Genomic DNA, 72,089 nt, shown 5'->3' on the forward strand with positions numbered 1-72,089 from the left:
ATGGAACAGAATAGAGAGCCCTGAAATAAATCTATGCATATATAGTCAACTAATTTATGACAAAGGAGCCAAGAATATACAGTAGGGAAAGGAAAGTCTCTTCAATAACTGGTGTTGGGAAAAGTGGACAGCAAAATGCAAAAGAATGAAATTAGACTACTGTCTTACACCATACACAAAAATTAACCAAGTGGATTAAAGGCTTGAGTGTAAGACCTGAAACCATAAAACTCCTAGACGGTAAGATCCTTGACAATGGTCTTGGTGATGAGTTTTTGGATCTCACTTCAAAAGCAAAGGCAACAAAAGCAAAAATAAGTGGGACTAAAGCTCTGCACAGCTAAGGACATCAACAAAATGAAAAGGCAACCTACCAAATGGGAGAAAATATTTGCAAGTCATATATTTGATAAGGGGTTCATATCCAAAATATATAAAAAGCTCATACAACTCAATAGCAAAAAATAAACCAATTAAAACTTGGGCAGAAGATCTGAATAGATATTTTTCCAAAGAAGACATACAAATGGCCAACAGGTACATGAAAATATGCTCTACATCACTAATCATCAGGAAAATGCAAATCAAAATCACAATGAGATATCACCTCATACCTTTTAGAATGGCTATTATCAAAAAGACAAGAAATAACAAGTGCTGATGAGGATGTGGAGAAAAGGGAAGCCTCGTGCACTGTTGTTTGGAATGTAAACTTGTGCAGCCACTATGGAAAACAGTATGGAGCTTCCTCAAAAAATTAAGAATAGAACTACCATATGATCCAGCAATTCCACTTCTGGGCATTTATCTGAAGAAAATGAAAACAGTAATTCAAAAAGATATATGCACCCCTATGTAGATTGCAGCATTATTTACAATAGCCAAGACATAGAAACAACTTAAGTGTCCATTGATGGATGAATGGATAAAGAAAATGTGGCATATATATATACAATAGAATACTATTCGGCCATAAAAGTGAATGAAATCTTGTCATTTGCAACAACACAGATGGACATTGAAGGCATTATGTTAAGTGAAATAAGTCAAAAAGAGAAAGGCAAATGCCATGTGATCTCAGTTATAAGTGGAATTAAACATAACAAAACCTGAGGCTGGCCCCATGGTGTAGTGGTTAAGTTTGTGTGCTCCGCTTCAGTGACCCGGGGTTCGCTGGTTCAGATCCCAGGCAAAGACCTACACACAGCTTATCAAGCCATGTTGTGGCGGGCCTCCCACATATAGAAAGATGGGCACAGATGTTAACTCAGCAACAATCTTCCTCAGCAAAAAGAGGAGGATTCGAGGCAGATGTTAGCTCAGGGCTAATCTTCCTCAAGAAAAAAAAAAAACACCAAGGTCGTAGATACAGAGAAGAGATTGGTGGTTGCCAGAGGCAGGGACTGGGGGGTGGGGAAAAATGGGTGAAGGTGGTCAAAGGTGCAAACTTCCAAGTATGAAGTAAATGAGTCCTGGAGTGTCATGTGCAGCACGGTGACCACAGTTAATGATACTGTGCTGCACATCTGATGGTTGCTAAGAGATTACATCTTAAAAGTCCTCATCAAAAGAAAAAAAAAATTGTGACTATGAATGGTGATAGATTTTAACTACACTTATTGTGGTGATCATTTTGCAATATATATAAATATCAAATCACTATGTTGTACACCTGAAACTAAGATAATGTTATATGTCAATTATACCTCAATAAAATAAAAAATAAGTGAGAGCCCAGATATCCTGGCTCCTAGCACTGGATTTTTTCTACTTTTATTATTATAAAATCCCCTATGGTGACAAAAAGAATGCAGAAGTTAACATTATGTTACTACTGCCTGATCTTTCACCTCATTCCTGCTTTGCCAGCTGCCTCAATAATGCCCTTTATGGTAAAAGGACCAGTTCAGAATCACTCGTTGCAGTTAGTTGTCTTCAGTATCCTTCAGTCTGGAACAGTTCCTCAGTCTTTCCTTGATTTTCATGTCCTTGACACCTCCGAAGGTTACAGGCTAGTTATCTTGTAATTCGGTTTTGTCTGAGGATAGCTCAGGTGACATCCCCTTGGCAAGAACAATCGCAGAAGCAATGGCATCTTCTTCATACATTCTAACAGGCGGCACACCATTTTGATCTGTCCCATTACTGATGATGTCCACTCACTGACCACTTCATCAAGGTGGCATCTGCGGGCCTCCCAAGCTTTTCTCTCCTTAGTAATATGAAGTATTTTGCAGGGATGTATTTTGAGACTATAGAAATATCGCATTCCTCATCAAATTTTCAAGTCATTGATATCAGTATAAACCCATGGATTCCTATATCATTCAATGAGTTACAATCCATTACATCATTATTTATTTTGATGTCCAAATGTCCCATATTTGGCTAGTGGGAGTCTCTTAAAGCTGGTTTGCATATCTTTTTCACATTCCCCCATCATTCTTCGAAGCACATTCTCACTTTCTGGTTCAACAAGATGTTTCATGTTTATACTTTTCCTGCCTCAGACCTAAAGTAAGGCTTTTCTTCAAGAAGCTCTGATTCCCTTCTGTGGAGAATTGTGTTTAGAAGCCAAGATCTGGGTCCTAGGTATGCTCACTGCTCCTGGTGCCACTGCTCCCAGGGACAGAACGGGGGTTACATGCATGTGTGCAGTAATAACACACGTGTACATGTGCAGGAAAGAGTCAGCTCCCAGGGCACAGGGCAGGTCACGCTCTCAGTCTGTGGCACTGTGACACCGGCGCACGTGGGGATCAGGTGGAGATGCGAGCACAGGGCAGGTCGCGCTCTCAGTCTGTGGCACTGTGACACCGGCGCACGTGGGGATCAGGTGGAGATGCGAGCACAGGGCAGGTCGCGCTCTCAGTCTGTGGCACTGTGACACCGGCGCACGTGGGGATCAGGTGGAGATGCGAGCACAGGGCAGGTCGCGCTCTCAGTCTGTGGCACTGTGACACCGGCGCACGTGGGGATCAGGTGGAGATGCGAGCACAGGGCAGGTCGCGCTCTCAGTCTGTGGCACTGTGACACCGGCGCACGTGGGGATCAGGTGGAGATGCGAGCACAGGGCAGATCATGCTCTCAGTCTCTGGCACTGTGACACCAGCGCACGTGGGAATCTGGTGAAGAGACCCGACAAGGGGACTGACACAATAAAGGACCAACGACGTCACACTCACTGTTGTCTCCATTGATGGACTGATTCATTTGAGCTCTTTTCATCCAACATTAATGCCTGTTTCTGACAAATTTCAGAAACCTACCATATGTAATATAGTAATGAAGACCACATTTATTCAGAATTATGTAGTCGGAATCACTTATTCTAGCTCCCCTTTTATGCTTAGATTTTAGATTTGCTGAGACTGCACATCTTGTAAATGAAAGCGTACCACACACTTACCCTAAAGCCACAGAAATGAGGCAAACTTGAGGTGTGTAATGCATTCTGAAAGATTCCAATGAACTCAAGTTGATACAAATAAACTCACAAGGAATGTGTTCAACAGTTGAAGCACTTTGTCTTGTCTTATTGGGTCTTAAGCTTCCCTTTGTATTTTTATTAGCATCTTTCTACTACTGGACACCTCATCTAAATCGATATAAGCTTTGATACGCAGACAGATGTATATAGCACATACCCAGAGACATTTGGTCCAAAGATACTTTACTGCTTTAGGCAGGTCTGCAGTATCTTCCCTATAGTGGAATACTTATAAAATATGTTGCTGACAATCTTAGCATATGCACACAAATAGTGTTTTAACAGGGAACAAACCCTACTGGAAGAATATAACATTACCAAATGCAGGTAGCAGCTTAATTTTTTTAATATATGAATATTAAATTTTAAATCAAAGAAAATTAATCATTCACTGTCTTCCTGGTGGTCTCTCCTGCACATCGCTTATCCTCAAAGGCAAAGGTACCTGACTATTGAGGATGCATAGAAAGGTGTAAGGAAAGAAAATCTCTCAAGACTTTTATGCTAACCTAAGTAGTTTGAGTTATGCAACCAAGAGATCTGGACTGAGGTAGACCTCATATTAGAAAGCAAAAAGACTGGTATGGTCACCCTTGAAAATATACTGTGCTCTAAACTCTTTGAATCTGCCTATCCAGTCGTTTTTTGCAGCCGCTTTGGCAGCCCTGTGGGACAGCAAGGTACAGACACCAACTAATCCACCCCTAGGCAGGTCACTGCGAGGAAGCAGGTGATCAGCCACTCGGGAATGGCAAAGACCCCATTCCTAGTGCATGGAAGAAACGTGTGATGCTATTGAGACCATTTCTTGTGAAACAGAAGGAACCACCTCCCCCAGCCATTTTGTAAACAGAAAAGCAGGATTGTGGGCCAGGAGCTTGGTGTAGATTCTCAGATGCCACAGAGCAAGTTAAACAGTTCAGATTCAGAACTTATTAAGTATTGAGAAACTCGATTGGGGATATTGTTTAAATTATACCAAGTCCCTCAGACATTATGGATAAGTATTTTGATCCAGGAAACAAGATACATTTCATTTGAACAACAGTGTGCAGTTCTAAACATATATTTAAGGGTTTGTTGCTAAGTGGAACTCAGATAAGAACGTATAGACATAGTAATGTCCCTAGACAATCTAACTTCATTACTGAATAGATCTCATACTGAATTCACCAAGTCTTTCATTTTCGTTTTTAAAATATTGTGTTGATACCATGTTTAACATTTCAGTAGCAACACATCTATTTTTAGTAACTCAACTTTTCCCTTCAGTCATCAAGTCAGTGAACACAGAATGTTATGTAGAAGCCAAAACATTGACAATGCCAATAGCTAGAATATGGCTAGAAAACTTTACTGGGTTGAATTTATCCTTAAGGGTGCTAGGCTGACATATGTGTCACATCACAAGAGTGTTCATGTGAGGACTGAACGTGGTTGAAAGGCCTTGTTAGTACTGGAGTCCTGCGACTAGAGTGGCAGGGCTGAACTGGGGCTTCCCCAGTGCGTTTCAAAAGTTCCTGCATCAGTTACCGTGCCCTCCTTCTTTTGTGTAAGTTTGAAAGCACATATAAAATGTAGACAAAATTAGTTTTTAAAAATAACCCAAAATTACCCTCCCTGAAAAATCCATAATTTAAAATGATCTCCTAGGAATTTCCCATTGTTTTCAGAAGACATCTTCCACAAGACAACAGCAAACCATGGATGAATCTCCCGTCCTTTTAGAACCAGTGTAATGAGTTCTCCTTGTAACAAGAAGACCTTACATCGAACTCGGCATGAAAACTCTTCCCAGCATTTGTGGGACGCAGTCTGAGTTTGATCTCACATTCACATCCACGTCTGACGTTGTTCTGTGGGCTTTTCAGTTTATCTTCAGCTGTCTTCTCAGTCTCGTTATTTCATGCTCGATGTCGGATCTTCTCTGTCTTCAGTCTTCCAGTTCTGATCGCTGCTTGGTAGGGAGTTGGGGAAGCAAAATGAATCAACTTATCTGTAAACTTTGGCAAAAGTGTTGTTTTTGTGGATTGTACAACTCAACTAATAGTATTATCTTTTCAAAATATATCTATATATCTATACAGAAAAATTGTCTTAAGAAAAACTACTGAACCATTAAAGCTTTATTATTCATTGCTGTTATTCAGTTTTCTCTAGCTTACTTTTAGGTAAATAATAAATGATTTAACATTATATTAAACTTTCCATAGCATGAATTGTAAACCGTAAGAAACTAACCTCTGAGAAACTATATTCATTTATGACAACTAATTCTGAATTTGTATCTGAAAGTATGACCACACAGTCTGTTTATTCACAGTAAACAGTTTGTCTATATGGTTGCTGAAGTTTGGTTTATAATTTAAATATTAATAAAATTTTAAATTTTTATTGGAAAAGCTTCCCTTCTGACAAGGACTTTACATATTTTTTTTGTTTAAAAATAAACAATCGTATTGCTCATGATTTTATGAACGGAATAAAGAAAAGTGGTTTGGGGGCAGCTTCTTTAAAAGGCTGTGAAAAACTAACCTTAGCTACTACTGGGTAGCATTATATGTACTTTTCCTCTCAAGTTGTGTAGCTGGATCATTTGCGTGAATGACTTTTATTACTATTTGTTTTCAACATGACAATACGGTGGACTTAAAGATCCCTGTGAGATACAACCGAGTTTTATTTTTATTTTACTCTATCCTATAGGCTGTCCCTCCCAGACAGCAGACCCCAAACAAGCACACAGTTTAGGCTGTTTTCATGGCTCATTATCACAGGCCTTCGAGGCTGACGGTACAGGTAAAGTCTCACTCTGGCTGCATATTCTGAAAAGTCTGAGAATGTAATCTAGACTTTAACTTTCGTGGACATTTACACTTTTTACTCCGATGGCTCATGGATCACAAATTAAGAAACTCCTGAGCCTAGAATCTGAAAGTGACGACGGGGTACTGCTCTAAGCAGCATGTTCTTATGGTGCATTCACTGCACGGAATGTGAAAGTTTCCCGATATAATGTCTTTATTGCTAAAATTATTTTCAAACTTATAACTTTAAAGATTAAGTAGTAATTTGGACAAAGTATCAAAAATGAGAAAAATTCTAAAGCTGAGATTTAACAACTGCCTATCTTCCAGAAGTGTACGTCAGCAAGTGTGCCCCGAAGAGCAGCTTTCCACCGAGGAAGGCAGGAGGGCTAGAAACAGGCTCTCGCCACCAGGGAAAGGGAATTGATTTCAGAACATTAAAATTATAGTAACCGGTGAGAGAATGGAATTTGGCTTCAGTTTTTAAAGCTAAAAAGTCTCCTCTCTGCATATCATGGCTGGAGTTTTTACTCCTTAGTTGATGGAAGTTCAGCAGGGACTCTCTTCTTCATCTGTAAAATGCAGTTAAGACTTACACCATACGGTTATTATGGGTCAAAGTGGGGTATTACATGAATAGAGGCGATACATCAACTAAGAGCATGAAGCCGGGCCTCCCAGTTGTCATCCCAGCTCTCTCCACCCTGTAGCTCCCTACCTTGGACAGTTTATTTAACCTCTCCGTGCCTCAGTTTCCTTATATGTAAAATGGGATACTACCATTTACTTTGTAGGATTGTTGTGAACGTTAAAATGCTATCATCACTCTTCTAACAGTGCAGAGATCACAGTAAGGAATACATAGGACATTATTATTACTACTCAGCCTATTTCCTAGCAATAGTAAACAGTTGATCAATGTTTATTATTTACTAGGACGGCTTGCCTAAAAACTAATGTAAAAACTAGGTTAGCGTTTTGGGGCTGTTTTCTTCTTTTCTTTCCTTAGTCAGCGTTATCTGTTGCTTTGTTCAGCGAACTGTTAAGAAATACAGAACTGCACAATCATCATCAGGTTAACAGAGTTAACAGGAGGGGGACACCCCGCCCCGCCGTGCACCCCTGGGGCTCGTGGCAGAAACGTGACTGCTGCTGCAGAGAACGCTCACCCACTGCAGGCCGAGCCTGGGTTGCTAGCTCTGAAAGCAAGGGAGATGGAACGAAAGGATAGTGTGTGCCCGACACCGAAAAGGTGGCAGAAGGCGTTGCAGGAGCCACAGCCCTTTCCTACTAACTACATGCACCAGTGGTTCCCGGAAGAGCTCCAGAAAAACATCTGTGCCCACAAATACCAGTCCAGGGTGGCGATACGGCAGCTGTGCCGTCTGTGCTGTTGTGGTTATCTGGTGGTATGTGGACCAGCGAGGGTCCTTCACTGACTGGCTGTTTTGTTTGATCTTGATGGAGGTGAAGGAGGAAGGGAGGGTGAACCTGGTAGGCTGATTTGAAGAGCACCCACCTGTCAGCACTGACACCATCTATGCCATGCCAGCCTCACGCTCTTGGGCCACATCTTCGACTGTGGTGCCAATGCTGCTTCTGTATCCAGCACACCATCCTTGAACATGGGCATCTCCGCTTCTGTCTGCCTGGCTTCACGCCTGCCCGGGTCTCCATGCCTTCATCATGGTGACATCTGCCATCCAGACGTCTGCCCTGTGGCCACATTACAGAAGTAACTGAAGGCATCCTCCCGCGCTGTGTGGGATTCACACTCGGGAGGCTGCTGTCCTTAGTGCTGTGGGGCCACACTTTGCTGGCTGCCGTCTCCTGTCTCTGCCCTTTCCACCTCACTCGCCTGCAGATTTTAAAGAAAACATTCCTGGGCCTTAGGACGAGGCTGAAATCAAAGACAGCTTGTCCAGGTCCCTCAACTAAGTTAGAGACCTCCATTCTGTTAAGGCAAGCTGACAGACTGGCTCCCAAGTCGTGTAAGATCTGAAGTCAGAGTTCCACTGTGGAAACAGCACGATGCGGGTGGGAGAAGTGCAATCAAAAGAAAAAGTTAACAAAGGCTTGGGTAGTGAAGGGGCTTCTCATTTTTGTTATTTTGTGGATGAAAAGTTTTGGGGCCCCTCTTGAATTATTGCCTGTCATTTATTATTCGCTGCAACAAATGAAATGTGGTTTCTATTTGCCAAACAGAAGGGTAACAGAATTCAAGAAGCTAAAATAGTACAATACATTTTGTTTTTAACTGAAATTTCAATTAGACTTCAAATACGTAACATTTTTAAAGTTGAAGCTACATTGCTAAAAAAATTTTTAAAGTATACGTTTTGTAACCATCATATAAAAAAAGAACTGCCTCCATCTCTCTCAATTTCTAATCATCTTTTAGACATCAGTTTAAAAAGCCCCCACCACTAAACTATTCATCTATGGTTTAGCTTTTTATTTTCAAATAATAAATTTACTCATTTTCTATATTTGCAAGAACTCCCACATGTGCTTTTGAAGCTCGGCTTATATCAAATTTTGATCTGTGAACCTAAAAAATTAATAACCAGTAAACTAACATAACATACAAAAACTCAGCATCACAAGCTGAAAGACAACTAAAATATAATTCAAAATCAGAATTCCTTTAACACAGTGGGTCTAGTCAGGGCTGTGCCCCCCAGGGAATACTTGGGCAATGACATTTTTGGTTGTCACACCTGGGGGAGTAGGGGCAGAGATACTACTGACCTGGAGTGGGTGGAGGCCAGGAATGCTGTTCTGCTCCTACAATGGACAGGACAGTCACCCCCAACAAAGAATGATCAGGCTCAAAACGCCAACAGAAACCTGACTGATGTGAACTAAAGGGGGATGAAACCACGCAAACAGCAGACTGTCCCTGTCGGCACCTCTAAAGCTGGCCTCCCCGCACGGGCACAAGCACTGGCGAGCAGCCTCCACCAAGGCAAGCTCCCGGCTCCCCAGCATCCTCTTCTGACACGTCAAGCATCTCCAGCCACATCTGTTTTGTGACACTGGTAATTAATTAGTCCTTTTGGATTATGCCGACTTATTTTCACAATGACAAGTAATGTTCTTCAGAAAATAAATGTGGTATCTATATCCTTGTTTAGATTATTCCTGAGTCACAGAGACATTTTAACTGTCAAAAAAATTAAACAGTTGTATTTGCAGTAATATAACAAATTTTAATTCAAAATAGACACTCTGAAAACAATAGGTAAAAAAAAAAATAAACTTCAACAAGCTCTTTTTGAATTTACAACAGAGTACACCAACAATCACAGACCAGTTTCACAACTGCCTCAAAAATGCACATTATAGCAATTACATGCGAGTATTGTATTTTTTTTAAATCCATATAGCAACGTTATCTATTTCCCAGAGACGGTCACATCCTCTGAATACGTTGGACAGGCGCCTCTGCTGTGTGTCACCAGCAGCCTGACTTCCGGTCTACAGGGGCTGGCCTCCATTCCTGTTCTGGTGCTTTAAGTTATTTTATATTGTGTGAAAACAACCGAGGTTTAACTGTCCAAAGGAGAGTAATACAAAGGCGTTCTTTAGCAATATCCTGGCCCATTAACCTGGACAACTAAACTATGGAAAAGCCCATTTCTCCAAAACAAATTCATTTCCCTCTAGGAAACCATCCGAGATTTCATATGCCAGCCATGGGGACTTGTCACTCCACCTTGTCCCCTGAAAACCTAGCTTACATTTCAGTGAGTGTCCACACTCAGGTGTAAAAACTTCATTCCTGAGGAACACGGCCCTTCCCTTTCACTGGCTTATGGACAGTCAGGTGAGGAGGAGAGTTGGTGTGTGTGTTTTCAGTGTTTATTCTAAAGGCACTAAGACTTATGGTTTTACCGTTGAATGGAAAAATGACTATCACCATATCAAAAAGAGGGGAAAGTCTACACTGAAAAGTACTTCTGCACCTACAGAATTACTTTATTTGTAAAATAACTTTTTGACTTATGAGCTAAATAGCAGATTTCAGGTTCAGTAATTTTTTTAAAATGAAAATGTTTGGTTTCCTATGAGTTATAATCAAAAACAGCTGTTAGGATATACCTGAAAAAAATGTAAATCAAAATTATAATCTAATAAACAAATATCTCACAAAGAAGAAATCAGCATAAGTTAACGCAGTGCATCCTTAAGGAACCATACACATCACGGGGGCTGGTACTCACTTCTCTACACACATTTACTGTATCAATTGCTGCTGCATGAGAAGCTAACTGAGGGAGACCAATGCTTTAAGTCGCAGTTAATCAAGTAATCTCAAACAAGCTGAAACTTCCTTAAATGAAAAAACAAACATGTAGATTTCAGTTTTAATCATCCAATACTGACACTACTAGGAAAACAAGGCGTGCACGAAATATCAAAAGATTTAATTTACATGACAGAGGAAAAAACTAAAAATAATTGTTACAAAATCAAACTTCAGGAAACAATAAATTTCAAAGAACTATTCACTTCTATATATAGAAGTCTTTCTGAGCACCTGAAATAAATCTAAAGAGCAGCATAAAGACCACTGAAATTGATTAGTTCAACATACAGTGAAGAAAATAACATTTTTTAAAATCTCAATTGGAAAAACTACTAATTATCTAGTACTTTAGATTTCCCAATTATTTTTTACAAGTTTTGTGGTTCATACTCAAAGTTCAATCTGTGTTTAACATTTTTAAGTTCAGACATATCAAAGCCTAAAAGTACAGAAGGCTTGTGATTTTTTATTGCTTTCATGCAAATGTATCTTCTTTTTCCAAAAAATGAAGCCACATCAATTTTCCACACCCATAAGAGTGAGGATAACAGTTCTATTTCCTTTTTACTAGGATACGGTCTCTTGTGGAAATAATCTCTAAGGAACTGCTTTTTTTCTTCATAAGAACGGTCTTCATATTTTTTAGGATTTAATGCTAAAATTTGAAGAGCGTCATCATTAACAAGGGGTCCCTCAGTCCTGCTTTCATTCCTTTGTCTTTTGAAAGGCACGACACTCGTCACCTTTTCTGCAGAGGGGGCTGCATCAGCATGGATGACGACAGGTCGCTCGTCCCCATCCCTCTGGTCTTCTGCCCCAAAGTGGCCCTCAGGCAGCTTTCTCTTTACAGAAAAACTGGAGTCGTGTAGCACCTCGCCGTTGACCAGCAGCAGTTCGCCGTTCTCAATGAAGTCAGGCTGGACTTGAAGGTCTGAGCTGCTGTCCTTGGGAGCGCTCCGGCAGCGCAGCAGATGAATGGCGATGGCGGCCAGGGTCATGTTGCCAGTGTAAACCCCACAGCAGTGGATGCACTTGAAGGCCGGAGACTTCAGGATCGTGTGGACTGTGGGCATGATGTGGTGTCTCTCCTTCAAATGCAGCTCATACGCCTCAGTCGTCACAAAGGTGCCAAAGCAGAAGGGGCAGGTCAAGGCTTGTTTGGTGGGGCTCCCAGGCGCACCCTCGGTTTGAGGCCTCACTTTAATATACACTGGGACAAGCGACTTGGAGTGTATCCCAGCTAGTATTGCCAAGTAGACTTCCCGCTCCCCCAGCTCTTCCTTTGGTAGTATGGTAATGAAGTCAAGATGGGGAAACAGCAGGTTGCCATTAGCATCAATATCCAATTGAAAGCCTTTGTTACTATAATCCACGGGTAATTTCTTCTTCCCTAGGTGCATAGTCCGACTATGCTCTGAAAGACCTTTAATATCATGGAAAGTGCACGGACAGAACAAGCACCCCAGGCCGTGCATGAGTAAGTGATGGATAAGCTCATCCTCCGATACTAAGCATTTACAAGAGAGACACCGAACTGTTTTCTCTCTCATCCACTTTAAAAACGGTGCACATGCTGCCAGTTTTTCAGGCTCCAGCTTTTCAGCAGATTTGGATTCACTGTGCTTATGAGCCACCTCCATGTGTACCTGGTAGACGTTGGAAGGGAAGAGCTCGTTGCAAACCGGGCAGGTTTTCCATTGCTTTGCCTGTTTGAGCACCTGACTCCCCTCTGCCACAGATGAGGAGGCCTGAACAAACATATTCTGAGTGGTATTCACTACCACTGGAGAGGAGGGCATGCTGGCCACGGAACTGCCCATATGTGCAGCTGCGCCTGACTGCAGGAGCTGGATGGGCATCTGGGGAGGGGCAACGGTCGCAACACCTCCAGGTGGCACGGGCAAAGTGACAGACACCGGGGCAAGGGTGTATGTGGGAATCCCATTCACTTGTTTCCCTGTAGGTATCAGCTGTCTGAGAATGGAGCCTGACGTGAGGAAAGTGGTGTTTTGCGAAGTACCGGGTCTAACTGACTGATTTGCAGGCAGAATTTTGGTATTCACAGACTGATTAAGTTGCAAGACCCCAGGCCTCACTGGCTGGCCCATAGGAAGAACTCCTGACATCACAGGCTGACTGAGCTGAAGAACACCAGAATTAATACCCTGGTTCACAGGGAGAACACCTGACGAGACTGTGTGGTTGGGAGAAAGGAGCCCAGGTGGGACCACCTGGCCTGCAGGGAGAACCCTCAGGGGGACCGTCTGGCCAGGAGGGAGAACCCGTGAAGGGACTGTCAGCCCCGTGGGGAGAATCCCCGATGGGGCTGTCTGGCCAATGGGGAGAACTCCTGACTGCACCATCTGGCCCGCAGGGAGAACCCCAGAAGTTGCTGTCTGTCCCGAAGGGATAACCCCAGCAGGGGTCATCTGGCCTGCAGGAAGGACCCCTGACGGGACTGTCCGACTCACAGAAATCACCCCTGGTGAGACGGCCTGAAGAACCCCAGGGGTGACAGAGGGACTGACAGGAAGGACACCAGACCCAACAGGTCTGTTTACTGAAAGAACTCCAGGCCCAACTGGTCTGCTAATAGGCCCAACAGGCTGGTTGAGGGGTAAAACCCCTGGGCGGATGGTCTGGTTTATCGGGAGGACACCAGTTCCAACAGACTTATTTATAGGTCCAACTGGCTGACTCAAGGGCAACACAGGAGGATTTGCTGACTGATTAAGTGGGACTCCATGAGAAAGAAAGACAGGCTGGGGAGCTGCGGGCGGCAGAGTGAGGCTGCTCTGGCCCACGGGCAGAGGGCTGGAGACTAGAGTCACTCGGGACTGGGCAACGGCAGGCGGAGAATGGGTGACACTTCCAGACGCAGCCGAGGCCACAGTCACGGGCTGCACTGTGCCCTGAACTGGCTGGACTACGGTTTGGCTCTGACTGTTCTGTGGCAAGGCAAGGTGAAAGCAAGGGGGTGTAGCTGGGAGGCCCGGAGCATTGGTGTGCGGTGGCATGGCCACATGTGCAGCTGGTTTGGGAGCAATATGCATTTGCTTCAAAAGTCCAGGCTTCTTAATATGTTCTGAAATCACGGACCTAAGCTTATTCTCCAAGTCCCTGTGTATATCCGATGTGAGAATGTGATACATCAGCGCGTCCTGGCTGCTGGCATTGGCATTGCATTTTTTACAGTAATACTTGTCAGATGGTGGCATCTTCTCAGTAGAAAGGGTATCTTCGGTTTTCGGTTGCTCGCCCATTTCCTCAGTTCGCAGGCCAAAGTAGGAGTTAATTAAGTAGTGAAAATGGGCTACCAGCACATGCTTCTTCATGCTGTAGTACAAAGTGTTTGAAAAGTTACATTTTAAACATGTAAAACTTATCACATCACTCCTAGATGATTTAGTTTCACCTAAAATATTCACTGTGTAGTTCTGGACTTTCCGAACAGGTGCATGAAACATTCTGAAGTGTCTCCCCACAACTTTGGGTTGAGAGGAGAAGACACAGTTTGGGCAAGGGATCACCAGCTCCTGGTCAATTTCGTCTTCATGGTAGCGATGCAGGTGGTTTTTGAATGAAGTAAGCACTTTTGTGGAGTATCTACAGAGGCTGCAACAGTATGGCTTTGTCCGATATCTCTGTTAAGAGAAAAGAAAGTCGAGCACAGTTTAATACAACCATCAGGTACTGCGCCTCCTGTGGTTCACAAACGTGCGACTCTTCTCTTCTAAGGCCCCAGGGAGCTTACCACTATCACCTCAGGGAACAGTGTTTTTTCTAAGCCAGTGCAAGCTTTTCCTTAAAGGCCAGGGTGAGCCTGTCAGGCTCTGTGGGCCACCCAATGCAGCCTGTGCAACTCCTCAGTGCTGCTGCAGTGACCCCAGCACCTGATGACATGTGCATCTGTGCACGTGGCTCTGTGCCAGCAACCCAACAGACATCAACTCAAACTTCATACAGTTTTCACATGTCACACAACAGAATTCTTCTCAATCATTTAAAAATGGAATGACTCTTCTTAGCTCGTACGCCGCACAAACACAGGATATGGCCCACAACGCAGTTTGCTAACCCATTCCAAGCCATCCACTGAAACCACGAATCTCATTACAGCCAGACCTCATTTCCTTGTGCTGCTGCACCTCCCAGATACCGCGTTTTACACACTGGAAGTCTATGACAACGCTGCAGCAAGCAGCTCTGCCAGTGCCACGTCTCCAACAGCATTTGTTCACTTCGTGTCTGTGTCACATCTGGTGACTCTCACACTGTTTGAAATGTTTCAACATGACTCACTGAAGGCTCAGATGACGGTCAGCATTTTTTGGCCACAAAGTATGGCTTACTTAAGGTATGTAGCTTTTTTAGACATAATGCTACTGCACACTTAACAGACTACAGTATAGTGTAAGCATAACTTTTATATGCACTGGGAAACCAAAAGATTCATGTGACTTGCTTTATTGCAATATGCACTTTATTGAGGTGGTCTGGAAGTGAACCCGCAGTATCTCTGAGATGTGCTCATACTCAGTCCTATGCTTTGAATTAAAATAAACTCACTTAATTCTCTGCAAGAGAAACTTATTGTCTCCCCTTCTCATCCTATTTCTCTTAGTTCTAATATTGTTTTTAATCCAAATTCTACAACCTCTGGAACTTATCCACAAATAACCTAACTTGCAAATTGTTAAACCCATCATTACTGTCTTTCATTTCCTCCATCCCTAGAGAACGTAGGAGCCAAATGGACAGCACATGCAAGTATCTAGTAAACTATGTGACAAACAGTAAAGAAAGAGGGATGTGCCTAAACTCACTAGGAATAATTCTGAGGTAAGTTTCAGGCCACAGAACACTGCACTAATGATGCTCGAGTTCTCTTCAAGGCAAATATGGGGGAATTCAACAACCCTGGGCTAAGAACAGACTTCTTTGTGTACAACAGCTGGGCAACTCAGGAGCACACTCTGCCCCAGCAGCCAGTAAGACCTGATGGGTTGTGATGCTCTGAGTGGCGAAGTCTTTGGTCTCGTGAGTCTCCAGGTCCCAGGGCTGGTGAGCCACAGAACACCCGGCCCTAGGCTCACAGGGAGGAAAGTAAGACCTAGACAACGAGAGGCTTCCTTCAAGCTCCCTCTGTTGGCGGTGGCAGAGGTCTCCTCACTCTGCGACACTGCTTCTTGCTATCACAGTGGCCACAGGTCAACTCCCATCCCTCCTAAATATGTGCTCTCATGATCACCCTCTCAGACACACATACACACAGATTCCAGTTCTGTACATTCTGTCATCCTCTCTCTCCTATTCATGCAGTTTTCCCTCATGGGTCATAGGTCAGAGAAATCACCCAAACACATTCAGCAACATACTACTGCCTTCACAGCAATTAACAAAACCCCAGGTTCTAGCATTTCTAGTAGGATCTATAATAAAGTGAGGGCAGCAGCCAACCAGACTAAAAAAATAACGTATTTCAATGATTCTAAGATACATTTTTTTTCATATTTTAGTATCTCCAAAATCTGGCTACACCTTACAACTGATGGATCAATGGCACAACACAGTTTAAATGAAATGTTCTTTTTAAAGGAGAACTGCAGCTCTAGGAGTCACCTCCCAAAACTACCTTTTTGGCTTTTTTTCTTTTTGGTGAGGAAGATTAGCCCTGAGCTAACATCTGTTACCAATCTTCCTCTTTTTCTTCTCCCCAAAGCCCCAGGACATAGTTGTACATCCTAGTTGTAAGTCCTTCTAGTTCTTCTATGTGGGACACCACCACAGCATGGCTTGATGAGCGGTGTCTAGGTCCAGGCCCAGGATCCAAACCAGCAAACCCTGGACTGCCAAAGCAGAGCATGTGAACTTAACCACTCGGCCACGGGGCCAGCCCTTTAAGTGAAATATTCTTTTAGTTTTATTAGTGGTTCATTTAAAAAAACAGTGTGTCTTATACTCAAAATATTATATTGAGCAACCAGATACTCAATGAAAATTACACTCAATGAAAGACCCGACAGAATTTACTAACAATTGCATGTTACTATCTGTTAGTGTTGAATAGATATTTGGATTAGGGAAAGATTTCTTAAATATGACACCATAAATATGATCCATAAAAGAAAAAAAAGATAAACTGGACTTCATCCAAGTAAGAAAGCTTCTGCTCTTTGAAAGACACTGTTTAAAAAATAAAAAGAGAAGCCACAGGCTAGGAGACAAGATTTGCAAACCACATACCTAATAAAGGACTTGTATCCAGAATACATGTTGTAAACATGTTCCACGTTTCAGGAAGAAAACAGATGACTCAATTTTTAGAAAACGGGAAAAAGATTTGAACACTTTACCAAAGAAGGTATCCAGATGCCACAGAAACACGTGAAAAGATGCTCAACATCACCAGTCGCTAGGGAAAGGCAAATTAAAACCAGAGAATATGCCACCACAAACCTAGTCAAGTGGAAATAAACAGGTAGGTCCATAAGCACAATAACCCTGACAATATCAAGTCTGCCAATGCTGCAGAGCAGCCAGACCTCTCATAGCATTGGTGAGAAAGCAAATGCTACAGCCCCTTTGGAAAAGTTTGGCAGTTTGTTATAAAGATAAATATATACTTATTTACCACATGCAACTGAGCAACCTCATTCCCAGGCATTTACCCAAGAGAAATGAAAGCACATGCTCACACAAAAACCTCTATGTGAAAGCTCCAGGATAGTGATCAACCAGAAACCATCTGAGTGTGAGACCTTGGTTCACTAGTAACAAAGGAAGAAAAACAGCCAAAGAGAGAAGCAGAGAAGTGGAGTCAGGAGCACTGGGTACAGGTTGAAATCCTGTCCCAGGATAGTATGTCATCTGCCCATCAGCCTGAGGCTGCCTCCTCAGAGCCCACGATAACTGAGTCCATCGCCTGCCAACTCCTTAGCACGGTTCTGTCCCCTACACCTAAAAGCCTAACACGTGTCGTTTCCCTGAGCCCTCGAGGGAGACCCATAATCATCATGGCTACTTGCTATTTCTGCTATGTTGCCCAAACTGTCTCTTTTCATAAATCCTACTCCCCAGAGACAAATTCAAGCAGGAAGGCTGCCTTAGGGATGAAGAAGAGTGAGAACTAAACCAGCAGACGGCAGTCTCCAGGCCAGGCAACAGTGTTTCAAAGGAGAATTTCACACTGCTATTTAACAGCTTATGCCTAGGCCCTATTCACCCCAGCAAAAAACTCTGTGAGAAAACCACCTTAACTTTTACCTCTTTGTATCAGGCACTCAAAAAGTTTTACCCGCTTAGTAGCAGGAATTCAAAAACTGTTTCTTGATGAAAAGCATATAGCATATATTATACTGCATGTTACAAGATCTTTTAAAGAATTCAGATGAGAAAAATCAGTGACACCTAAAAAATGATTCATGACTGAGGCCAGCCTGGTGGTATAGTGGTTAAGTTCACACACTCCCAGAGTTCAAGGGTTCAGATCCCAGGCCAGGACCTACACACCACTCATCAAGCCACACTGTGGCAGTGTCCCACATAAAATATGTTAGTTCAGCGACAATCTTCCCCAAGCAAAAAGAGGAAGACTGGCAACAGATGTTAGCTCAGGGCCCATCTTCCTCACCAAAAAGAAAAAAAAAGATTCACTACAAGCCAGCCCTGATGGCCTAGTAGTTAAAGTTCAGTGCTCACCACTTCAGCAGCCCAGTTGCAGAACCACACCACCTGTCAGTCAGTTGCCATGCTGTAGCAGTGGCTCACATAGAAGAATTAGAAATGACTTACCACTGGGATATACAACCATGCACTGAGAATTTGGGGAGGAAAAAAAAGAGAGAGAGAGGAAGACTTGCAGCAGATGTCAGCTCAGGGTGAATCTTTCCCTGCAAAAAAAAAAAGGCGGGAGGGGGAACCAGCCCAGTGGCCAAGTGGTTAAGTTCACGCACTAAGCTTCAGCAGTCCAAGGTTTCACAGGTTCGGATCCTGGGCGTGGACATGGCACCGCTCGTCAGGCCACACTGAGGCAGCGTCCCACATGCCACAACTAGAAGGACCCACAACTAAAACATACAGCTATGTACTGGAGGGCTTTGTGGAGAAGAAAGAGAAAAAAAGATTGGCAACAGACGTTGGCTCAGGTGCCAATCTTTAAAAAAAAAAAAAACACCAAGATGCTTGAATTAAAAAAAAAAAACATGAAGTCAAGTTCTTCACAGCAAGGCCTATTTGAACAGCGACAAGCTGTTCTGCACAGAAAAACCAAAACAGAGTGCTTTCAAGGAAGCTTGTGTCTGATGGTAGAGAGGGGAGGGTCAAGGAAGGTAAGAGACCCAAAAGTGGGACTCAGGATGGCAGGTTAACAATAGAAATGTATTTACAGAAAATTCTGACAGAACAATGACTAGTTACACGAATTTTTTTAAAGCCAAAATTCCCAAGACCAGCACAACTTGGACAAACAGAAGGGAGGTAGCGAAGTCAAATCGGAGATCCACTGAGTTTGATACCAATGAGGGTACTAACCTAATGGCAGGGAGAGTTTTCCAGGAGAAAACACTTTAGCGAGGAGAACTTAGCAGTATGCCACGTTTTGGCTTGAATCTGCTTAGGTTTGAGGTTTCAAATTATTATAAGTTGTGTTCCTCAATTCAAAGATGCATATTTGTTTGTACTTCAGTCTATGAAAACAGGATGAACTTTCATTACACCTACAGTCATGCTTCGCTTAACCACGGGGACACCATCTGAGACACACGTCAGGTGATTTCATCGTGAAAACATCAGGGGGTGTACTTACACAAACCTCGATGGTGTGACCTACTGCACACCTGAGCTATTGCTCCTAGGCTACAAACCCATGTAGCATGTCACTCTACCCGATACTGTAGGCAACTGTAACACAATAGTATTTGTGTATCTAAAAATATCGAAACTTAGAAAATTTAGTAAAAATAAGGTACAAGAGATAACAAATGGCACTCCTGTATAGGGTACTGGGATATGGTGATTTCGAAGAAATATATCTATTTGGTCATTCAGATGACCAAAATATGTTTGTCAGATATAGTTGGTCTTCAACCATAGTTCCTGGCTCACAACTCCCCAAACCTTTAAATTTCCTGAGCAAAATGAGCTCTCATCCTGGGTTCCTGACCCCACTCAAGCGTGGGGGCTGGTTGCCAGGAGAACCAGCTCTGTGATCAGAGGATTCAGTCCCACACTGATTTTCAGGGAAAGGAGGGCGGCCTGAGCTGGAATCAATCGCCAATGGCCAATGACTTAGTCAATCATGACTACGTAATGAAGCCTCCATAGAAAACCAGAAGGACAGCTCATCAGCCCTTTTCAGAGAGCTTCCATGTTGGGCAACCAGAACGCTTCCACGAGCCACGGAGCTGGGCCCCAAGCACCATGAGGACACAAGCTCTTTTGTTCAGGACTTGCTCCTACGCATGTATCTCTACATCTGGCTATTGATTCATATCCTTTCATATCCTCTGTAATAAATCAGTAATCCAGTGACTAAATAGGTTTTCTTGAGTTCTGTGGGTTGTTCCAACAAGTTAATCAAACCCAAGGAGGGGGTCGTGGGAACCTCTGATTTACAGCCAGTCAGTCAGAAGTACACATAACAAGGGGAACTTGCAATTGGCATCTGAAGTGGGGGACAGTCTTGTGGGACTGAGCCCTTTACCCATGGAATCTGATTCTATATCCAGATAAATAGTGTCAGAATTAAGTTGAATTCTCAGACACCCAGCTGGTCTTCCAAAAATGCTTGCTGGTGTGGGGAAGCTTCCACCACTCATGTTGGAATTGGGTCCATGAAACCCTTGCAGTTAAGTGTCAGAAGTGTGATTTGCTAGACTGGCCCTAACTCACAGAAACGTGGTTTTTGAAGAGAAAGAATAAAAGGGCAGAGGACGAGGAACCTTTGATCCCTGGATGGCTGCCCATGGTATGAAACTGCAGCTACACTGTGATCAGTTACTAAAGGTAAAAGTTACCAATGAACTTAGAAACAGTAGTAGACCTGACTCCCTAGGAGTTGACTCACTTAAAACATAAGGAAATGCAAAATCAGAAGCATGCTAAGTATACAACTCCCTGGTAGCTATCTGTAATAGCAGAAACAAAGGTAAAAGAAAAGTGCTGGGTCAGCCTTGATCCTGAAGCAAGCTCAGATTTGGGTCTATCTGAGCTTCGGCCTTTAGCCTCAAAGCCCCCCTAGAAAGGGAAAAATTATGCAGGGACAAGAGAAAGCATCTCTAAGACCTCTGGTCACCGAGAAAGTAGTTAATGTAGAGGGAGGGCAAAACCAAGAAATAAGTGAAATCAGGGGATGTAACAGGAAGAAACTGGTCATTTTGTGGATCACTATCATGAGCTTCCTGAAGAACCTTTACTAAAATAGATGTGAGAGTGATCAGTCTGGGGGCTGTCTTTGGTTTGAATGCTGCAGAGTAGGAGTGCATGTTTGGCTTGATGCAGAACCCGCAGCTCACTAGTGACAGCTGTACAGGATCCAGACACATAGGAGGTTATTCCCAAGGGAACCGCCAGCCTGGTGGACTGATAAAAGCCACTATAAAATATGTTTATCTTGAGAAAGGGTACTGTTCAATTTCCCCTATAGATGCCAAATAGAACACTCCAGATGAAGCAGCTAAGCTTCATAAGCAAGCCATGTGGGACGGGCTTTATGGTAACCAAGATTTTCACCCACTGAATATGCCCACTACCCAGGTTATGGTAAATGCTGTGATTAACGGGGCCCAGTTGCACGGGCACCCCATGTAACTTTACTGCTACAAAACGGAACAACAGTTCAAGAAGCCTTATCAGATTTTCTCTCTCAGCTTCCCTATACGGATCTTACTGATACCAAGAACATTAAACTAATGAAGAAAATCAGGAAAGAGAAAGGAGAGAGTCAAGGGACTCGACCCAGCAGAACGGAAGTCTTCAGACGGTTGGAGAAAAGGGGTGGATAAAGTGAACAGCGATGGAGTTGAAACAAAGGTGTTGAGGTAGCACTACCAGAGACTGGGTGGACCAGTGAACCCCCTCTTCGTCCCCCAAAATTAAAGGGCCCCAAACAAGTCCACTCTCTTTACCCCAGTTTGGAGGAACTTAAGCCAGAAGGCGAAGATTACAGTGAGAAACCTGAACAGGAATCTCTTGGGGTGACAGGCCAATTAATGAAGATCAAGACAAACAAAAGGGCCAGGGGTCCCTTGGCTGCACCCCTCACTGGGGACCCAAAGCCTTTTGCACAAGAGTGGCTAAAATGGTCAGGGAGTGGAAAAGACAAGTTTCCAGGAGTCCTTGATACAGGAGCCCCATAAACTGGTGCACCCAAACTCATTGGTGAAGCCCTGACTCAGGTACAATAGAATGCGAACATAAAAACGCAGTGGTTGATAGGATTATGAATGGAATGTATAAGCAGGTATTACATAAATAAGTGCATCTCCTTTACTTGACTGTTTTATGGGAAAGAGTGTTATGTCTGGCCAGGGAACACTTCCCTTACCTAGTATGGTAAAACCAACATTTGTAGATGAAATCCAAGTAGAGGATACAGTTAGGAATGTAAGACTTGGTGGAATTAAGGTAAAAGTTTATAGCAGAATTGGTATGTTCGAACAGGCTTTATGTGAAGTGGTTGCATCTCTTTTATCTGATTGTAATATGGGACTAGACATTGCATTTCACAGGGAACATTTCCTCTACCCAGCATTGTAAAACATAAGGCAAGTAAGTCCACCCTTCAACCAGTATGAACTAGACATGCTAAATGGGAACCAGTAAGATTGCCAGAACCCACAAAGTGGAATAGAAGGTGGAGCGCAGGCAGGGACAAATTCTCTCTGTGATGGCCCCATGTGGAGCATGGACTGGGGCCCACAGCAAGAGCCTGTGAGCGCCTCCCAGCGACAACTACTGAGACTTCAGACTAGAGAATTTCCATTTGAGGGGCATTTACTACCTTGCTACGTGACATTAATTGAAGTTACCACTAAGACTGAGGACATAAAATGACCGTAAAACCTGAAATACCCACATTGTCTTGGTTGATGTCAGAGAAACACAGAAATACTGCCCTAGAGTATTCCCTAATAAGATGGAAATGGCTTAAGACAGGCTCATGCTGCCTGGGGGAACACAAGGAGACACTCGCAGGCAGGGAGCCTCTTTTTCCCTAGGGCTGCCTTTGGAACTGCATGAGGAGCTGCCTGATTCTACCATCACTCGGACAGTGCCCTATAAAGAGCCCTCGGCTGACCAACAAAGAGCTGCTTGGCTTGTGCACAAAAGTTCCAAGGCAAATGGACAACATCCTGTTTGAATGGTCACCACTCTGATCCAACAAGACAAAAACAAATCAGCTCAGTCTGAACTTCTTGCTATTTTCCTAGCAGTGAGAGAAAAATTGAACTATGGTAAAAGACCCTATATTTGCGTTTTTACTGACTCATAGGCAGTGGCGAATGGCCTGGCCATTCAGTCAGGCAGGAGGGCAATGGAAATCTGGGCTATTAAAGGCATGTCCGTATGGGGCATAGCCCTATGGACATTTGAGAAGTGTGTTGAACTAGCACATGTCAATGCCCATCAGAACACCCTTCCAGGTTTGGAAGGTGACTGGAATCAATAAGTTGATAGCCCCCAGTGCACTGGGTCCATAAAATTAGTGGAAATGGGGGCAGTGCAGCAACGCAGGATCTAGTCCTCTTGCCGTCTGAGGCACTAAATGCCAATAAGAACTGTTCTCTCTGCCCACAAGATAGATGGAGACTGCAGATGGCTCTGTGGCAGAGTCCCTGTGGGAAGCCCCTGTGGGAGACTGAGGCTAGTAGTCCTGGGGGCATTAAATGGGTCCTGAGAGGAACAGACCCTGACGCTGGACTGGGCTTTGCTCGCCTGGTAGTAGACGCACATGCTCAGTGACATGAAAGAACCAGAAGATATTGCACAGCCAACTGTCATTTCTTCAGATGAAGGAATTCACTTTACAGCCCATAATTTCCAACAATGGGCAGAGAGATATCCTCCTCAGAGTAACAGTTTATAGAAGATTGAAATGGGCAATTAAAAACATCTGCTGTCTAAAGCAGGGGAGCCAAGGGCTGGCTTGCATGCCCTCTTGAGGGAGTGCTCACACTCAACATGAACATAACAAGGGACGGTTCCCCCTGGACAGACTCCTCCAGTGTTCTGGGGTATCTGAGGAAAAGGAGGTATGCGTGAGCGCTGGAGTCATACAATACTTCCCCTCATCACCACAACTTTCTCTTTCCCTACCTGCTGCAGTCCCAAGATTAGGGATGATTCCTAAGCAAGAAACTGTAACTTTACCTTTAAATCCTTATGTCAGAATTCCTAAGGGCCTGATGGGGTAGACTGTGGCAAAGTTGGGGCTGACAGTGAATGTGGCTGTACTGCCTAGTGGTCAGGACAGCCCAGTAGTTCTGTACCGGTGTGACCGTACCCTCTATGAGTGACGTGGACTGAGAGGGAGGCTCTGCTAGGTTGGTGTTGCTGCCAGCCATCTACGCCAGCACAGTGGCCAAACCCAATGACCCTTCCAAGGGTGGAGAAATAACAGCTGAGGGTAAAGGGCTGAGCAAGTGTGTTATGCAATGAGGGAGACCCAACATTTTATTAATACTTCGAGAGAAGTTCAGAGCAAGGGAATAATACTCTCTCTCAGGGTAAGTATACCAGATGCTCGGAGGGGTGAAACTATATGTTTGCCAAGACCACTCCTGCTTCTGGAACCTGACAAGATTAAAGGAAGCCTGCAAACCTGAGTGTTCTCACCCTCAGAGACATTTTCATACAATGTGATGATGGACTGGATAGTTCTTAATGATTCAATGAGATTCTAGTAATGTGCCACTATCTTTTGACTTTTAAGAGTGCTTTGCTGTAAGGGATCCGTGTTGGAAAACCAGGGGATGGACTGTGATACTGTAATTTATAAGAAATATATATTTGGCCTTCACCCACGGTTCCTGGCTCACAGCTCCGAAAACCCTTAGAATTTCCTGAGCAATATCAGCTCCTGTCCTCAGCTCCTGACCCCACCCAAGCGTGGGGGCTGGTTGCCAGGAGAACCAGCTCTGTGATCAGAGGATTCAGTCCCACACTGATTTTCAGGGAAAGGAGGGCGGCCTGAGCTGGAATCAATCGCCAATGGCCAATGACTTAGTCAATCATGACTACGTAATGAAGCCTCCATAGAAAACCAGAAGGACAGCTCATCAGCCCTTTTCAGAGAACTTCCATGTTGGGCAACCAGAACGCTTCCACGAGCCACGGAGCTGGGCCCCAAGCACCATGAGGACACAAGCTCCTTTGTTCAGGACCTGGCCCTATGTATCTATCTCTACATCTGGCTGTTAATTCGTATCCTTTCATATCCTCTGTAATAAACTGGTAATCTAGTGACTAAATAGGTTTTCTTGAGTTCTGTGAACCATTCCAGCAAATTAACTGAACCCAAGGAGGGGGTCGTGGGAACCTCTGATATATAGCCAGTCGGCCAGAAGTACAGGTAACAACCTGGACTTGCAATTGGCATCCTGAGTTGCAGGGGGCTGTTGGAATCTCCAGTTTGTAGCAGGTCAGTCAGATGCACAGACAACCTGAACTTGTGGCTGGTGTACAAAGTGGAGGGCAGTCTTGGGGGACTGAGTCCTTTGCCTGGGGAATCTGATTCTATCAGAGATGGAGGGAGATCGTGTCAGATTTGAGTTGAATTCTCAGACACCCTGCTGGTATTTGAGAACTGCCTGCTGGTGTGGAGATCCACCACACCCACACTGGAATTGGGTCCAGGAGCCCTCTGCAGGCACTTACCATGAATGGAGCTTGCAGGACTGGGAGTCACTCTGAGTCACTGAGTGAGTGGTGAGTGAATGTGGAGGTCCAGGACACAACTGTACACTAATGTAGACTTTATAAATACTGAACACTTAGGCTACACTAAACTTACAAAAAAATATTTTTTTGTCAATAATAAATTAACCTCAGCTTACTTTAACTCTTTTACTTCATAATCTTTCAAATCTTTTTTAACTTTTGGGTTCTTGTACAGTAACACTTAGCTTAAAGCACAAACACGCTGTACAACTGTACAAATTTTTTTCTTTATACCCTTATTCTACAAGCTGTTTTCTACGTTTAAATTTTTTTATTTTTTACTTTTTAAACTTTGTTGTTAAAAACAAGACACAAACACACACATTAGCCTAGGCCTACACAGGGTCAGGATCATCAGTATCACTGTCTTCCACCTCCACATCTTATCCCGCTGGAAGGTCTTCAGGAGTATGGAGCTGTCACCTCCTGTGACAACAACGCCGTCTTCTAGAATACGTCCTGAAGGACCTGCCTGAGGCTCTTACTGAGGAGGTGTCACTCTTTTCAGAAATACATCCATGGTGGTTTGCTTGGTTTGTTTCTTTTTTTCATCATAGATTTCCTTGTAAGCAGATAATGCACCATGAACATTCCTCTCTATCAATGAAAATCTTTCGGTGTTGGGGTCCATGTTTTCAAACTTTTTAAGGAGCTTGCTGAGGTCTGCAAAAGCTTCTGATAAACCCTTTACTGTGAATTTTCTTCGAAGTTCTTTTTCTTCTCCTGCAGTTTTCTTTTCTCTTGCCTCTTCTTCAGCTAAGCATTCCTGTTCCAGTTCCAACAACTCCACATTAGTCCATTCCTCAGGAACCAACTCTAGGAGCTCCTGAATGTCATCCTCATCCACACCCAGGTTAAAGTTGTTTGCCATGTGAACTACCGCCTTGTTGATTTTTGCAACCTCCTCATCCTTGGCAAATCCTTTGAAGTCATGGACAAACCTCTTGAGTGTCTTCTTCCAGATGCCATTCACACACTCCTTGCTGACATCACCCCAAGCCCAAGCAAGGTTCTTAATGCAGTCATAGATGTTGTAATCCTTCCAGAATTGCATCAGTGTCTTCCCAGTGCCTTCCTCAGTTGCAGCAATAGCCTGGGCAAAGGTCCTCCTCAGGTAGTAGGCCTTAAAAGCTGCTATAATTCCTTGATCCATTGGTTGGATCAAAGAAGTGGTATTTGGAGGGAAAAACACTGCTTTAATATTGGGATGAAGATCACCAACAAAAGGAGGGTGTCCAGGGGCATTAGCAATAATAAGCAAAATCTTGAAAGGTATGTTATTCTCCCAACAGTATGTCTCTATTTCACTAGCATAGCAATTCAGAAGGGCATCTTGGAAGAGGAGCTGGGTCATCCATGACTTCTTATTGCTCCTGTAGTACACTGGCAGTGTGTGCTTACTGATATGCTTGAAGGCCCTGGGGTTCTCACTGTGCCAGATCACAAAGGGTTTCAATTTATAGCCTGCAACATTAGCCCCAACCAAGACTGTTATCTTGTCCTTAAAAGCCTTGAAACCTAGAACTGACTTGGCCTCCTTATGGATGAAAGTCCCTTCAGGCATCCGTTTCCAGAATAAAGAGGTTTCATCCATATTGAATATTTGCTCTGGCAAGTAATTTTCCTCCACAATCAGCTTATCTAGAGTTTCTAAAAATTCTTCAGCTGCCTTCACATCAGCATTTGCAGACTCACCACTCACTTTCACATCATGTAATGAATAACGATTCTTGAATCGTTTAAACCACCCAGAGCTGGCAGTAAATTCAACATCATAGTCAGATCCAGCCTTTTCTTTCAACATTGCAAACAAACTTTTTGCTTTGGCCGTGATCATCATGCTGCTGAGAGGGATACGCTTCTGTGTCTGGTCTTTAATCCAGGTCATCAGAAGTTCCTCCATGTCTGATATAGGCCCTTCTCGAATTTTTGTTAGTCTTGTTGCCTTCAATGAAGCAGATCCTTTAACAGCTTCCATCACTTTGTTCTTGTTCTTCAATATCGTAGCTATGGTGGAATGGGACATGCCTGACTGGCGAGCAATAACCATCACTGATTTTCCACCTTCATAGTCCTTAATCAGTTTTAATTTTGTTTCCAGGTCAATCACACGACGTGGCCTCTTACTGGCAACATTAGCAGTGGATTTTGTACGCTTAGGGGCCATGATGAACAAAACAACATGAGATTAAATCAAGCACAATAGAAATGATGCAATCAAGAGATGTGGCAAACACGAGGTGTATGAGGATGCTGCTGGCGTAACACGGCATACTGTTTTACAGTGATTTTTTTTTTATAAGTAGCAAGAGTACACTCTAACTTAACGATAAAAAGTATGGTAATAGTAAATACATAAACCAGTAACACAGTCATTTATTATCATTATCAAATATTATATACTGTACATAATTGTACATGCTATACTTTTACATGACCGACAGTGCAGGTTTGTTTACACCAGCATCACCACGAACACGTGAGTGATGCGTTGCACTATAATGCTCCAACATCACTAGGCAACAGGAATTTTTCAGTTCCGTTATAATCTTATGGGACCACCATTATATACGTGGTCTGTCGTTGAAAAAAACGTAGTTATGCAATGTGACTGTACTTAATGTCATGGCATTTCTTTTTACTCAGAATAGTTAAAAATTAAAGGCCTTTCTTACATCAGTGGGATCTTATAATCAAGGATAAATAATAGTTTCACCATATCACTTTATCAATTTTATATGCAGAAAACTCTCAAAACACCAATAATCTTACATTAGAAAACATTTAGCTTTTACTTTCTACATCCCTGAATGTTCACACTACACTTCCTCCCGACTCATTCATCAGCCACCCCAAGACATGTGACATTCCCCAGAACTAAACTGACACTTACCCCAACTTTTGAGGAAACATGAAAATCAAAGACAAAAATACATACCATTTTCTTTCCAGAAGGTTCCCAGAGAGAAATATCTCCCCATGATGTGTTAAAAAAGTACTTCTCTCCTGGATCAAAGCCTTTAAGGTCCTTTTGAAAAGGGAGAAAAAGGGAGAGGTCATTATGCAATTTCAGAAGATAACTATTTTATGAGAACCTGACGGAGGCCAGCCCCATAGCCAAGTGGTTAAGTTCGCGCACACTGCTTCAGCGGCCCAGGGTTTCGCCAGTTTGGATCCTGGGCATGGACATGGCACCGCTTATTAGGCCATGCTGAGGCAGCGGCGTCCCACATGCCACAACTAGAAGGACCCACAACTAAAATATACAATTATGTACTAGGGGGATTTGGGGAGAAAAAGGAAAAATAAAATCTTTTAAAAAAAAAAGAACCTGACAGGACACTGGGCCCCTAAGCAGCCTACACACAAGGGAGTCGTGAAGTGAAATGCAGCCCACAAGCAAACTGTGACAGAACACCCACTAAGCATGAGGACTTAGGAAAAGGCTGAAGTGATCTAAGTTACAATTATAGTTTTATAAGAAACGAATTGGGGGCCGGCCCCGTAGCCAAGTGGTTAAGTTCACGCACTCTGCTTCGGCAGCCCAGGGTTTCACCAGTTCAGATCCTGGGCGCGGACATGGCACCGCTCATCAGGCCACGGTGAGGCGGTGTCCGACATGCCACAACCAGAAGGACCCACAACTAAAAATACACAACTATGTACTGGGGGGACTTGGGAGAAAAAGGAAAAATAAAATCTTTAAAAAAAAAAAAAGAAAGAAATTGATGAGATTTCCCACAAGCAATTCCTAAAAGAGAGACACTGCGTGAGGGAACACCGTCCTCCCTCAGTGGTGAGCACTTTGCAGAATTCCAGGGTGGTCGGAGTATGAAGTGGGAGCTCCAAGGGTTTGCACGACCAAGGACACCAGAGTCAGCCATGGGGAGGACAATTCAGACAAGGGCCTGACTAACAAGACAGCGAGCGATGAAAAGCCAAAAGAGGATGGAGACACTGAGACCTAACTACCAGATGCAATGGGGTCCAGACTGAATCCCAGTTCAAACAAACCAAGTGTAGAAAATACCTGGGGGAAAACTGGAGAAATCCGAATATAGACTGGGTATTATTAGATAAGACAAGTATTTAATGTCACAAAAAAGAGGTAACTGAGAAAAGTAATAAAAAAGCACGATCAATATGAGCTCTACACATATATACACACACACAAAGTTAAATGAGAGAGAGAAAGGGAGAGAAAGAAAGAAAATCAAACCATGTAATTCACTATTAGACTAAAAAGACAATTATCTTAATAGATGCAGAAAATCATTTGACAAAATTCAACATCCAGTCATAAGTTCTGCTCTCAGCAAAGTAGGAAAAGGAACTTTCTCGACCTGAAAAAGGGGTCTACAGAACACATGCAGCTAACAATCACACTGTGTGGGAACACAGGAACAGTATTCTTACTGCTATTGTAAGCTTTACTTCAAAATTTTTTAAAAACCACCACCACCAAATGTTGGCAAGGATGTGGAGCAAGTGAAACCTTCAGACACTGCTGAAGGGAACAGAGAGTCACACAACCACTTAGGATAAACGGTAAGCCACTTCCTACAAAACTCAACAGACAACCTTATAATTCCACATCCAGGTATTTTTCCAAGAGAAATCAAAACAGATGTCCACAAAAATACCTTTACAAGAATATTCATAGGGACCTTATTCATCATAACCAAAGACTGAACAGCCTAGGTGCCCATCACAAGGAGAAGGGATCAACAAGCTAATCCATTCACATCCTGGAGCCGCACTCACAAGGAAAAGGACCGATCACACGTGCAGCAACACAGAAGAACCTCCACAGGCATGCACACGAACAACAGGCAACCTAACCTGTGCTAGAAAATTTCATAAGAGTTGTAGCCAGTGGGGTGGGGTCAGGGATTGACTGTAAAAAGGCCTGAGGAAACTTTCTGGAGGAGGGAATTGCCCTGCATCTTGACAGGGATTTGTATTACACGAGTATATGCATGTCAAAAATCCTTAACTGAAGACACTTAAGGTGCATTTCACAGCATATAAATTCCCCTCCCCCGAAAACTGTAAACAAATACTAAACTCTAGTTAATGATATGTATGCTGAAAGAGTTTGAGGGTAAAATGTACTGACACCTGCAACTGTCTTTGAAATGCACCAAAAAATACGACAGAATGATGAGTGGAGCTACATATGTTAATTTGCAGAATTTAGGTGGTACGTATATGGGTTTTCACTGTACAATCCTGTCAACATTTCTGTAGGGTTAAGTTTTTCATAAGGAAATACTGGAAAAGGAAGAAAGAAACTGTAAAGTTGTGTCACAGGAGACAGGAGAAGAGTTCAAAGGAAGGGGTGCTTTCCACTGTCAGATGCAGCAGAAAAGAGCTGGTGAGAAAAAAATAAAAAACAATTATTAGGAAATAAATGGAAAGTATTAACAATATGTCAATACACTTCTGTAGATAACATGTAGAAACAGATGAATAATTTTTAGAAATCTGTTCATACATATATAGGTCCCTAAAGACTGCTGTAGGGGTGGGTTCAGTGCATCTGTTTTTTTTTTAAACTTTCCTGATTCAGATGCTGCAACCCCAAATCTGTAAACACTGGTTTAAATGTCTCAATGTAATCTGTGACTTGATGCATAGAAGTTAAGTGTAGGGGTACCTCAGAAATGGCAACTCTGAACGGGACAGCACAGAAAGGAACTAGATGCAGTGGAGCAAAGACCCGAGAATAAGAGTCGTCAAACTTCCTCACCAAGGACACCTTCCTGGGGTTTTTCTGAGGAGGTAGAACAGTCCCTCCAGGATAGAGCTTCAGAGTAGACAGAATACAACAGGAGATTGATAAGAAAAAAAGTGTAACAAGGCAACTACCCTCACGCTGATAAAAAAGGCAAAAATGATTACAGATCCATGGTGGTCCCCATTAATTCCCTTCTATCTCATCCTCCCTCAATAAATCTTATACATTGAAACTAACCTAGGGACCTTCTTTTTTTAACCTTTTTTCCCCCTACTACTTTAACATCAAAGATTTCTGGCCTCCGTGTGAATGGTATTTTTATCCCTTATAGCTATTAACTGAGAAAACACACGATGACAAAAGCTGCTAGGAACAGTAATACTTCTAAATAAATTTGGACATTATAATTCACATCCGCTTCTATGAACATGTGAAATACAACAGTTAACACAAGGGGAGAGATCACTTACTCAAATCTCAGACAATGCCTCGTTCGCCTCTGCACTCTCAGACCAGAGACACTAATGCTTCCCTGGTAACTCACACTCCTCAAGGGCCCACAACACGTGTCAGAACCTCTACTCCAGGCAACGTGCACACCACACACAAAGGACATTCGATGTCTTCCCCCTTTCCCACGACTACCTCTGCGTTCTTTTTAGTCAAGTAAGCCAGTCCAGTACTGGTTTCCTCTACACTTTAATGAGGGAAACAGAGCCATCATTCAGGGGAGGGGCCTGCCCACCTGGGCTGAGCAAGCGCCAAAAAGGAGGGTCCCGACTGATCCAGCCTGTGGGTCCAGGACACTCAGATATGCCAAGTACTCTAACACTGGTTCTGAAAAGAAACTTCCTGTCAGATTTCACATGGGGAAATCTGAGTAAAATAAGGAATGTAATCAAAAACATTTTAAAGGCAAATGCAGTAGAAAATTTCCCATGACTATTTTATAGCATTAAAATATAACCCAGTGAAAGCTCACATGATCTAACGCTCAGCTTCCTGGTGTTCAAAACTGATTCAAGAGCAGTAATAATTCAGAGAAAGGGGTCTCAAACCCTTTGGGAAAATTAAAATTAAAATGACCTGGGAACTGAGCAAAGACCAATAGAATAGAGAGAATAAAAGAAACCAAAAGTTGTTTCTTTGAAAAGATCAACAAAATTTACAAATGTTTAGCTAGACTGACAGAAAAAAGAGAAGATAAAAATAAAATCAGAAATGAAAGAGGGGACATTACAGAAATAAAAAGATTAGAAGAGAATGCTTTCAATAACTGTATGCTAACAAAAGAAACTAAATGCAATGGATGAATTCCTAGAAACACACAAATGACCTAAACTGATTCAAGAAGGAACAGAAAATTTCAACAGACCTGTAATAAGTAAAGACTGAAATAGTAATTAAAAAGTTCAAAGCAAAGAAAAGTCCAGGACCAAAGGGCTTCACTGGTGAATCCTACCAAATATTTAAGGGAGAATTAACACCAATTCTTCTCAAACCCTTCCCCCAGAAACAGAAGAGGAGGTAACACCTCCTAACTTATTCTGTGTGGCCAGCATTACCCTGATACTGGAGCCAAAGACATCACAAGAAATTTACAGACAAACATTTCTTAGGAATAAAGATGAAAAATCCTCAACAAAATACTAGCAAAAGCACAAAGGAAAAAACCCTACAGCATATTAAAAAAACTATAAACCATGACCAAGCAGGATTTATACCAGGAATGGCAAGAGAGGTTCAGTGTGAGAAAATATATCAGTGTAATCCACACAGCAATAGAACAAAGGGAAAAACAACACAATCATTTCAGTTGACACAGAGACGGCATCTGAAAAGACCAACACCCTTTCACAACTTACCTCTGGACTCTCAATTCTGCTCCACTGGCCTCTACGTCCACCCTCATGTTATTACTCTAGTTCCGTAGTAAGTTTTGAAATCAGGTTGTTAATGAGCCCTACAACTTTGTTCTTTTTTTCCCCCAATATAGTTTTGGCTATTTGGGACCCCATACAATTCCATATGAATTGCGGGAAATAAATCCAAACATCTATGGCCAATTGATTTTTGAAAAGGGTGCCAAGTCCATTCAATGGAAAAACAGTCTCTCCCACAAATGTTGCTGGGACAACTGAATTGAATGAAGTTGGACCCCTGGCTCACAGCATACACAGAAATTAACTAAAAGTGCATCAACAATGTGAACAAGAGCTGCGACCATAAGACTCTCAGAAGAAAACACAGGAGGAGACCTTCACGACTTGGATTTCGCAATGGGTTCTTAGGTATGACATAAAAAGTACCACCAACAACAAGAAAAATAGATAAACTGGACTTCATCAAAACTTAAAACTTTTACATCCCACAACGAGAAGGACCTGCAACTAAGATATACAACTATGTACGGGGGCGGGGGGGCGGGGTTTGGAGAGATAAAGCAGAAAAAAAAAAAAAAACTTAAAACTTTTGTGCATTCAAAGATATTATCAAGAAAGTAAAAAGAAACTTATAGAATGGGAGAAAATATCTACCAACATATATAATAAGGGTTTAATACCCAGAATATATAAAGAATTACAACTCAACAACAAAAAGACAATCAAATTTAAAAATGGGCAAAGGACTTGAATAGAAATCTCCAAAGAAGGCACAAATGGCCAATAAGCACATGAAGAGATACTCAACATCATTAACCACTAGGATGGAGAGGGAGGGAGGGAGAGGAGGAAGGAGAAGGAAAGAGAAAGGGAGGGAAAAAGAGACAGAGAAAGAAGAAAAATAACAAGTGTTGACAAGGATGTGGATAAACTGGAACTCTCCTACATTGTCGGTAGGGATGTAAAAAGGTGCGGCCATTGTGGAAACAGTTTGGTGGTTCCTCAAAAAGCTAACAAAATATTAGCATGTGATCTAGCAATTCTACTTCCAGGTATATACCCCAAAAATTGAAAACAGGGACTCAAACAGATCCTTGTAAGCCAATGTTCACTGCAGCATCATTCACAATAGCCAAAAGGTGGACTCAACCCAATGTCTATCAACAGATGAACGGACAGACAAAATGCGGTATATTCATACAAGGGAATATTATTTAGTCATAAGAAGGAATAACATTTGATACATGCTACAACATAGATGAACCTTGAAAACATTAAACTAAACGTAATAAGCTGGACACAAAAGGCCCAATATTGTATGATTCCACTTAGGTGAGATATCTGTAATAGGCAAACTGATAGAGACAGAAATGGATCACAGGGTACCAGAGGCTGTGGTGAGGGGATGGGGAGTTACTTAATGGTTGCAGAGTTTCTGTCTGAAGTGATGAAAAGTTCTAGAAACAGTGCTGATAGGTGCAAAACAGTGTGAATGTAATTAATACTACTGAACTGTACATTTAAAAATAGTTAAAATGGCAAATTTTATGTTATATATATTTTACTATAACAAAAAATTCTTAAATATACTTTGAAGATTTAAAAGAAAAAAGAGTACAAAATATTTCATTACTTTTTTAAAGTGATTACATATGGAAACAGTATTTTGAGTATGAGGCTAAATAAGCTAAATTATTAAATTAAAAAGAAAAAGACTTGGGAGGGTCTTGAAAAATATCAGTGAGGGCTGACTCCACGGCCATGCAACCAGGGCAGGTGCACAGGGACCTGTGCTCAGAACAGCCAGTGCTAGGGTTTAAGGCTCTGTTGTCACCATCTTGAACTTGTTAATGTTATCTTTGAATTTGTTTTATAAAAGGGGAAGTCTGATGTGACAGGACAATGGGTACATGTTAGGGGCTTGGAGCTTCAGTTCATGCATGGTCCTACCTCCAGTACTCCTGGGACAGATTCTTTCCCTGCTCTCCGTCCCAGCCACCTCATTGCCCCCGACCTCCCCCTCTCAGCCCTCACCCCGAAACCACTCCCAGACTCTCATCCACAACCTGGGGCAGTAACCAAGTTGTCAAGAGGTCCACATTCCATCGTCGCCCCCAGTGGAAAACCTGGCACAGACTCAAGAGGGGTGGGGGGCCAAGGTAGCAACCAATCCTGTCCTGGGTTGGCAGCACCAAGGTGTTTGGCAGGCAACTCAACAGGGGCCTCAAACCCACCCTGGATCCAGGTACCATGAGCATCCTGACACAGAGGTTGCAATCCCTAGGGAGTCACCCATCTGCTGTGGGTTGGGACAGCAGGTCTGTGGGACCTGGCCAGGGCTCCAGATTTTCATTTTGCACAGTATTCTGCAAATCATGTAGCAAGGCCTTAATTTAACCGATCAAATGTTAACCTTTTAAAAAACCCCTCAAGAGACTCTAATGAATGGCAAGGTTTAGATCTACTTTTAGAAAAGGAAATAAGGTTCTTGGAAGAGTCTATCTTCCCTAAGGTTCACTTTTTCACTTTTCTCAGGCTTTTGACAAGAACTGTATAGCCTATGATATGAGGTCCTAACTCTTGGGAGCAGTGGAGCCATATATGCTTTGGCGATCAGAGAAGGCAGAGTGATGTCTCATTGTGAAGTCTGAAATGCTGGGGAGGAAGTGGAAAGGGCCATGGACAGGTGTTCCCTTGGCTCATTCTATTTCCAGGGCTGCCTCTCTGTAAGCCCCCAAGAGACCTCCAACAAATTCCCCCTTTTAAGTTGGTCAGTGTTTGTTTCTGTTGCTTGAAACCAAGAAACTCTAAACACTGTGGTGGATTAAGAATAAATGCATTTGACATGGAAAAAAGTTCTTAATATGCGATTCAGCAAAAACACAAAACAAAGCTAGTACAGTATCTTATATATTTGGTTATGTCCCATTTAAAAAACTCTAGAAAGATATAAAACAATGTTAACAATGGATATTTTGGGGTAATGGTTTACAAATGAGTCTTATTTTCTTCTCTATATTTCTGTGTATACTTTCTAATTTTTCAACAATGAACTTTTTATACTGTTAGAATTTTTTAAATTTCATAAAATATAGGACCAACTACAAATTAATAAAAACAAAAATTTTCCCCAAAAGAATTAGTTATATTTAACCCAACAGTTAATCTAACTAACTTAATAGCTGTAAGCCATTCAACTCTCTTAATGTTCCCTTGTGCAGTATGTACATATCTGTGTCAGTACAGTCTTAGACAAAGTAAACAGTCTTGAACAAATTCAGATGAGCAAACACATTCTTAGGCTGACTAAGGAAGTAAAAGTTAGTGAGGAATGTTCAGTTTTACACAATGCCAAAAACAAAGGACTCCAGGATGAAAATTTTTAGTTGTTACTGACATTTATTACGTTTTATTGCCTTTGTTAAAACAAAGCCAATTTTCTAACAGAATTCCGTTTAAAAATGGAATCCACATTAAAGGAGACTAAAGAGACATGACAACCAAAGGCAATATCTGACCCTAGACTGGGTCCATCACTGACCAGGAAAAATGCCATAAATGATTAGACAAAAATATCCTATCAACGTTAAATGTATGAATTGATAACCATCCTGTGGCAATATAAGAAACTATCCTTATTCTTAGGAAGCACACACTTGATGTATTTAGGTACTAAAGACAGGTCATGATATATGCAAGGTACTCTCAAGGGCTCAGGGAAAAACACTACTTACACAGCACAGGTAATAGTGTGCAAATGTCAAAGCAAAGGGGATAAAATGTTGATAAGTGAAATCTGGGTGAAGAGTAATGAATGTTCCTTGTACTATTTTTATTCTTGTAACTTTTCTGTAAGTTTGAATTATTTCCAAATAGAACGATTTTCTTTAAAATAACTTAATTCACTCAGTCTGGTTTGATGAGGGTTATCAAGTGGGTTGTGGTTCTAAATTCCACGTTCCTGGAATACCCTTTCTAATTCCTTCCACTGGAGAATCCTACTCACTCTTTACAAACAACATTCCAATCTCATCTCCTCTATAAAGGCTACAGTAGCTTCCAGCTGGAAGAGATTTTCCTGCCTGTCTCTTACTATCATTGTTTTGAGTTCATCTCTCAGTTCCTGCTAGATTATTGTCTCCCAAATAGTAAGCTAGTCTCCTGACTAACTCTGTAGTTCTTCACTATAATGATAAGGACACTGAGACCCAAAGATAAACTGATCTGCCCAAAGTCACACCATTAGCTAATAGCCAGGATTAAAACAAAAGGACGGGGGCCAGCCCCGTGGCCGAGTGGTTAAGTTCGCATGCTCTGCTTCAGCAGCCCAGGGTTTCACCACTTCGAATCCTGGGTGCGGACATGGCACTGCACATTAAGCCACACTGAGGCGGCGTCCCACATGCCACAACTAGAAGGATTCATAACTAAAAATATACAACTATGTACTGGGGGGCTTTGCGAGAAAAAGGAAAAATAAAATCTGAAAAAAAAATAAACAAACAAAAGGACGATCCAAGAATATTCTAGTCTGCTTACTGAAGGATACCACTATACCTTTAGGGTTCATCTTTTGAGCATCTACCACATGCTAGGCATCATTTTAGGAGCTTCTCATATATTATTTGAAATTTTCTCAGTCTATACACATACACTTGTATTCTTAGCTTGTTATTTTTACATTCTCTGTAAATATTACTTATATACACATACTCATCTACATTAATGGAGTATGTGCCTACTATCTAACTTCTCAATCTTGTCTCCAAATAATGACCCTGTTTTCCTCCTCACGCACAAGATATGACTTATAGACAGAGCTGCAAAGAACTGAGAGTTCTCTTATGTGAAGACTGTTCCTGAGCAAGAACATCTACCTAAGAGCTCCCACTTCAGTCTCACCCTGCCCTTTCATTTCTGAATGCACTTTCAGTCACAGTCTGTTATTAAAAGTATTTCTCACTTGGGATTTGCTTTCATTCATTCATTTAAAAAAATATTTGTGAAAAATATAAATATAGAGTTGTTAAGCACCTATCTGCAGACACAATTCTGATTGCAGGTAGTAGAGTGGATAACAAATCTATGAGATCCTTGCCTTCTACATTCACATTGGGGAGACAGAGTCTAAGACAACAACATCAGGCACTAGAAGGTCAGAGAGCAGACCATAGCAGGAGAGGGCCACATTTTAGAGGGAACATCTCTCTGGGGTGGCAATTTTGAGCAGAGAACTATCTGAGGCCCTTCACAAATCAATAGTTATCTACTTGAGAGCAAAAATCACTTGACTATTAATGAGAATCCTGGTAACTATTAAATCTTTCAGTATCAGACTGCCTTTTTATAAATAAAATCACTGATTAAAAGTCTGAGATTTGAAAATAAAGAAACTGAACTCTTCCCAAGCCAATAATAGTTTGACTCAAATTCTTCACAAGTTTAAAAATTTCAAAGCAGATACAGTTGCTATTTCAACAGATATGAATAAAACATGCATAGAATTATCAACAGCTATAAGGATACACAGCAAGCCTTATTTAACAATTTTTACTACTTTACTATATATGCCAGCCATATATTCTCAAGTTATAAGTATAAAATTATATGAGAACATGACTAATCAATACAGTGCATGACTGTGACCTTAATTTTTAAACTTTTAGAAGACTGTAGGTATTAAATTCACAAATCAGAGAAAAAAAATAAAACCCTATCATATCATGTATGTATCCCCATTTACTGATTACTCCAACAATACTGGGAAATTAAGTTAGGGTCTTCTTTTGCTACAATAATAAATAATTCAACACATTCCCCTCAAAGATCAAAAACAAATATATTTTATAACTAAAGAATATAAAAAGCCCCTTCTAAAAGTAACTTTAAAAACTTGAACAGCTTTAAGTAGCTCACTGTAAGTCAGAAAGACATAAATAAAAACTAATGGTGCTCTCAGGCAGTCACTGAAAGTATTAGAAAATTCCTTTTGAAGAATCTTACCCATTCTTCAAAAACTCCCAGTTCAGACCTCACCTCCATAAAGCTAACCTCGCATCTCCAGTATTACTGCTGCTCCTGAAAGCTTACTCAGGTCCTCTTACCTTCAGCAACTCCTTGCAGCTGTCAAGCCCAATATCCACAAGAATGCCTTTCACCTTTTTCCGTACCTTCCTGATGTTGTCAAGATTTTCCACAGGAATTTGAAACATTTTTGAAATTTTCCTTAAAAAGGAAGAAAACAAAACTGTAGTAAGTATAGATAGATAGATACATACACACATATATATTTTTGCTTTTAACAGGGTTGGTAAAACACTAAGACTAGAGTAACTCAACAAATTATGCTGTGACAACTAAATATCCATATGCAAAAGAACAAACTTGGATTCTCCTTACACCATATACAAAAATTAACTCAAAATGGATCATACATCTCCATAAGAACTAAAACTTTAAAACTCTTAGAAGAAAACATAGGCAGAAATCTTCATGACCTTGGATTTGGCAGCAGATGCTTAGATATGACACCAGAAAGCACCAGCAGCAAAAGAAAAAGATAAGCTGGACTGCACCAAAATTAAAAACTTTTATGCTTCAAAAGAAACCATCAAAAAAAACAAAAAGAGAATCCACAAAATGGGAGAAAAGATTTGCAAATCACATTTCTGATAAGGAACATAAAAAAAAAAACTCTTATAACTCAACAATGAAAAAGCAATTCAACTTAAAAATGGGCAAAGGATCTGAACAGATACTCCTCCAAAGACAATATACAAATGGCCATTAAGCACATGAAAAGATGCTAAATATTAGCCATGGGGTAATGCAAATCAAAACCACAATGAAATGCTACTTTACATCTACTAGGAAGGCTATAATCTTCAAAAAAGAAACCACCAAGTGTTAGCAAGGATGTGGAGAAACTAGATCTCTCCCACATTGCTGGGAGTAATGTAAAATGGTGCAGCCAGTTTGGAAAACAGTCTGGCAGTTCCTCAAAAGATTAAATATATAGGCACATATGAACCAGGAATTCCACCCAAGAAAAATTAAAAACACGCATCCAAACAAAAACTCATACAATAATGTTCACAGCAGCATTATTCTTAACAGCCAAAAGTGGAAAGAGGCCAAATGTCCATCAACTGACAAATGGATAAATAAAATGTGGTATATCCATACAATACAATATTATTTAGCCATAAAAAGAAATGAAGTACTGACGCATGCTACAATGTAGATGACCCTTGGGGAACATTATGCTATGTGAAGGAAGCCAGAGGCAAAGGACCACATGTTGCCTGATTCCATTTATATGAAGTGTCCAGAACAGACAAATCTAAAGAGACGGAAAGTAGACCAGCTATTCCACTGCTGAGCATTTATCCAAAGAACACGAAAACACAAACGCATAAAGATATACACAGCCCCATGTTCATCACAGCATTAGTCACAATAGCCAAGACTTGGAAGCAACCTAGGTGCCCATCAAGGGATGAATGGATAAAGAAGATGTGGTATATATACACAATGGAATACTATTCAGCCATAAGAAACGATGAAATTCGGCCATTTGTGACAACATGGATGGACCTTGAGGGCATTATGCTAAGTGAAATAAGTCAGAGGGAGAAAGTCAAATACCATGTGATCTCACTCATAAGTAGAAGATAAAAACAACAACGAACAAACATACAGAAACAGAGATTGGATTGGTGGTTACCAGAGGGGTAGGGGAGAGAGAGGAGGGTGAAAAGGGTGATTAGGCACGTGTGTGGTGATGGACTGTAGTCTCTGAGTAGCAAACACTGTAATCTACACAGAAATCGAAATATATAACAATGTACACCTGAAGTTTATATAATGTTATAAACCAGTTACCGCAATTAAAAAAAGAATTAAAAAGTCAAATAAATAAATAAATACATATAAAAAAAGAAAGTACAGCACTGGTTGCATAGGGCTGAGGAGGAGTGGAAGGCAATGGCCAAGGGGAACAGGGTTGTTTGTTTTTCTGTAATAATGATGATGTTCTAAAATCAACCGTGGTGATATAAGCACAACCCTGTGAATATACTAAAAGCACTGAATTGTACATTTAAATAGCTAAGTTGTATGGTATGTAAATTACATCTCAATAATACTGTTTTTAAAACATCTGAAAAGGCATAAAATTAAAATAAACCCTGTGGTACTTGACCGAAATAGGAGGTACAGGTGTGACCTTATTGTTGTTAACATATACACGATAAAAAATAAACATAGTTGTAAATGTGTGGGCATATATTCCGTAGCTCTGTCCACTGAGAGAGCCTGGAAGCAGTTACACATCCCAGTAGCAGTGAGTACCCCTAGGGCCCAAATCTTACTTTCTAAATACCATTTTCCATTCAAAGGAACCAGAGCTCCTCGGAAAAATGGCTGATTCCACAGCAGGAACATGGAAAGGACAAGATAAGCCCAGAACGTCTTACGCCAGAAAACACAGAAGTTGCTCAAAGAAGGGTGAGACATGTCAAAAGAAGTCAGCCTGAGAAGCTCCCAAAAGCCAAATATGGCATGACTTGGGCATCTAATAAATAATGATGGGAACAGACTATACCCTGTGGCATTGAATTTTCCAAAGATAATGTAACAATACTTCCCATCCCACGTGCTCTTCTTAAATTATGACCTTGACACTCTTCCCAAACAGTGGAGACATCTACGCTCCAACTCCTTGCAACTACGTAGAACTTCGTGGCTGCTTCAACAAATAAAGTATGGCAGAAGTAACGCTGTGTGACTTCCAAGGCTAGACTATAAAAATGCCACACACTTCTGCCTGCTCTCTGGGAACCATCACACTTGGAATCCACAAACCATGTTGTGAGGAAGCTCAACTAGCCCAGGTGAGGTATTCCAATCAACCACCAGTGAGTGAACAGGCCTCTGGAGCCCCTATAAAGTCACCCCCAGCCTTCGAGTCTTCCTAGATGAGGCCCCAGACAGCCTGACACAGAAACAAGCTATCTCCCACACTTCTGCCTGAACTCCTGACCCAAAGAACTATAGAGCTTTTTTAATATAACGTTTTATTCCATGAAGTTCTGAGGTGGTTTGGTGTACAAAAATAGTAACTAAAATATAACCCACTAGAATATAAACAAGTCCATGGTGATATAAGTAATCAAAGAAATTCAAAGTGTGATGAGGAATGGGATATTTACATGGTTTCCAAGCACCTCCCTACAAAATACTTATTAATAACCAAGGGAAAAAGAGTAATTCACAGAAGTCTGGCAGACAAGTCCAAATTGAGAGATGCTACAAAATAACTAGCCTATAATATTGAGAAGTGTCCAGGTCACACAAGGCAGCACTGTTCCTAACAGCCAAAATGTGGAAGCAATCCAATGTCCATCAAATAGTGAACGGATAAAAAAAATGTGGTACATCCATACGATGGAATACTATTTGGCAATAAAAAGTAACTAGGTACTGATGCATGCTACAACATGAATGAATCTCAAAAACATTATGCTAAGTGAAAGAAGCCAAATGCAAAAGTCCTCATACTTTCTGATTCCATTTATATGAAATGTTCAGAAAAGACAAATCTACAGAGATAGAAGGTAGATGAGAAGTTGGCTGGGGGTGGGAAAAGCTAGTAATTGCAAATGGACAGGTTTTTTGGGGGAGTGCTGGAAATTCTAATATTAGATTGTGGTGAAGGTAGTACAACCCTTTAAGTTTACAAAAATCAATGAATTACACACTTTTAAAAAAAGATCAGGAAGGAAAAACTAAGGAACTGTTGCAGGTTGAAAGAGACTAAAGATAACTAAATATAATGTACAGTTCTAACTAGATTCTTTTACTCCAAACGATATTGGAACAACTGGCAAAACTTCAATGGGGTCTGAGGATTAGATGGTAATAATCTACTGATTTCCTGATTTTGACAGTTGTGTTCTGGGTATGTAGAAAAATGTTCTTATTTGTAGGAAATAAACAATATTTGGGGTGATTGGCATCTTGTTTGGCAACTTTCAAATGATTCAGGGGAAAAAGTTCTTTGTACTGTACTTGCAACTTTCTATAAATCTGCAACTCTCTCAAAAAAAGTTTTTTAATGTGTAAGTTATAAAAGCTAAAAACAAAATCAGTCAAATTTGAATTAAAGAAATACCAGCTAAAATAATGAATGCCAATTTATTATCATCAAAACAATAATTTTTCAAGATTGATATATCCACTGGTAGTGAGGGTAAACAGCAAAATCATGATTTCTAAATGTTTAGAGGCCAATTCGGTAGTAACTCCCAAGATTTTAAACGACAATTTCTATGAGATGGCAACTCCACTTCTATACTCCTCTTGTAACCCCTCCTCCTCCAAGGATAAGCTGGGTGCCCTCCTAGGAATTCCCAGAGTCACCAATTTATACTTCTTTCATCGCACTCATCTCACTGTGCTGCAATTTTCTATTTATATATCTATTTCCCCTATTGGACCGAACTTCTTCATACTGTCTTTGCATGTCTGGGGCCAATCACAGAGTATAATACACAGGAATGTTTATAATAAATGAACAAAACAAAAAATAAAACAGGATAAGAATCCTAAGACATGGAGGTTCAAAATGGACAAGCTAGGGAGGCTTGGAGACCTGGAAGGCCAAGACCTTCCAGGTGAATACATCGGCATCAAAAAGCGACTGAGGAAGGGCACCCCAGTGGCCTAGTGGTTATGTTCTCACGCTCCCCTTTGGCGGCCCAGGGTCACCAGTTCGGATCCGGGGCACAGACCTAGCACTGCTCATCAAGCCATGCTGAGGCCGTGCCCCACAAACAAAAGAGAGGAAGATGGGGACAGATGTTAGCTCAGGGATAATCTTCCTCACCAAAAAGCTCCGACTGAGGTAAAGGAGAAGTCCAAAGAAATCTGGCAAAAGCTAAGTAAAACCGAAAGGTTTTCACTTGAGAGGCAACACCGCACAATGGTCTCAGAAGCAAGGATTCTGGAGTTGTACTGCCTGGGTTCAAATCAGCTCCATAATTAATTAGCTGTGCAATCTTCAGCAAATTACATAATCCTTGGGCCTCAGCTCCTGGCCTGTAAAACAGGGAGAGTACAACCTACTCCATGAAGCAGTTGTGAGGATAAATGAGTTAACACAAGAAAAGCACTTAGAACATAAGCACTGTGTTTGCTATTAGCTAACTCCAAAAACCTAAATGAAACGTCCCAAGTATGGGAATACAGGGCTTTTGTTTTTGTGCCATCCATGAAACAACATTCAGGTCCGGGTTCAAACACTGGCAGATCCTCCCCAGACACCTGGTCTTCAGCAGGTCATCAGCCTTCCTGTTTCCTCTATGTTAACACACCGCCCTAACAAGTGTGACAGCCAGAGCCGAGGGCGTGGCAGAATCCTGGGGACCTAGCCCCTCCAAGTGACTACAACCATAAACTCACCAACAGCATATTACAACCTGGGTGCAAACTAAAAAGGTGCCCCAGGATCCCTTCTTCGAAAAATTCTGCCACCACTCTGCATTCACTCCCCCATAACAAATCATCAATGCCTAACCCTAAGTCCAGCCCTCACACTCTCACGCCCTCTCAATCAGACAGCTGAACCTCTCTCCTCCCCACCCCTGGCCGTCCTCCGACTCGGACAGTTCCCTTCTACACACAGATCTCTCCCTTCCACGCTTAAAGACCACTGGCTCGACAAAGTCCCAACTGCAACCTAAATATCAAGTTCCTTAATAATATGGCCCACGCTCCAGGAACAGCTCTAAAGTTCCACACACATCACTCGACCTCCAACCAAAGATGAACGTGCGCGTCTCGTGGCGCCTACTTTGCCTGTGGTCCTCTCTCTCCCACAAAAGCCCCCCACGCCCCAGCTCCTGCCCAGACTCCAAACCCTACCACTCACTCGATGAAACCTGTGTGCACCCCCAAGCCTTCGGGGCACTTGCCAGCCAGCACTGTAGTCAGCTTCCTCCCCCCAGCAGAGCCCTCAAGGTCTCGAGAGGCAGCGATTACCCATCGTATTCAATCATAACGAGGCTTAACAGCATTGAGGCAAGGCTCCCATTCAAACTCAAAGAAAATACTTAAAACATTTAGTTAGTTATCATTCTGCAACTGTGCACTATTTGAACTGGCAGTTCTAACTTTTGACATTCCAAAGCCAAATGTTAGGAGAAATTTTGCAAACAGGATCTACGCCAACACGACCAGCAACGACACACGAAAAGTTAAAATCTTCCTATCAACATCTGCACATCAATCATCAATATTCACACCAAAGGCTCAGGGTGAAGAAAAGAGATTCGCTCTCGGCGGTTCGGCTGCTCTTCCAAAAGCGCGCCCCCTCCGGGGGAACCACCGCAAGGCAGGCCGAGGGCGACCGCCACCTCAGGCGGCCCTGGCGAGGCTCCGCGCCGGGGTGACCCCGCAAGGGCCCGGCAGCCGCCGCCCCCGCCTCGCGCCCACCCCCGCCCCTCCCCCTCCCCACCCGTCCCCGCCCCCCGCCCCCTCCCCACCCCACCCCGGGCCGGCCCGCCGTCTCACCGTGCCGTCCCCCGTCCCCCGTCCCCCCTCCCCCTGCCCCCGTCCCCCAGGCCCGCGGCGACCACCCGGCCCTGGAGACACCGAGGGGCGCCGGCGGGCCGCGAACCCCGCGCGGAGAGCGTTGCGGGACTCGCGAGAGGCCGCGGTGTGGGCGGGGCGGGGCGGGGCCGCCGGGACGCCGCGGGCCGGGCGGGCCGGGGGCGTCGCCGTGGGCCGGCCGCGGCCGTACCTACCGCTGGGCGCCCGGGGCGCGCTGCGTCCCCCGCCGCCTGTCGCCGCGCCCGCCGGGCCCGCTGCCTGCGCCCCGCGCGGCGGGACCCCGGCCTCGGCGAGCCCGCCCCGCGCGACCCCGTCCCCTCCTCCCGGCACCGCCAGAAAGAGAAAATGGCGCTCGATGGGCCTCCGGAAGTGACGCGCGCCCTCATTTGCATGCCGGTGCAGCCAGCCAATGGGGGGAGAGTGTGCATGGGACCCCCCTGGGCCCTGCCCACAGACCCCTTGGGGCCCCTGCCTAAAGCTGGCCTGGAGGCTCTGGATGGGAGTGGGGGGTCCTCTGTTGGAGCCCCTTCCCCTGACTCCTCTCTTGCCACAGTGGACAGGCCTGCCAGCCACTCTCCAGCATCTATGCAAACTCTCGCGAGAGTTTGAGTGGGTGGTGATGTCATTAAAGAGGGTGGGGCGAGGAGTCATCAGCCACGTGACCAATCACGTGGGCTCACCAGAGCTTTGACTTTATTTGCATAGAATGGGGTGGAGCTAGTAGCCACCCCAGGAATGGGTGGCCCCGCCCACATCTCCAAGCCAATAGGAAACCAGCAGTGAGGAGAATCCTGCCCTGCCATTGGAGAATAGAACTGGGACTATCAAAACTTTGAGAAGTGTACCCTTGATTGAGACATCTTGGTGAAGTGATTGGATAGGGTCTCTTGACTTCATAATTCTTGTGTAAGAAAGTCACACCTTTTTTTGACAATTCTGATTTTTAAGTTAGACTTTCTATATGTTGTGTAGGGAAAAGGTTAATTGCATACGTTTGTAAAAACTCTTACATGGCCTAAAAGTTCACCTTTGCCCAGATTTTTCAAAGATCGTGAAGCAATAATATTATATTTCTCAAAATGAGTGAAAACATGGAGAGGAGCTTTCAAAATGGCTTTGGGTCTTCATCCATTGAGTCAAGCCCCAGGGGAAGAGAAGGGCCACACCACCTGCAGAGAGCTTATAGTTTAACGAGAGGCCAGGTGTGTATGCAAACACCTACTTTTATGGATGGGGTCTCTGTCCTATGCTGGTTCCTTCAGGACTATTCCAGACCTTTCCCACTTCACCAAAGCTCTTTGTGCAACACCTGCCCCTCCTCAACTTCCTTTTCAGCCAAAGACCATGTCTTCTCCCTCTTCCGGAATACCAAGACCATCAGACTTGGTCTCCGTCCACCTCCCAGCCTCTACAATCACACCTGTTTCCTCAACAACCATCCTGACCCTAGAGCTAGTTGCAGAGGATGTGTCTGCCCATGTTCACAGCCAGTCTGTCCATCTTTGTACCTTGTTTGCCCTGCCATGTCCTGCCTGGCACCCCAATATCCAGTCATCTCCCCTCTCCCATAATTTTGGGTTCTCCCTCTCTCCTGGTACCTTCGCTCCATTTAGCCCAGCGGCTAAAAACATAACAGGCACTAAATAAATGTCTGAATTAATTTAAAAATTGTGTTAAATGCTGGACTTATGTTACTTGACCACAGTTTGCTTTTTTTTCCCTACAGGAACACAAGTCATAATTGAAGGAGAGTTTGCTCTTTATATTTATTTGTGAATTATGATTTAATTTTATAATGAATTGCAGCAGTAAATGAGTACGATACCTCTATATAGCTTCCTTTGAGAAATTATGGGTGCCATGAAAAGTAAATTAAAGCCTTCCAGTCCCCCTTAATGCAGACCGAGGCTCTCCAGTGACAGCTTCTATGACACGTCTCCAGACAAGATGACTTCAGTGCCCTTCACTCCTTATCTTCGTGCTCTCTTGCCCCCACCCTCACCATTCTGCAGAAGCACCTTGGTCACCAGTGACCTGCTAATTGTTGAGCCCAAGAATGGAGTGTAGTTCTCATCTTTCATTTGTAATCTCTCTCCCTTTCCTGAAGCCCTTCCCTCCCTGACAGCTCTCAAACACACTCTTAATCTTCTCCAACCTCTCTGATTGTTCCTGACATCTTCGTCAGCTTCCCTTTCTCAACCCATCCTTGAATGCTGGTCTCCAGGATTCTGCTTACTTTCCTTCATCTTCAACACATATTCATTACCCATGTCCTGTGTGCCAGGTATTGGAAATCCATACCTTTCATTTTATTACTCTGCATATTCTCCCCTGTTAATCTCAACCACAGATTCAAACTTCATTATTTCAATTCCAAATCAATAGATTCACTTCTTTCCTAAGTTTATGTTTTATTTTTCTGGCTGCCAACTGGTCAGCTCCGCTTGGGTGTCCCACAGGCACCTCAGATTCAAAATGTTCTAAACTGAGCCCATCATCCCCTCCTCAACAGCCTCTCTTACAGAAAGCAGTGTGCTTACCTGTCCTTTATTTTTCCCATCTCCAGTTCTCCAATTTTACACCCTAAATATTCCTCAACTCTGTTTCCCCTGCATCCCAACTATCACCTCTGCATTCAGGTCATCTCCTGACGGGAACACCAACACAGGTGCTTACTTTACCTCCAGCTTTGGCCCCTCAGGTATGTTCTCCAGTTGGCCATCTTAGTGATCCAGCTAAAAGCAACTCTGACCTGGTCATCCCCATCTTACCTCCAGCCATTCCAAATGCCCCACAAGATGAAGCCCAGTTGGTCGGTATGGCACACAAGCCCTCCAAGGTTGACCAGTCTCAGCCCATCTCCTGCGGCTGCAAACACCACACAGTGTTTGTTCATAGAATTCCTTCCCTCCCTACTACCTAAACTAGTTTCTAGCCCATTGCCATTCAAGGCTGAGTTCTGCTGGCCTCTCTTCCAGGAAGATCTCCCTGACGCCACCACCACACACATAAACATGGCAAAATGTGGTAGGTACTTCTCCTTGACGTTCCCAGAACATTCTGTGTATGTTATTAGGACACTCACTGTACTGTTTTCTCATTGTCTGCTATCATGCTTGTCTCTCAGGCGGTGCTGTACCGACAGGAACCATGTCTTGTTATTCATTGTTGTATTCCCTGATACCTAAAAAATTTTACATTTTATTATATAAAACTAAATTAATTGTTTCCCCCATCTTCTATGAAAAATTTTGAACATACTGAAAAGTTGAAATAATTGTACAGTGCACACTGTCACCTGATCTTACAATTACCCTTTCTCTATTTGCTTTATCACCCAGGTATCCAACTATTCGTCTCTTGATCCACCCTTTTTTTTTGGATGCCTTCAAAGAAAACTGCAGACACTTTTGCTGACTAAATCCTCTGAGGAACTCAAGGATGGGTTCAGAAGCATTTAACTGTTTAAGAGATGCAATCACCAACCACCCTGACCCAGAACAAGCCCCACCACAAGAATGACACCTATGACCTTTGCCTCATTTTTAATGCTAAGATCTCCTCTCTGTGAGGAGCTTAGGCCTTATTACCATAACCTGCAGAGTACGTGGAACCATGTTTTCTAACTGAGCCTGCGCAAGAGAACGCCCATCCCTCCCTTTTGGATATGCATTCCCCATCTGAAATAAAAAGCCCCTGCTTCCCTTTGTTCGTGGACACCACGACTTTGGAAATGATTTCGTGTGGCCTCCTATTTGCTGCAAATAAATTCTACTTTGTGTGACAACTACTCCTGGTCAAGAGACTGATTCTTAATTCTGCCAGAAGGCAAACCCACTTGATTTGGTAACAACACCAGTCTGCTACATCCCTAAACACTTCAGCCTCAATGTATAATGAATATTGTTTAAAACTACAATCAACAGCTTTGATGTTGAAAGAACTGTCCCTCCCTGCTACTGAAGGAATGAGCAATATGACCCAGAGGGACTCATCAACATTATTTTCAAAGACTCAGGAAAGTGCATGACAGAGATGTCATCAAATCATTCAAAATCAGAAGTTAGACCTGAGGACTTATCTGCTGGGCATGTCACAGAACACACAAATTTGTTCTGCTTCTTCTCAACATACTTGGTGTCAGTTTGAGTACAGATGATTTGATTTTTGTTCAGTTGGATATAAAAGTGAAGATGCTATGCTGACCCTTTCCTAGTCTCTCATCTGGTTTCCCCTATAATCAGCACCAGTGTTTGGAAGATAGTTGTCCAGCATAAAGAGAGCAATCTGGGTGACCACAGAACAGAAAAATCTTAAACTGGCCCCAGAGCCTGACATGTCAGCCCAGAGGCACCTTTGTGCAAATTACATAATGGAGAAGTCCTTTGGGGGTGTGCTGTCCTGAGGGCCTGAACCTCGAGATAAAAGTGCCTTTATATGTAAAAAAAAAAAAGAAAAAGTGTCCCTTCCCCTGAGCCCCCTGCATCAGGGAGCAGACCTGGGCAAGGAGAGCGGGCTGGATTTCAGCTCCCAGTTTCCCACCCTCGTTCATCTCCGCGAGGAGTGTGCACGCTATACAACTATATTCGGCAGCCCTGATTGGTTTGTGCACAGAGACAACTGTACACATGCTTATCTACAGTAAAATAAATTGCCTAGGTTAACTGGAAACCACTGAAATTTCTATAGAGAGGGGAGACAGGTATCTTTGTGAACAACTTCCGTGCACTCTTGCTCTTCTCGCCTTTGCTCTACGCATACTCCACATGTGTCCTCCGGGCGCCGAGGAGACAGCGACGAGCAGAACACAAAAGCACACTTAGTCCTGCTCTCACAGAGCCTAGAGTGCAGTGGGGAGACGTCGTCAGTAAAATAACTGCACCACGAAAGTGTAATTATAAACCAAGGCAAACACTCTCGAAGAAGGTAGGCTCTCCAGGTGTCCATGACCCAGGAACCTGGTCTATGCTAGCAGTCTTGAAGAAGTGACAACCTGAGGTCAGAAAGACGAGTGGACACTAGCAGATCAAACAGCGAGAGGTGGTAAGTGGAGGTGACTCCAGGCTGCGGGAAGAGCCCCTACAAAGGCCCTGCCTGGAGGGAGCACAGCAGAGTCAGACTAACCAAAGAAACCAGAATGACTGAAGTGCAAATCACAGGAAGAATAATATTACAGGGGGAGGCAAGGGACCAGATCATGAAGCTATTTTGGTTTTTTTAAGACCAATGAGAAGCCATGGCAGTGGGCAGGTTGGTAGAATCAGATTTGCATTTGAAAAGTACAGCTGGCTCTAGTGTGGAGGAAGGACCGGTGATGGAGGAAGGGCAGATGGAGGAATAAGAGTTAGGAGATTTTTGGGGAGGTCCACGTGGAAGAAGAGGATAGTAATCTGGAACTGAGATTAGGGTAGTAGCCATGAAGACGAAGAGACACAGACAGCTTTGAGAGACATTTAGGAGGTGAAATGAACAGGACTTGCTGACAGTTTGGACATGGCTGCGAGAGATGTGTTGAGAATGTTGGCCTTGAGGAGGGGTACTGGAGACACTGGAAAGAGGTGAGGGGTCACATGCTGCTGAGACCTCTAGGTGCTGAGGTCATATAGATGGTTGGACATACAGGTCTGCGTTGAAGCAGAGAGCCTGGGGTAGAAGTAGAAATGCAAAGTCACCACAATACGGATGATACTTGAAGCCAGGAACACACACGAGGCAGAGCAGAACGTGAACCCACTCCCAAGGAATAGACTAGATGGAGATTGCTTCTTGAAGTCACTTCTACCCTGTGATTCTATGATTATAATACAGTAATAAAGTTAAAATACAAATCACTTTGTGGACAACAGCATTGGTAGGTTTATTATGACAAATAAGACAATGGAAACTTAGATATTGTGCAGTCAGTTGGTGTTATTATGTAACTGGCAAAGCATTAGATCCCATACTGATAGAAAATAATATTAGAGGGGCTGGCCCTGTGGCCGAGTGGTTAAGTTCGCATGCTCTGCTGCAGGCGGCCCAGTGTTTCGTTGGTTCGAATCCTGGGCACGGACATGGCACTGCTCATCAAACCACGCTGAGGCAGCGTCCCACATGCCACAACTAGAAGGACCCACAACGAAGAATATACAACTATGTACTGGGGGGCTTTGGGGAGAAAAAGGAAAAAAAATTTAAAAATCTTTAAAAAAAAAGAAAATAATACTAGAAATAATTTCTTCAGAAGAAAATTTTCAGATATGTTATTCAGATTACCTAGATTAAGTATTGCAAAACTACTGGGAGGGTTGACAGGGTTAGGCTTATTGTGGTATACGACAAGTATAATTTAGCTCACAGTTTAATGGTGAACACAAGCTAATAATCAGTGGGGCAATAATCAGTGGAATAATGGTGTATTATGATAACAACAGGAGGAGCAATTATCCTGGCAAGCATTGGAGAAAAGCTGGCCAGGGGAAGTGATGTCTGAGCTGAGACCTGAGGGATGGCGAGGCTGTAGCCAGGTGAGGAGAGAAATAGAATATTCCAGGCAGAAGAAATGGCCTGTCCCAAAGCCAGAAAGGAAAAGAGAGCAGACACATTGCACAACATACAAGAAGGCCATTCTGGTTACCAGTGCAAGGGAGAGAGGGCTGGAAAACCAATCAGGGGCAGATTATGCCCAGTTACAGAGGGTGAAGTTACTCCAAGGCACTGGGGAGCCGCTGGAGGACTTAAAGCAAGGGGGTGATCTAATAAGTATACGGTTTGGAAAGGCCGCTCCAGTTCCAGTGTTTAGCACCTGTTTTTGTCAGACAGTTTCACAATCTACATAAATCAGTCCATGGAAATAACTGAAAAGCATGCTCATGACAACACACAGAGGCTATTACTCAGGTCTTGCTGTAGCAAGCGAGTCGGCCACCACCACTTGGGTCTGGTGGAGCCTCAGAGGTGGGCAGAAGAGCAAGAAACCTTTAGAGTGAAAGAGGAGAGATTTCAGGTGTGCTCTGATTGGAGGTTGTTGGCACAGGGAAGTGAGAGGCATCTAACTAGTCGGGACAGCTTCTGTTTGGGGAGCGTACTGGTTTAGGGAGCAGATTTGGCTTTCTCTGGCTGCTCCTGAGTTAGAAGTGGGAAGAAAAAACCCCAGAGAAGCTGGCAGTCATTGACCAAGTCCTGATCATTCTGGCTGATTGCTGCAGAGATTGTGAGTCAGACGATAGGAAGTGGATTTAGTCTTTCGGTTCACCCTCCCCTTTAGGTCATTCTCTCACTTGCAGGAGGTTGACCAATGCAGGGAAGCCTAGCGCTCCAGATCTCCACAGCTTGGGGATAATAGTCACTTGTCTCCATAGTCAATCATATCATAAGATTTATTTTATCTTTTTGTTGTATCATCATGGCAATCATCTGATCTGATGAGAGAGCAGCTGCACAGGAGCATTAAGACTGGATAGAATGCAACAGACCAGCATCATGACCACTTGACAGAGATGAGAACAATTAATAGTCCCTGCAGGGTGCTTTGGGACCAGGAACCCCATTTGCCCAACCCAGGCCAAGAGAAAAAAGTCCCATAGGCTGTGAGGATTAAACTTAAAGAGACAAGTAGCTTTTTCCTTAAGGCAGTGTCTAGTCTGTTCTGCTCTGCCTGTTTCGTTGGTCCAAGAAGTACTAGCAATGGCACAGATGCTGCCAGACTAGCCGAGGAGAAATCTAGGGCAATGCGCCCATCTGCCACTGCTCATGCCAATTTGTTGTCCACCAGGGCAGTGGTGCTCGCAACTTCTGCCAGAGTTCATCATAACTCTGGTAAAGCCTTCCTCTTTGTGTGGCTCCCACCTTTGAAACACTGCTCCAGTTGTTGGCGTCCCAGTGAGTCAGTGCTTCCTCCAGGAAAAGTGCCTGAATAATCAAGGTGGCTTCATTTTAGAGCTCATGTGTGAGTTGGAATTTCCAGGTTTGGTGATTTCTAGAATTAGGGTCTCAGTGTATAGACAAGTCTTAGAATACTCTTCCTAAAGTGCCTGAGGTGTTGGTCTGAGGCAAGCAGCACCAAATGTCCTGAACCCAAAGAAAGTAGTGTCTAGTAGGGGCACACAGAGACCCAGGAAAAAAGGGTCTGCCTGTGACCTAAGGTAGGACTAAGGCCTCAGCTTATCTGGTCACACACTTGGATCTCCGTCTCTTTCAGCTGGCAAGTATTTGGCCCATTGTTCTATGAAGGTTGAACTCAAATTTAAAATTACCTAGACCCTGAGCAATAGATTGGAATAATTAGTTCTTTATCTGGGAGACAGGGACACAAGCAAAGTCTCAGGTGAGGAAGACTTATTATGAGGAATTTGCTCACAAAATTACGGAGACGGTGAAGTCCCACAGTCTGCTGTCTGCAAGCTGGAGACCAGGAGAGCCAGTGATATAGATCCAGTCTGAGTCCTGCTGGTGAAGACCCCAGTCCAAGAGCAGAAGAAGACCAGCGTCCCAACTCAAGCAGGCAGGCAGGAAGAAAAAGGGGCTAATTCCTTTTTCCTTCTTCTTTTCCTCTATTCAGGCCCTCAACAGATTGCATGATGCCCACTCACACTGGGGAGGGCAATCTGTTTTACTGAGTCCACCAATTCAAAGCCTAATCTCATCTGGAAATACACTCACAAAATACACACCCAGAAATAATGTTTAATCTGGGTACCCTGTGGCCAGTCAGGTTCACACATAAAATTAACCCTCACAATGGACACGGCCAGGAATCGAAGCCTCCAGGGCCCCTTGAAACCTGCACGTGGATTTTACCAGGCTTCCACTGTCCATGGGATTTGCATGCTTTAGTTATTGTGTGCATGTTTTCAGGATGTATTGAAGTGTTTCCTTGCCAAAAAGCTGTAGCCCTTACAGTTGCTAAAAAGCTGTTTGATTCTCTGCTTCCAACGGTGGGGGCGGGGGCGGGGGGAGCGGGGAGGCATCTCAACCTTTACCTCAGGTGACCAAGGCACACACTTTATAGGAACTGTTATGAAAGAATTCTCTAAGGTGTTACTCATTCCTAAAAATTACACTGCCTTTGCCACCCACAATATTCTGGGAAGGTTGAAAGAATCAACAATATCCTTAAATCAAAATTAGCAAAATTTTCAGAAGCCCTTGAGCTCCTTTGACCAAAAGTACCCCACTGGCCTTACGGCCATCTGGTTTACTCCCTCCGGGACATATCAGTTTCCTTTGATCTGGTAATGGGGAAGGCAGATGGGTTTAGGGATTTCCCCTCTGATGCTAGCCTCTGCCCTGCTCCACTCAGCCATGGCAAAATACTGCAAGGGACTCATGGACCATCCCCAGTCCTCTCACCAGCAGGTGAAGGCTGCCTTCCCACAACGTCATCCTAAACAGCCTCTTCACAATCTTCAACCCGGAGACTTTGTCTGTCGTAGGAGACGTCTGAGAAAACTGCTCTTAAACTTCACCGGAACGTGCCGTACCGTGTACTGTTCACCACAAATACAGCAGTAAAACTCCAGAAAGCCACATTTCACAACTAGGTTCATAATTCACAACTAAAGCAGCAATCCAGAATTCATACAGTTGGAGGACTATTACGATAAAGGACCTCAAATTTCAGGGATTTCCGAGAAGCAGCCCATCTTCAGAAGCAGGCAGCCAACAGGAGACCTTCAGAGCAACGGGTGACCTCATATGTGGAGTGCTTCCGCTCAGGACCATAGTAGGTAATGCTTTTGGCTGGTTCCAAGGAAGTTGAGTGAAAACTCCAAGGGCTGTCCAGATTGCACCTCCACAGATAGACAATAGGGGTTTTGTAGTTAGGACACCCAGGGAAGGAGGCCGGTGGAGAGCCTTCTTCAGGTTCTAGACGCCTGGTCATGTTTAGACTCCAGGAAGAAAGGGTCCCCTACTGAGGACGTAGTCATTTTGTAAAGATGTGCTGCAATATCAGAAAAAATTGGCCCCTATTGCTCGCAACATTTAGTTAAACCTAGAAATCACCCCAAACGTCATTTCGTGTGGGGTCCGAGATAAGTTTAGCTAGTTCTTAGTCTACCAGGAGAGAGTGTTTTTTACTCCTTAGATAGATCATGCCCTTAAAAATGGACTCTGTTTTGGCAAAATTGTAATTTATCTGTTGAAACTTTGTCCCTTTTCTGCCAAGGCTGAGAGAAAGTAAATGGAGTCCTTTTCAAAGGTTTAGTTCTCTGAGCCAAGTAGGAGATCATCTACATATTGTGTCAGAACTGAATCATGAGAGAAATTTAGATCCTTTAAGTCTTTTTTTTGTTTGTTTTGGAAGATTAGTCCTGAGCTAACATCTGCTGCCATTCCTCCTCTTTTTGCTGAGGAAGACTGGCCCTGAGCGAATATCCGTGCCCATCTTCCTCTACTTCATATGTGGGATGCCTACCACAGCATGGCTTGCCAAGTGGTGCCATGTCCACACCTGGGACCCGAACCGGCAAATTCCAGGCCACCGAACTGGGATGTGCAAACTTAACTGCCGCGCCACCGGGCTGGCCCCAAGATCCTTTAAGTCTTGATTGAAGACCTTGGAAAAGTAGGAGGAAGCTTCAGTGAGCCCTGGGACATGACTGCGTGCTCCCTGGCTAAATGTGAAAGGCTGAGTGTCATCCCCGGGGCATCTGAAAGGGGCAAAGACTCACACAGTGAGGCAAGGGCATCAGGAGGAACTGATGGCAGGATGGCGTTTGGGTTAAGTACCACTGGGAATCAAGAAAGAACAATTTTGTTGATGGCCCTGAGGCCTTGAACAATTGATACCCTCACCCATTTGGTTCCTTTACCAGAGGGACAGGATGTAACAAGGCTAGTGTAGGGCATGAGAAGCCTGTGGATGTAAGGCCTTTGACTAGACATTTGATCTCTTCCTTTGCTTCTGGATTCAAGGAATATGGGGGAAGTTTAGGTAATGGTTTGATAGAATGTAGTTGAACTTTTTTAGATTCTGATCCAGTTATTTTTCCTATGTCAGTGGAATTTTTACCCTTGTCAGCTACAGTGTCAAGATTTGTATCTGGGGCCTGCATCAAATATCATGGAGGAGGCACAGGTATATCCAGAGTGGACACAACTTGATTATGGACAGAGGAATCTTCTGGGTATCAAGAAATAGTCCCTGTGGTGTGCATTTCATGTTACAGTTCCCTTAGCAGAGGGAGTCTCTCCCTGCTGCATTTGCTGAAGCTATCGCAGAGCAGGATGGGACGTCATTCAGTCAAGGCCTCAAACGTTACAATCAAGGGCTGAGAGATCAGGAAGATCTAGGGGTTGTTTGAAATGCCTCCCACTTGTGTGGTGTGTTTACTCCAAGGTGGCAGGATTTAGTGTAGGAAGAGTAGCACCGGTATGGACTAGGAATTGAGGAGTTGACCATCACCCTGAGTCATGTCGGTTGAGTTAATTCACCTGGAGTGTCTAAGGGCGTGGCGGGATATCAAGCCCTTTTTCTTCCTTGGACCGTCTTCATCCATCTGAATAGAGAGATTTTTCTTTGTCTTGGTTTTTCCTTTGTCAGACGGGACATCTTTTTTCCAGGGCCCCTGCTGTGTACAGTATCTGCAAGTTCCTCGTCAGTAGGTGGTTGGTGGGGAGTGGGCAGCTCGGCTGTGTGACTGCAGGGCCACAAGTTTATCTCGGGTCCTGTCTCATTTTTGTTCTAAAGCCCTTTCAAAATGTTTGCCAGGTATTGTAGTTCAGGTAAAGGGCTATTTCCCATTTTAATTTCTGTTTTTGAACTAGGCTTCCAGTTTCAAGTTTAACTCCACGGACAGGATGATATGAAAGGTTCTGCTGTTACATCAGCATCTTCTTTAAGTCCCAAACGTCCTTGAAATCTCCTAGAGCTTCATTTTTCTTCGTTTGTTTGAATGATGAATTACGGTCCAATCAATTTTTATAGGTAACGTTTCAGGTATGGCTTTTAGTAGACTGCGACCTACTTTTCTGGCCTTTTGGACCCTCAGGTTTATTGCAGAAAGAGGGACTTTCTAAGTCCCTTTCCAGGTCAGTCCTGTCAGCTCCTGCCACCCAGGGTTTGGAGTCTAAGGTCTGCGGACCTAGGTCTGCTGACCAGGTAACTCTGGGCCGTATGGATCCAGAAGAATTCTAAATCCTGTAATAGTTGCTGGTCTTATCTGGGTTTAAGGAAATCCTTAATTATACTTCTTAATTTGGCTTTGATACAAGGTTTAAATTATACAGTTGCCTGGATATCTGGCTTATGGAAAGACAAAATCTTCAGAGGTGATACATAAAAGAGAAGCAATGGGATATGTTGGAGTATATAAGGAAGCCATTTGCTGTAAAACTAATTTGGCCTGACCTTGTTTTTCCAAAAGGGCCTGACGTGGCCTGTTGAGCATGCATTGTACATCTGCTTTAAACATTTACGTGTCTCAAAGACAAGAATGATGCCCTTAAAGATAGGGATGTACCTTCCCCCCATATTGGCACATCTTTAAGGATAAGCATCTCTTCCTGGAAACTGAGGATTAATTACCGACCTGCTGCGCTCACCCCGTGACCACTGACCTGCTGACCACCAACCTGCTGTGCCAGCTAAGCATCTCATGACAGTAGTAAAAGTGACATGCCTGTCATATGTGATATATGCTCTTTGTTCCAAGACAGTATATGACCCCTCTGTACACCCCACTTCTTTGGTGCCCTTCCTTGCTTGGGGAAGGAAGGCCCTAGACTATAGTCCTCAGACCTGGCTCATAATAAACTCACCCCAATTTTGATTTATAGATCGATTATTTATTATTTGCCTCAAGAGAGGCAACTGGCAATTTTGGTTTTTAGGAGCATTGCTGGGGAAGGAGAGGGGTGTGCACAGGGAATAGGAGGGAGGAGTCGGTGGAGGTGCAGAAGAGGTGGGGGGGGAGAGGAAGACGAGACCTGGGGCACAAGGCGCCGCAGGGGGTCCCTGGGAAAGGGGTCTAGTTGGCTGTGGCTGAAGTCTGTCAAGTTGTTCTTTAGCTTTGGCCAAATAATCTTTTAGTGAAATAACTTTTTATTCAGAATTTAATTTGGAGGGCTCTGCAAATTAATCAGACAATGCTGCCTGTTTGGGCCTGAGAAAGGTTATTCCCTTTCTCTTCTAAATAGTTCTCAAATGAACAGTTTTTCAAGCCAGATGTTCCCCTGAGTGGCCACCAAAGGCCCGAATCATCCGTGGTGAAGTTATGCCCTTGAGAAACACAGGCACGAGAATTATGGCTATGATGGGAGCCCATGTCAGAAGCAGTTTTCCCGGGAGGAGAGGATTTCGAGTCAGATGACCCATGAGAGCTGGCGACAGCTGGTGGGAATGTGATGTTCACACACCTCAGTCCTGGGCTCCCACCTGACAGGTGGCCACAGCAGGTGCAAAACCAGACAGACCACTCTGTCTGGATCAAAGCCAGGCTCTCAGGTCACAAAACGTAGACAGAAGGACAACCTCACCTGGTTTCATTGGTGACCCACAGCAAAAGTTTGTCCAAGAGGACTCCAGTCTGTGAGAACTCCAAACCCATGGTCTGTGAGGCCAGCTTGAACCACAGGCTCATGGGGCCTATGAAGGGTTCTACGCTGTGATCCTCGTTATTGTGACCACAGCACAACTCAAAACAGGAATGCAAAGACAGCAAAAAGGGATGGGAAGGAAGAGTCTGATTCCACAGGAAGCCATACAGACGCAGCCAGTAACAGACCTCGGCACCAAACAGAACAAACAGTGAGGATCTCAAATCAAAGAGAGCAGAGTTCAGACCCTGTGCTGACTTACCACAAGGGCCTCTGTGGGGACCACACCTGTCAGAGGCTGGGGTCCACAGCGACAGGCAGGGCAGACCGGACCCTTCATGATAACTGTGGACATAAACGAAGACCACCCAGATGAGAGCAAGCAGAGTCTGTTTCTTCAGAGCTTGCTATGGCCAGGGGGCAGCCACCAACACCTGGTTTGTCAGAGACTCAAAGGCAGGCCGGGGAGTGGGCAAGTCTCATAGTAGAACAAGGGACCCTCAGGAGTGCCCTGCTGGAGGCTGAGGCCTGGGGGGCTGTGGGCAGCTCCTGGAAGTGGGTGTCCTATGTCCTGGGTTGGGGGGAGGTGTTTGACTTTCTCTGAGCTGGAAGCATGGGTGAAAAATGGGGCATCTGCAGTCCTGACCAAGTCCTGCCTTCTCTAGGCCGATGCTGCAGCCCCCTGTTGTCAGACATGCTGTGGCTACTGTCATTTGTAAGTACCTTCTCTCAGTCATGGTTGAAAGGGCACAATGAGCGATCTCTCAGAACCACATAGAATCTCAAGAAGCATGTGCAGGAAGAGTCCGGAATGTGTGAAGCAAATGAAGTTGTGGGCACACGCCCATCCAGCCTCCTCTCAAAGGTCCCCGAGCCCAGGGCCTCCTTTTCAGGCACCAGGTATCCATCTTGCTTCTGATCTTTACTCTCACCTAATCAGCACTTAGGGAGAAATGTGTAAGTGAGGGGTGAATTTGGAGAGTCAGGTGCCAGCTGATCAGGGCCCTTCCTCGAGGTATTTGTACTTTAACCCAGGAAAGTCTATAAGACACAAAAGAATGAAGTGACAGCCGTGGGCTCATAGCCCAGGATCTGCTCATCTGAGATGAGGGACCGTTGCTCCTGCCTCTGAGGCTGCCCCAGCCATGAACCCGGGCAGCACTGCCCTGTGTCTTTCCGTCTTGGACACCCGCTGTGCAGTAACCACTGGTGGGTTTGGCTGCCATGTGAGTGCTCTGCTTGCTGGAGAGGGAACAGGTGAAGGCTTGGCACACCCCCTTGCCACAGAACCTCTTCTCAAGGTGTTGGACTGACAGATTGAGAGTAAGTTATTGATGCTGGTGCATTTCCCACAATCAAAGAGGATCCACTTGTGAAACAAAAAAAATGCATTGACAAGTGTATTACTCTGACTACGCTACTTTCAACTATAATCATTTGCCTCTTGGTCTGAAGTCTCTTAATTTTTTTATAATCATAACTGTCAGTAAAGAGAAAATGCTTGAGTTTCATAAATATTTGTCTTAATATTGGAAAGCCCCAGCCTCACTCAGTGTATTAAAATAAGGACATTGAGCTATAGGGCCTTACTCAACAGAGGAATCGTCCTTGGTGAGATGACGACTGGTCGGCTCTAAGGAACTCGCTAGGAAGGCACAGTTCACAGTGGGGGCAACACAGGTGCAGGGTTCACACAATGCACAGTCTGAACACAGGTTCTTCCTGCAGCTGCCTGTCCTCAGGCCGCTGTGAAACTCCACTTTAGATCACCACATTTATGAATTGGGGATAAGACTTGTCGCAGGATTTGTATGAAAATGGAATGAGATATCACATGTAAACAGCTGAGCCTAGTGCCTGGAACCTGGCCAGCCCTCAGATGATGTCTCCCTTCCGCCTGCAGACATGCATTGGTGTCCATGGAGTATGGCTATAAGCCTCACTTCTAGAGAATGATAACATCAAAGACAAATGTCCTTATTGACTGGAAAATGGCAAGAGTCTCGATAATTTACGTTATCACCTGACTTTATAAGATTGATGACATAGATGGAGAAGGGGAATGGGAGGGACTTTCACACACAGCAATATATTACGGCAATGTTGAAGCATGGGTTAAAAACATAAGAGAAATTATAATTTTGAGCAAGGATATTAGAGGAAGACAGAGGATGAGCTGTGAACTACTAACATCCCATACCCATGAAGTAATCACTCCTCGTGCTCCCTCCCCTCAGCCCCAGACAAGCACTAATCTGTCTCTATGGATTGCCTATTCTGGACACTTCATATAAAAGGAATCACACAATATGGGATCCTTTGTGTCTGGCTACTTACACTTACCCTAATGTTTTTGAGGTTCACTCAAATTATAGCCTCTATCATAATTCATTCCTCTTAATGGCTGAATAATATTCCATTGTATTGTATAGACCACATTTTTTTAATCCATTCCTCCATTGATGGACATTTGAATTGTTTCCACATTTTGGCTATTTTGAATAATGCTGTTATAAACAGTTGTGTGCAAGTTTCTGTGAGGATATATGTTTTCATATTGTTTGGATATATACACGTAGAAGTGAAATTGCTGGATCATATGATAATTCTGTATTTAACTCTTTGAGGAACTGCCAATCTGTTTTCCATAGTGGCTGCATCATTTTACAGCAATGTATGAGAGCTGCAATGCATTCACATCCTGGTCAAATTTTCCACTTTTCATTGTTACTATTATTACTATTACTATTACTACTATTATTATCGTCATCCTAGTGGATGTGAAGTGGTATCTCATTTTGGTTTTGATTTGCATTTCATTAATGGCCAGTGATGTTGAACATCTTTTCATGTACTTGTTGGCCATTTATATATTTCTTCAGAAAAATGTCTGTTCAGATCCTTTGCCCATTTTTTAATTGGGTTGTTTGTCTTTGTTGTTGAGTTGTAAGAGTTCTTTATATATTACGAATACTAAACTCATCAATGTATAATTTGCAAATGTTTTCTCCAATTCTGTAGGTTCTTTTTTCTTGCCTGATAATATCCTTTGATACACACAAGTTTTTAATTTTGATGAAGCTCAGTTATTTTTTCTTTTGTTGCTCATGTTTTGGTGTGAAATCTAAGAATCCCTTGCCAAAGCCCAGGTCATGGAAATTCATCCTGATGTTTTCTTCTAAGAGTGTGTAGTTATGTTCTCTTCTAAGAGTGTGTAGTTTTGACTTTCATATTTAGGTTGTTGATTCATTTTGAGTTAATTTCTGTATACAGAGTGAGGTAGGGGTCCAACTTTATTCTTTTCCATGTGGATATTCAGTTTTCTCAGCACCATTTGTTGAGGAGACTGTTATTTCTCACATTGAAGGGTCTTGGCACCCTTGTCAAAAATCAATTGGCCATAAATGTCTGGGTTTATTCCTGGACTCTCAATTCTATTCTGTTAGTCTATGTGTCCATCCTTATGCCAGTACCATACTATTTTGATTAATGAAGCTTCATAATAAATTTTGAAACCAGAAGTGAGTCCTTCAAATTTGTTTTTCTTTTTCTATATTGTTTTGGCTAATTGGGAATCCTTGCAATTCTATATGAATTTGAGGATTGGCTTTTCCATTTCTGCAAAAACAGCCCTTGCAATTTTTATAGACATTGCACTGAATATGTGGATTGCTTGGGGAGTATTGCTACCTTAACAATTTTGAATCTTCCAATCCATTAGTATGGGATATCTTTCCATTTATTTAGGTCTTCTTTCATTCCTTTCAGCAATATTTTGTAGTTTTCAGTGAACAAGTCTTTTATCTCCTTGGTTAAATTAGTTCCTAGGTATTTTGAGAAGGATGCTGTTGTAAATAAACTGTTTCTTAATTTTCTTTTAGGACTGTTCACTATTGATGTAGAGAAACACAACTGTAGAGAAATACACTTATCTTGTACCCTGAAACTTTGCTGAATTTATTTACTAGCTCTAATAGTTTTTGCGGATTCTTTGGGATTTTCTATATGTAGAATAATCTGCAAATAGAGATAGTTTTATTTCTTTCTTTCCAATTTGGATGCCTTTTATTTCTTTTTCTTGCCTAAGTGCTCTGGCTGGAACATCCAGAACAATGTTGAATAGTGGTAGTGAAAGGGAGTTTCCTTGTTCTGTTTCTGATCCTCAGGGGAAACTTTCAGTCTTTCACCATTGACTATGATGTTAGCTGTGGATTTTCCATAAATATCCTCTGTCATATTTAGGAAGTTTCCTTTTATTGCTAGTTTGCCGAGTGTTTTTATCATGAAAGGGTACTGAGTTTTGCCAAATGCTTTCTCTGCATCTATTGAGACGATCATATGGTTTTTTCCCCCTTCATTCTGTTAATATGGTGGATTACACTGATTGATAATCTTATGTTGAATCACCTTCACATACCTGGGATAAATCCCACTTGGTCATGGGGTATAATCCTTTAATGTGCTTTTGGACTCAGTTTGCTAGTATTTTGTTGAGTATTTTTGTGTCTACATGTTATGGATTGAATTATGTCTCTCCAAAAATGGTATATTGAAGTCCTAATACCAGGAATCTATGAATGTGACCTTATTTGGAAATAAGGTCATTGCAGATGTAATTAGTTAAGATGAGGTCATACTGGAGTTAGGTGAGCCCCTAATCCAGTATTCTTGGTGTCCCTTAAGAAGGCAGCCATGTGAAGACAGAGACACACAGGGAGAATAGTTTGTGAAGATGAAGGCAGAGATTGGAGTTAGGCAGTGCAAACCAAAGAATACCAAAGATTTCTGACAAACCACAGGAAGCTAGGAAGAGACAGGAAGGGTTCCCCTACAAGTTTCAGAGGGAACATGGCCGTGCTGACACCTTGACTTTGGACTTCTAGTCCCTCAAACTGTGAGACAATAAATTTCTGTTGTTTTAAGCTACCTAGTTTGTGATACTTTGTTATGGCTGACCTAGGAAACTAACACACTATATTCAGAAGAGAGATTGATCTGTAGTTTTCTTTTCTTGTGGTATCTTCATCTGGCTTTGGTATCAAGGTAGTACTGGCCTCATAAAATGTGTTAGGAAATGTTCCCTCTTCTGCTTTTTGGAAAAGTTTGAGTAGGATTGGTGTTAAGTCTTATTTAACTGTTTGGTAGAATTCACCAGTGAAGCCATCTGGTTCTGGGATTTTCTTTTTTGGGGAGATTTCTGGTTATTGATTCAATCTCTACTTGGTATAGTCTGTTGAGATTTTCAGTTTCTTCTTGAGTCAGTATTGGTAATTTGTCTGTTTCAAGGATTTGTCAATTTCATCTAGATTATCTAACGTGTTGCCATACAGTTGTTCATAGTAGTCTCTTCTAATCCTTTAAATTTCTGTAAGATAAGTAACAATCTTTCATTTCTAATTTAATTATGTGTATCTTCTCTCCTTCTTTCTTTGTCAGCCTAGCAAAGGCTTTTCAGTTTTTTTGATCTTTGCAAACAACCAATTTTTTATTTCATTGATCCTATTATTTTTCTATTCTCTGTTCCATTTGTTGTTGCTATAATCTTTATTGTTTCTTTCCTTCTGTTGGCTTTGGGTTTAATTTGCTCTTCTTTTTCTAGTTCCAAAGATGTAAAGTGAGGTTGTTGATATAAGATCTTTCTTCTTTTATAATGTAGGCATGTATACCTATAAATCTCCCTGCAAGCACTATTTTCACTGCATCCCATAAGTTCTGGTATGTTATGGGTTTTTTTTCATTCATCTCAAAATGTTTTCAATTTTCTTAGTGCTCTTTTCTTTGGCCCTTTGGTTGTTTAGAAGTGTGTTGTTCAGTTCCCATCTATTTGTGAATTTTTCAGTGTTCCTGTGCTGTTTATATCCAGTTTCATTATATTGTAGTCAGAAGAGATACTTTGTATGATTTCAGTCTTTTAACATTTATTGAGAATTGTATTATGGCCTAACCTATGATCTGTCCTTGGAAAAGTCACCACACAGATGGCTGAACCCCTCAACAAGCAACATCTCCAATCCCTGGGGAAGAGAGAGAGTCTGATTTTCAGAGTCACCACATAGCAATATTCAAAATGTCCAGTTCTCAAGAAAAATTTATGAAACACACAAGGAAACAAGAAAGTATGGTGCATTCACAATGGAAAAAATAAATTGGTGATAAATATCCCTGAGGAAGCCAAAAAGCTGGATTTACTAGACAAAGACTTTAACTGTCTTAAATGTGCTCAGGGAGCTGAAGGAAACCATGGATAATGAAGTAAAGGCAATCAGGAGAATGATGCATGAAGAATAGGAAATATCAATAAAGAGACTGAAATTATAAAAAGGAACCAAATGGAAATTCTGGAGCTGAAAAGCACAATAGATAAAACTATAAGTTCACTAGAGCAGTCCAGCATCAGATTTGAGCAAGCAGAAGAAAGGATCACCAAACTTGAATACAGGACAATTGGAATTACCCAGTCTACAGAGGAGAAAGAAGAAAGAATGAAAAAAAATGAACAAAGTCTAAGGAACCTACAAGACATCATCAAATGTACCAATATACACATTATTGGAGTTCCAGAAGAAGAAGAGAGAGAGAAAGGAGTAGAAAATATTTGAAGAAATAATGGCCCCAAACTTCCCAAATTTGATGAAAGGCATGAATCTACACATCCAAGAAGTTCAATGAACTCCAAGCAGGTTAAACTTAAAGAGATATACAGTGAAACATGTTACAATCAAACTACCAAAAGCCAAAGACAAAAAGCAAATCTTTAAAACAATAAGAGAGAAGCAACTCATAACTTACAAGTTATCTTCAATAAGACTAACAGCCAATTTCTCATCAGAAACCACAGAAGACAGGAGGCAGTGGAATGATATATTTAAATTACTAAAAGAGGAAACCCTGTCACTAAGATTTTATTTCAGCAAGATTATCCTTAAAAAATTATCAAGAATGAAGGAGAAATTAAGACATTCTCAGATAAACAAAAGCTAAGAGAATTCATCGTTAGTAGATCTGCCTACAAAAAATGCTGAAGGGAATTGAGGTGAAATAACAGGGACATAGATGATAACACAAACCCAAACAAAGAAAAAACTCTCTAGCAAAGGTAAATATATAGCTAAATACCAAAGCTAGGATTGTTGTATTGTTGGGGTATAATTCCTCTTTTTTTTCTATATAATTTAGAAGGCACATGCATAAAACAATAATTATAAATCTATGTTAATTGTCACACAACATAGAAAGATGTAATTAGTGACAACAACATAACAGAGAGGTGAAGCTGAATAGGAGCAGAATTAGTGTATGCCATTGAAGCTAAGTCTGGTTGTATTTAATCTAGGGTCATATAAATTTAGAATTTCACTCTAATCCCCATAGTAACCAAGGAAATAACTAAAAATTATACAGAAAGGGAAATGAGGAAATCAAAATCAATCAAACATAAAAGGTGGCAGTATTAGAGGAATTAAAGGACAAAAAATAATAAATATAGAAAACAAATAGCAAATTGACAGAAGTCCTTCATTATCAGTAATCACTTTAAACATAAATGGATTAAGCTCAGAAATTAAAAGACAGAGTTTGGCAAAATGAATTTAAAAACATGATTTGACTACACGCTACTTACAAAAGACTTGCTTTTGACCCAAAGACACAGAAACACTGAAACTGAAATGATGGGAAAAGATATTTCATGCAAACAGTTACCAAAAGAGCTGGGGTGGCTATACTAATATCAGACAAAGTACATTAAAATAAAAAATTGTTACAAGAGAGGAAAAGGGCATTAAATATTGATAAAAGGGTCAATTCATCAAGAGGATATAATAGTTATAAACATATATGCTCTTAAAAGGTGGAGCCTTACACACATGAAGCAATCACGGACAGAACTGGAGAGAAGATAGATGGTTCTACAATAACTGTTGGAGACGTCAATGTTCTACTTTCAATAATGGGTAGAACATCTGGACAGAAGACCAATAAGGAAATAGAGGACTTGAATAATACTATAAACCAATTAAACCCAACAGACACATACAGGATGCTCCACTAAAGGACAGCAGGATAGACATTCTGAAGTGCATACGGATCTTTAAATTTTGAATCTACAATGAATGCTCTTTAGCTCAGTTGACTATTGGTAAGAAAAAACAGAATGACTCATCTGAGTATTTGGAACTATGTGCTGTCCTTACTTCTAATACTTCTAACATAATTGCACACTCAGCATTCAGTACAATGTCAAGCACAAACAAGCATTTCTTTGGGTCTACAGTTTCTTGATGTGTATGAAGCCCATGTAAAATGATTTTTGACAAGTAAAAAAAAGTATTTGAATTAGAATTATGCTGTTGCGTCCCCATTTTCTAACTTTTCCTGGGGGAGGGGGATACTGCTCTCATGAGGAATAGGAAAAGTCAGTCTTTGACATGTCCACTGTCTCTACTGATGCCAGCAAGTTTATTATAGAACTTAAATGTGATAATAGGAAGCTAAATTACTTTTACATTGCTCACAAGTGTTTTCTACTCTACAAGAACAAATTCAGATTTTGATATGATTATCTTTATATAAAGTCTACATTACTAGAAAGTAGGTCACAGTAGGAAAGCAGATTAAAAGATTTAACATGGAACAAAATAGAAGCTCTTTTGTTCCTTTGTTCTCTCTTATTCCTTTATTCTCTTTTTATAAAGAAGAACAAAGTTGGAGGTACCACGCTCCCTGATTTCAAACTATACTACAAAGCTATAGTAATCAAAACTGTATTGTATTGGCACAAAAACAGACACATAGATCAATGAAATAGAATCAAGAGCCCAGAAATAAACCCACACTTATATGGTCAATTAATCTACAACAAAGTAAGCAAGAATATACAATGCAGAAAAGATAGTCTCTTCAATAAATGGTGTTGGTAAAACTGGACAACTACATGCAAAAGAATGAAACTGGACCAGTTTCTTATACCATACACAAAAAATAACTCAAAATGGATTAAAGACTTAAATGTAAGGCCTGAAACCATAAAACTCCTAGAAGAAAACAGAGGCAGTCAGCTCTTTGACACTGGTCTTGGCAAGATTTTTATGGATCTGTCTCCATACAAAGGCAACAAAAGCAAAAATAAACAAATGGGACTACATCAAACTACAAAGCTTTTGCACAGCAAAGAAAACCATCAACAAAATGAAAAGGCAACCTACTGAATGGAAGAAGATATTTCCAAATGACATATCTGACAATGGGTTAATAATATCCAAAATTCATAAAGAATTGACACAACTCAATACCAAAAACAAACAATCCAATTAAAAAAATGGGCATAGGATTTGAATAGACATTTTTCCATAGAAGACAAACAGACGGCCAACATACACATGAAAAGATGCTCCACATAACCAGTCATCAGGGAAATGCAAATCAAAACCACAATGAGACATCACCTCACACGCATCAGAATGGCTATTATCAAAAAGACAACAAATAAGTGCTGGTGAGGATATGAAGAAATGGGAATCCTCGTACACTGTTGGTGGGAATGTAAACTGGTGCAGCAACTATGAAAAACTATGGAGGTTCCTCAAAAAATTAAAAATTGAACTACCATATGATCCAGCAATTCCACTTCTGGGTATTTATCCAAAGAACATGAAAACACTAATTCGAAAAGATACATGCACCTCAGTGTTCATTGCAGCATTAATTACAATAGCCAGGATAATGGAAGCAACCTAAATGTTCATTAATGGATGAATGGATAAAGAAAATGTGGTACATATATACAATGAACATTATTCAGCCATAAAAAAGAATGAAATCTTACCATTTGAGGCAACATAGATGGACCTAGGGCATATTATGCTAAGTGACATAAGTCAGAGAACGACAAATACCGCATTATTTCACTTATATGTGGAATCTAAAAAACAAAACAGAAACAGATTCATAGATACAAAGAACAAACTGGTGATTACCAGAGGGGAGGGGTTAGGGGTTGGGCAAAATAGGTGAAGGGGATTAAGAGGTACAAACTTCCAGTTATAATATAAATAAGTCACAAGGATTTAATGTACAGCATAGGAGATGTAGTCAGTAATATTTTAATAGCTTTGTATGGTGACAGATGGAAACCAGACTTACCGTGGTGATCATTTTGTCAAGTATGTAAATGTCAAATCACTATGTTATACACCTGAAACTAATATGTCAACTATACATTATGAGAAAGGAAATGGAGATTTAAAAAGAAAAGAATTGCAATATTAAATGTAGGTGTGATTCATTTTATACATACTCAGAAGTGTTAAATACCACCCTGCACTGCCTCATTTCAGATTAGGTTATGGTCCAGAAAGGAAGCCATGCAAGAAAAATAAAATGGCAAAAAGACTGCATGACCTACACGTGTGCTATATTTTACACTATCAATTTAGCTAACAGGCATAGTCCACTTCTAATCTCACCATGAAAGTATTATTACTCATTAAATTTTATAGTCAAAGATCTAAGAAAGGAATAGGCTTGTGTGCATGGGTTCATGTGTGTGTAGTCACCCATGCAAGCATATATGTGAGATTATAAGTGTGGCTGTATAATTTATTAGATACAGCCACACCATAGCAGATCAGCCCATCCACTAGAATGTAGCCACCATGTGGGTAAATACTTCCATCTTGTACTCAGTGTTCTAGCTACACTGCCCAGACAAGTGCTTAGGACATAGTAAATATTAAAAAAGTGTTCATTGAGTGAATGCATCTGTGAGTTTGCTATGCATTTTTTCTGCTACCTCCCCTAGAGTCCCACAGAATATGATTATTAAAAAAAAGATTTAAAATTGAGCAAAATAGAAGCTCTGTATTTCTTTGTTTTTTATTGCAGTAACTGGTTTATCAAATTATATAGATTTCAGGTATACGTCATTATATTTTGATTCCTGTGTAGATTACAACGTTTGCCACCCAAAGACTAATTACCATCCATCACCATACACACGCTCTATCACCGCTTTCTCCCTCCTCCCTCTCCCATTCCCCTCTGGTAACCACCAATCCAATCTCTGTTTCTGTATGTTTGTTCGTTGTTGTTTTTATCTTCTACTTATGAGTGAGATCACATAGTATTTGACTTTCTCCCTCTAACTTATTTCACTTAGCATAATGCCCTCAAGGTCCATCCATGTTGTCACAAATGGCCGAATTTCATCGTTTCTTATGGCTGAATAGTATTCCATTGTGTATATATACCACATCTTCTTTATCCATTCATCCCTTGATGGGCACCCAGGTTGCTTCCAGGTCTTGGCTACTGTAAATAACGCTGTGATGAACATAGGGGTGCATGTATCTTTACGCATTCATGTCTTCATGTTCTTTGGATAAATACCCAGCAGTCGAATAGCTGGATCATATGGTAGATCTATTCTTCATATTTTGACGAAACTCCATACTGCTTTCCATAATGGCTGCACCAGTTTGCACTCCCACCAGCAGTGTATGAGAGTTCCGTTCTCTCCACACCCTCTCCAACACTCGTTGTTTCCTGTCTTGTTAATTATAGCCATTCTGGCAGGAGTGAGATGATATCTCATTGTAGTTTTGAATTGCATTTCCCTGATAGTTAATGATGTTGAACATCCTTTCACGTGCCTGATGGCCATCCGTATATCTTCTTCAGAGAAATGTCTATTCAGATCTTTTGCCCATTTTTTAATTGGGTTGTTAGTTTTTTATTGTTGAGATGTATGAGTTCTTTATATATTTTGGATATTAACACCCTTATCAGATATATGGTTTGCAAATATCTTCTCCCAGTTGTTAGACTGTTTTTTCATTTTGTTCATGGTTTCCTTTGCTGTGCAGAAGATTTCTAGTTGGATGTGGTCTGAAGCTCTGTATTTCTTTACTCTCTTTTTATCACCTTTGCAGTCATCCTTTTTTATTAGTCCCAATAAGCTGTGCAATCTATTTCAGATACTTCATTTCTGAACCTTCTACCCAAATAGTAAAGTAAAACAAAAAAATTCACCTTTTTGCTGAATCATTTACCTTTTTGTAATGGAGATTTTGTTGCAACCTGTTAAGCATCCAATCTACAACTGTTGAGCACCAACAGTCCTTGTCTTTGAGAAGGAGTCAGTGGGAAGAGTAAGCGAGAGAATCCATGTTGACAACATGCAATGATAATGTGCTGGTAGATGTCTACACTGCATCTCTTTGGAGAAGGAGGATGGAGGAGGGAGGTGCAGGAAAACTCTTCCTACAGAAAATGAGGCCTGACTTGAATCTTGGAAAAGAAATGGGGTTTTAGACCATCAGACAGGGAGGTAAAGGCCTTCTAGGTAGAGGATTAGCATGTGCAAAGATGGGGAGCCATGCTGCTTGTCCATGACCACGCACACGCACACACTTGCACTCACCATCACTATGGTGTCAACTCCCTAGATTTGCAAGGAGTTCACCTGCATCTCAAAAAAACTTCTCCTTTTCATGTGTTCAGAAAAGCTTTGCCACCTTGTGGTCACACCTAAAATAAGCACCTTCTTCAGAGTTCCTGGTACCCAAGAAGAAGGTACTAACTAGGGTTGGCTCTGGAATGCTGGTCAGGGATGCCCACCTCAGGCTGGGGCAAGCGAGGCAGGAAGTGGGCATGCACAGCAGCACTCCATTATCAAGTAGAAGTGGTTTACATGAGTCCTTTAAGGACGCTAGTGTTCCCCTCATTAGCATATTTCATTAGCATATATAATACGCTTTGGTAAAAAGAGTGTCTCAGTGCCCTCTTAGCA

At 42.3% G+C, this 72,089-nt stretch overlaps 1 protein-coding gene across 6 annotated transcripts; it reads right to left on the reverse strand.

The window, feature by feature from the left end:
• Window positions 1-9,483: 9,483 nt before the first annotated feature.
• On the reverse strand, window positions 9,484-46,365 carry ADNP2 (ADNP homeobox 2). Of its 6 annotated transcripts, none has more exons than XM_070512795.1 (4): window positions 45,975-46,357; window positions 39,277-39,397; window positions 28,488-28,577; window positions 9,484-14,253 (listed from the first exon to the last, which is right to left on the reverse strand). In XM_070512795.1, the coding sequence occupies exons 2-4, from the start codon at window positions 39,382-39,384 to the stop codon at window positions 10,978-10,980; spliced, it is 3,474 nt and encodes a 1,157-aa protein (XP_070368896.1). In that variant the 5' UTR covers window positions 39,385-39,397; window positions 45,975-46,357; the 3' UTR covers window positions 9,484-10,977. The 6 variants fall into 6 exon arrangements, with proteins under 6 accessions (XP_070368896.1, XP_070368894.1, XP_070368895.1 ...); XM_070512793.1 differs by having other exon boundaries at window positions 45,979-46,356; XM_070512794.1 differs by lacking the exon at window positions 45,975-46,357 and adding an exon at window positions 44,061-44,503.
• Between the last annotated feature and the right edge of the window lie 25,724 nt (window positions 46,366-72,089).

Source organism: Equus asinus, chromosome 7 (assembly GCF_041296235.1).
Source record: "Equus asinus isolate D_3611 breed Donkey chromosome 7, EquAss-T2T_v2, whole genome shotgun sequence".
In the NCBI taxonomy this organism is placed as follows: Eukaryota; Metazoa; Chordata; class Mammalia; order Perissodactyla; family Equidae; genus Equus; species Equus asinus.

Excerpts from the sequence above, each read along its gene's own strand:
- ADNP2 (XM_070512795.1), bottom strand. The coding sequence starts at position 39,384 with ATGTTTCAAATTCCTGTGGAAAATCTTGACAACATCAGGAAGGTACGG. Across the intron at positions 28,578-39,276 it reads GCTGCAAGGAGTTGCTGAAG|GACCTTAAAGGCTTTGATCC; the intron begins GTAAGAGGACCT and ends CCTTTTCAAAAG. Across the intron at positions 14,254-28,487 it reads AACCTTCTGGAAAGAAAATG|AGATATCGGACAAAGCCATA; the intron begins GTATGTATTTTT and ends TTCTCTTAACAG.